This window comes from Phoca vitulina, unplaced genomic scaffold (genome assembly GCF_004348235.1).
Source record: "Phoca vitulina isolate PV1807 unplaced genomic scaffold, GSC_HSeal_1.0 scaffold22, whole genome shotgun sequence".
In the NCBI taxonomy this organism is placed as follows: Eukaryota; Metazoa; Chordata; class Mammalia; order Carnivora; family Phocidae; genus Phoca; species Phoca vitulina.
In genome coordinates this window covers 17464984-17535809 of record NW_022589725.1, presented here as the reverse complement: position 1 = coordinate 17535809, position 70826 = coordinate 17464984, and the positions used below count along the sequence as shown (strand labels likewise).

The 70826-nt window shown below is 47.9% G+C and overlaps 1 protein-coding gene across 7 annotated transcripts; it reads left to right on the top strand.

The window, feature by feature from the left end:
* The first annotated feature begins 23156 nt into the window (after positions 1 to 23156).
* RASSF2 (Ras association domain family member 2) lies at positions 23157 to 64175 on the top strand. Of its 7 annotated transcripts, XM_032419490.1 has the most exons (12): positions 23204 to 23221; positions 24376 to 24433; positions 47379 to 47469; positions 49037 to 49112; positions 51073 to 51224; positions 53535 to 53623; positions 54646 to 54806; positions 55634 to 55735; positions 56611 to 56662; positions 57128 to 57249; positions 58631 to 58728; positions 60187 to 64175. In XM_032419490.1, the coding sequence occupies exons 3-12, from the start codon at positions 47411 to 47413 to the stop codon at positions 60254 to 60256; spliced, it is 981 nt and encodes a 326-aa protein (XP_032275381.1). In that variant the 5' UTR covers positions 23204 to 23221; positions 24376 to 24433; positions 47379 to 47410; the 3' UTR covers positions 60257 to 64175. The 7 variants fall into 7 exon arrangements, with proteins under 7 accessions (XP_032275377.1, XP_032275381.1, XP_032275382.1 ...); XM_032419486.1 differs by lacking the exon at positions 24376 to 24433 and having other exon boundaries at positions 23157 to 23221; XM_032419491.1 differs by lacking the exons at positions 23204 to 23221; positions 24376 to 24433 and adding an exon at positions 23270 to 23459.
* The last annotated feature ends 6651 nt before the right edge of the window (positions 64176 to 70826 follow it).

Genomic DNA, 70826 nt, shown 5'->3' with positions numbered 1-70826 from the left:
GCCTTGTAGGCACACACACATATTTTTATAGAGCCACAGTCATGGCATAAGTGCTTTTACTGGAAGAATTGGCCAGGCCAGCGCCGAGACTTGGATATGTCAATCTGTACAGTTGTGGGTCCCGTTCCTAGTTCCTCTCTGTTCTCTAGACTAGCCAAGTCCTTAAGTGGCCCAGAATTTTCAAAAAGCCTTATAGATACCCAGACACATTCTCTGAATTTGACCACCACCTGGGATTTTTGTGGAAGGTAACATCAAGTCCCTCTACAAATGGGACTCAAATGTCTACACACATATGAGGTCAAGTGAGATGGGGCGTGGGGAGCTGGGCTACATCCAAAGCCAGATGTTCAGGGGCGAATGAAGATGGAAAGAGAAAGAAACCTGTCATTACTTTAGAGTTTTTCTTTCTCTGTTGATGTTTTGAAACTATCAAAGTAATATGCGCTTATTGTGACCAGTGAAACAGTTCAATCAATACAAAGATGTGAAAAGTGAAAACTGCCCCCCGCAGCCCAGTCCCACCCCACCATGCATAACCATCATTACCCACCTGGTGTATCCTCTCACAACGTTCTCTTTGTTCGACAAATGCATATAATCCTAAACAAACATATACAAGGATTGTGCTTGTGATTTGTTTTTATTGAAATAGAATGGTGGCATACTACATTCTGAAACTCGGTTTTTTCATTTTACAGTATAGCGGGGACATTCCTACAATTGGGAAGATGTAGATCTATCTTTTTCCTGGTACTTTCTGCACTGAGATACAATTTAACATAAAAAAGATCTTAACGATTTCTTTTTTTGTGCAGACTTCTTTCCATCATTTCTGTCTGCTTACTTCTCTTCTTCCATCTCCCTCTCCCTCCACCCATCCTTCTGCATCGCTCTAGTAATCCATGTTGGCAACATGCTTTGTGGCATTCAGACATTTCTCCATGTTCACACAACCATGTAAACTATGTGTACAAACACATAGGCATCAACACCACACATATATATTCATTCATGTTTTGTCAGGGTTTGCTCTACAAAAAAAGGGGGTATCCACTTATACACACTTTTCTGTACCTTGCATTGTTCTCTCCACAATATCTTGTGGAAATCTCTACGAGTCAGCTTCCATCACTCAGACTCATTTTTTCATAAAGCTTTCATAATATTCTTTGCTGAGGATTCACTGTAGCTTATTCAGTTGATATTGGTGTTCTCCATTTTTAGCCATCATACATAGCTACAGTAAACATTTTCGCACATACATTTTAACAAATGATAAAATACATTCCCACAACGGGGATTGGTAGGCTAAAGGGTATGTGTATTTAATTTTTTTTTATTTTTTATTTTTAAGATTTTATTTATTTGACAGAGAGACAGCCGGAGAGAGAACACAAGCAGGGGGAGTGGGAGAGGGAGAAGCAGGCTTCCTGCAGAGCAGGGCGCCCGACACAGGGCCCTATCCCAGGACTCCAGGATCATGACCTGAGCCGAAGGCAGACGCTTAACGACTGAGCCACCCAGGTGCCCCAAGAGTATGTGTATTTTAAATGTTAAGGGAAAGGTTAAGGGCTCTTACCAGATTGCTTTCTAAAAGCAATGGTAATTCTGTTTCCATCAGCAAGGCAGGACAATACCTCATCTCTCTCCTCATCCCTGCACCTCTGCCAGCAATGATGTTAACTTTCTCTTAACGGCAGTCTAACAACTGTAACGTGATATCTCGTTGGACTTTAACTTCCCTTTCTTCGCCCACTAGTGTGTTTAGGCAGCTTTTTTTTTTTTTTTAATTTCTCAGTCATTTCAATTTTCCCTTCTATGAACGGTCTATTCCTATTTGCTCATCTTTCATTTAGGTTTATCTTTTATTTTGTGAGAGTTTTTTGTGTATTATAGATATTTAAGTCTTCATCTGTATTGCAAATTTTTTTTCCCAAATGTATTTGTTTTACTATCTCTTGGCAAGAAATATCAGAAACTATGTTAATAGACAAATAAATTTGGGGGGGGAGTTTCACAATACAGAGTTAAATATCCATAAATACATAAAGATTTTATTAATATTTACATAGTTAACTATGCCCATGTCCGCGGAGCAAGTGTGTTTCCTATTTTAAGACCATCTCCCCAGCCCTAGATTGCATGTGTAGTCCAAGATTTCATTCTTGACTTTTATTGTTAATGTTTTATGTTTAAATGTTCAATGCTTCTGGAGGTTATTTTTATGACTGGCTCTTCTACTAATCTATCTATCCCTATTACAGTAAGAAGGCAAACCCATGCTTACTATTTTTTTCCTTGTATTTGTTATTTTTAAAAACTGTATTGCTTATTGCTACCATCAGGAGTGGCCTGCATGGGGCGGTGGATGCGCTGGGCTCAGGGTATGCCTGAACTGTGTGGTGCTAGTTGGAAAGCTGGAAAGAAAGAGGATGGGTTTGGAGGCCAGGCCCGAGGGTTTCTCAGATTAGTTTATGGGAATGGGTAGCCAGAGCCATGATAAAGTACTTACGGCAAGCCACAACCGTGCTGCCAAGAAGATTGAGAACTTCTTGGAAATCTAGCTGCCCTTCACAGTTGAGGTTCCATTTTTGCACTGTGTGGTCAAGGACACCAGGGTCCCTCTGGCTCTTTGTGAAGGCAGCCAGTTTCATATTCATGAAACTTAGGAACTCGCTCTTGGAGAGTCCGCAGTTGTTACCATCCTTCCCAGCATACTTCTGGAACACAGCAATCAGGGACTCAATGCACCACTCAGTCTCTGTAGAGCTGAAGATTTTTGCCTTGTTGGAATTGAACCAGAGGCTGTGTGTGGCTCAGAGAGCCCTGGGCAGCCTCAGGCATTTCTTGTTTATTAACTTTGTCTTAATTAATTCATCCAAATCCCTAAACCTTGTTAAGATTCTAACTAGAGTTACATTACATATTAGTCCCCAATAAAGTACGTGATACATCCTTTCATTTGTTTAGAATCTTGCTTTTGAGGCCTTCAAAAAGATTCTATAGTTTTTCATATACGTCTTATGCCTCTCATTAGATTTATTCATAAGAAGTTAACAATTTTATTGCTATTATATGTGGAATATTTTTCCAGTATCTATTTCCCTACATGTATTGTACAAATCAGGTATTACTTTTTATATACTTACCTTGTATCCAGCCAGCTTACTAACTTCTTTTACTAATCCTTTTAGTTTTCTTTTATTAGGCAGATTTTGAATTCAAACAGTTGTGTTGTTGGCAAAAATAAGATCGTGTCTGTTTTTCTTGCCCAATGTTCTGATTCTTTTCTTTTTTTCTGATCGTATTGCAATTACTAGAACTCCAAGACAAGGTTGAATAATAATGATGATGTCAGGCGTCCTGTGTAGTTGTTGATTTAGGTTGGATGTTTGTCCCTTTAGAATATTTGCTACTGGATCTTAGTAACTAGACCTTATTATATATTTAAGCTGTTTTCAGTTCTATTTAGCATTTTAAATAAGAGTGCCTGCCGATTTTATCAGATGGCTTTTCAGCATTGCATTATTTTATTAGATGATTTGGTCCTTTAATTTACTACCTTACCAGAGTTCCTGATTTTAAGCCAGGTTTACATTCCTGGAATACAGCACACATGGCCACAGTCTCTCACGCTAGGCACATGGCTGCGTTCTATTTGCTAACAATTGGTCGGAAATTTGACAGCTGTATCCAGTAGGGCAGTTGACTATGGCTTTCTGTTTTTGTAGTGCGATACCAGAATTTAGTGTTCAAGTTATTGCGGCTTCCTTAAATACATTAGGAAGGCTTACATCACTTATCCATTGTCTAAAATAATTTAAATAGCATTAAAATCATTCCTTCTTTAGAGGTAAATGGAACGTGGCTGTGAACCCATCTGGTTCTGGTCCTTCTTTTTCAGTGGCTGATGTTTGACCACTACTCTCTATTATAATTAGGCTATTCAAATCTCCACTTCTAGAAAATTTTTGCTAGAAAATTAACTTTTCTGTAAGCTTCAAACATACTTATATAGAGTTGGGCAAGTATTCTTGATCATTTTTATTTTATACTTTGCTGCATCTCCTTTCTTTATAAATCAACTTTTAAAATTAACTTACTCTTCCTATTTTCTTTTGCTTTAATTTTTCCTCTTTTTCTGATTTCTAAAAACTGATCACTATATTCCTTTACCTTTCTTATTTAATAATGAAATTTAAGGCTATACATTTTATATTTTCCTCTGAATACAGTTTTTGCTGCTAATAGGTTTTGATATGAATTGTTCCTTTCTTCATTGCTTTCTAGATAGTTTTCAGTGCTACTTTGATTTCTTTGGATATCTAGAAATTGGTTCCTTAATTTCCAAGTAGTAAAGTTTTTTGGTTACTTAGTTTTAATTGTATTGACTTATGATTAGAAAAGGCAGCCATTTACATGATCAGTTTTTTTTAATTAAAATATTTATTTTAGAGAGGGGGAGAGAGCACAAGCAGGGGGAGGAGCAGAGGGAGAGGGAGATAATCTCCAGCAGACTCAGCGCTGAGTGCAGAGCCTGACGCGGGGCTCAATCCCACAACCCTAGGATCATGACCTGAGCCAAAAACAAAGTCAGATGCTTAACTGACTGAGCCACCCGGGCACCCCCATGATCAGTTTTTACAAATGAATCATAGATACATAAAAAATACATCCTCTATTCAAAAAATTTAAATATGTTCGTTGTCTTATACAATTATTCTATTGCCTTTATTTTACATTTATTAGGTATGTCCCAGGACCCTGGGACCATGACCTGAGCCGAAGGCAGACGCTTAACGACTGAGCCACCCAGGAGCCCCTAGTGCTTTAACATTTTAAATTTCATATTGTTTAATATCAAAATTACCACACTTTATTAATAGTAATAGCTGTAGTAGTAGAAGGAGGAGTATTTGTATCAACTCAATATCTCTTTGCCCATCTCTTTATTGCCAGTCATTCTTTAACAATATATTTCCACTGTGTTTTTTGTACACAACATATAGCTAAATTTCACATTTTAACTTTGACATTTCTGTATTTTATTGGTATAATTCTATTTGAACTTACTGTATTAAGTGATATTTTTTATTTTATTCTTTTTTCATTTTTCATATTACTTACTTTGTTATATCTAGTTTACCTTTTTAAAACTTTTTATTAATTTGATGAAATTGTGTTCATTTCCTCCTTCCTTTCCCTTCTCTGCCCCGTTAGGTAGGGAATATCATTGAACTTTCCTCAGATTTCATAATTAAACAAATATAATTCTATTTTAAAAACAAGACACCAGCCATTCCTCTCACTACTCCCAGACTTTCCCCTCAATATGTTGAGACAAGCATAATACTTGCATTTCTTCATCTTTTCAGATGACATTTAGAAAGCTGCTACTTCCCAATCCCTGCCTGTCACCCTATTACTCCTAAATTTTGCAGAGAGAGCTTAATACTCTTCATCCCGGCTGATCACTTGAATTTCTCTTACAGTATTTTTCTTCTATGCATAAGCCCTTGCTGAATATTTATACCACACAATTTTACACCGTGTATTATACTGTGTGCACTTTTAAAGGTCCACTGGTCACCACTGTTTCCTCTTTTCTTTACCCTCTCTCAACTTGAAATCTCTGTTCTGAGTCATTTGTTTTTGGACAGGGTTCTTTCTTGAGAATTTCCCTAAGGAACAGTACATTCTGATGCCTATCATATCCACAAATATCTTCCTTTTACCCTGACGTGTCAGCGAAATCTTGGTTGAGTAGAGGATCCTTGGGTTGCTGGGTTTTTTTAATTTTTGAACAGTACATGTTAAGCCCACTGTCCATTAGCTTCCTCTGTTGCATATTAAAAGTCTGTTGTCAGTTTGATTATTATTTTTCCTGTGTAACTGCCTAGTTTGTTCCTTTTTTTAGTTTTTTTTTTTTTTCAGTTCTCTCAAATATCAACATCAGCCATCCTTTCCTTCGGTTCACTTGCTGAATATTTTAATTTAAAAATCACATTTTTATAGGGACGCCTGCATGGCTCAGTCAGTTAAGCATCTCCCTGAGCATTAGGCTCAGGTCATGATCCCAGGAGCCCTACATCGGGCTCCTTGATCAGCAGGGGAGACTGCTTCTCCCTCTGCCTGCCAATCCCCCTGCTTGTGCTCATCCTGTCTCTGTCTCTGACAAATAAGTGAATAAAATCTTTAAAAAAATAAATAAAAATCACATTTTTATAATTGTGATTAGCTGGTACGATGCCCATATTTTTTAGAGAACTGGCCTTAAAATACTTTCACAAAGTAGAAAAGTAGATAAAGCAAGGGTTCAATTGAGGTTAGAAGAGAGCAAGTATGCATTTTTTAGAGCTGGATCCTGAAGTATGTAGGCGTGATAGGACGTGGTGTCTGGAGTTGGCTTTAAAATACTTAGTAGGGAAGGAAAGGAGGTAGATGTAACCTGTGGGAAAATCTTTATAGTTGCTGAATCTGGGTGATGGGCATGTGGGAATTCACGGTACTTTCTACTTTGTATGTGTAAATATTCATCATAAGCCTTAATAATATTTTAGTTCCACATTTTTTTTTAAAGATTTTATTTATTTATTTGACAGAGAGATAGACAGAAGAGCACAAGCAGAGGGAATGGCAGAGGGAGAGGGAGAAGCAGGCTCTGCACTGAGCAGGGAACCCAATGCGGGACTCGATTCCAGGACCCTGAGATCATGACCTGAGCCGAAGGCAGACGCCTAACCATCTGAGCCACCCAGGCGCTCTCCACATTTTCTGTGCTGCTCTTACATCTTGCTAGGTGCTGTTATTAATTTTTTGCTCCTATTGGGGTGTGATAGCTAACTGAGCAAAGTCGAGGAAGAATGACATGGGAGAGCAGTTGGAGAGGATGACAAACACGTCAATGTTGTTGGAGCATAAAGTGTGAGCCGGAGAGAAGTCAGTCATGAAGACGGCACCTTAGGTAAGAGCTAGTTAATGGACAGCCTTGTAGGCTGGAGTCGATGATGTTGACCCTTCATTTCCTATCCCCCTGGGCTACCTGAGTTCATCTGCAGCTCAGAGAAAGACGGTTTCCGGACCACAGATAGCTTCCTACCTCAAGCGTATGTACGGTTTGCTTTTTCTCTGCTTCAAGCTTGGGCATCACAGGAGTTTGCTCAGTTGAAGGCAGGGGTACACAGCAGTGGAAGATGCAGGGATTTCACCTCTACCAGTGCAGGACTGGTAACGGTGGGTCATGCCCCCAACTTCCGCCCTCCGCTGGGATGACTCTAAGGCCCGTTCTGCCTAGTGTTCCAGAGAACTCACAGGATGGAGCTCCAGTTGCCCACAGCAACAAACTGCTTATGATTGCCCCTTTACTTCGCCTTCCTCCTTCCCTTGCCCACTTCCTCACTCCCTCCCTGGTGCTTCCTAGGATTACTTCCCAAATAAAGTATGTGGTCATTTCACAATACATTCACAAATTCTTTGACACGCCTTCCTTCAAAAGGTGGAGCTGATTTCCCTCCCCTTGAGGGAGATGGCTTTCATCACTTATGTCTAATGAATAGAATGTCGCAGCAATCACAAGGTGTGTCTTCGAGTCTAGGTCACATAAGATAGGACAACTTCTACTTTGTTCTCCTGGATCGTTTGCTCTGGGGGAAGCCACTCGCCATGTTGTGAGGACACTTGAGCCACCCTATTGAGAGGTCCAGGTTGTGGGGCAGAACTGAGGCCTCCTGACAACACCTGTGTGCATGAGCCACCTTGGAAATGGGTTCTCCAGCCCCGGTCAAACCTTCAGATAGACTGCAGCCCCTGTGAGAGCTCTTGAGGCAGAACCATTTAGTTAAGCCACTCCCAAATCCCTGACCCACAGTAAATGTATGAAATAACCAGCATTTATTATTGCTTTAAGCTAACTTTCGGGGTAAATTTTTCATATGGCAATAGTTAATTAATATACAGATTCTGCTTTGGGGGTAAAGCCAAACTAAGACATGGGAGGCTTCAGGACCTAATCCTATAGATGTAGGAAGTTGCAAAAGAATTTTAAGGGGGAAGCCCCCAGCTCCAACCAGTAGATCCCACCTTGGGTCTTTCCTCTCTTCAGGATGCCCACTCTCACCCATGGCTGTGGCTTGCATTATCATCCAAGGGGGCACACACAAATTGGATCTCTGCCGAAATGAAAGCTTTCTGACTGTTCTCTTGACTCTGAGACCCATTAAAATTTTCTGTTGGTCCTCTCTAGTACAGGTAGTCCAGGGGGTGACTTTATTCCTACCCAGGATCAGTTTGGCCCAGCTCCTCTGCAGGCTGCCCCCCAGCTTCCTCCCCCTCCTGCCAGTTGCTCGCCAGCTCAGAGTGCAGGGCCACAGTGTGGTGCCTGGGGGTCCGTGTCCCTGTCTGACCGTGTTCTCAGACCCCTGGCTGCTTTTGCTTCTCTGGGGCCGATGTCCAGCTGCTCTTTTCTCTGCACACCAGAGCCTCTGAAACTGCCCCTCATACGGGATGTCTGAAGACTGCATCCTTGAGTGGGACGCTTCCCCCAGAACTGAAGCCGTATCGCACCCCCCACCCCCTTCCATTCTAGGTGACCTGTGATGAGTGACGAGTTCCTGAAATGGTCTCCTGAGGTGGCCACACTCACCTTGCCATCCCAGGTGGCATCCGTGGTTCCCAGAAACCCTGGAAGTAGTCTGTCCCTCCTGCCAACACCTGTCGACATGTTGGAGGAAGGCTGCCTTTCTGTGCACCCCATATGATGGACAGAATGATAGCCTTCCCTGCTATGGGAGATGCTATCAGTGTCCACTCGCGTCCTCTAGGCCCTGGGCACTCACTCGACTAATGCTGCTCTCTGGGAACCTTTCAAGCAAACAGGAAGAGCCCGGGGGGCAGGGACAACACCCACAGGAGGGAATCGGTAGACAGCTTCCTCATCCATTGGGTGGGTAGCTGAGGTGTGTTCTACACTTTCTCCCAGAATCCCCAGCAGGACTGAGCCCCAGTTGCCCACAGTGGTAATGTGCTCCACATGCCCCGTGTTGGTGTCCTTCACTTCCCCGCTCCCCACCTCCCGCCTAAGCAACTTGCACTGGTGTCGGTGTCTTGGGGTCTGCATTTGAGGGGACCCAAATCCGGACACCCATGGTTATCACTGAACTTCACAGGTGCCTCATCCTGGAAGTGGGAAAAGGGGGAGGTTGTAGAGTACTCTGGAGCTTCTACAAATAATTTTCTCAAACAAACTAGAACAAAAATCCTCTTTCCAGCCCCATGCAGAGTTTATCTCCTCCTTTCAGCTTCTCTGAAGCTGGCAGAGAATTGTCCTCTCGTGTGGCAGCACGGTGCTGATTCCACTTAGTCACCTGGGGTCTGATGTCTTCAGGGGTCTGTGTCAGGGTGGGACTGGGGAAAGGAGAACAGGTCTCCCAGGGCATCACAGGTTATGGCCACAAGCAAAAACCCTCTGGTAGGCTTTGGGTAAGCCGATGACTAGCCATACTAAACCTTTATTCAGACCTCGTCTCCCAAGTTCCCGACCCTAGAGCCAACCGCTTACTCGACATAACCACAGGATGCGTCTCAAACTGGAGGCATCACCTTCCCTCTCCACCAAAGATGCTTCTCTTCCAGCTCCATTGCCCTCGCTTGCGATTCCTCTCCTCTCTGGTCTCTTGGACCCAGTCTGTCACCAACCCCTGTGACTCCTGCCCTGCAACCACCTCCTGAATCTATCCTCTCTTCTGCACACCCGCTGTTACCTCTGTCACACTGATTAGTGTTATGTGGCGTCACCACTGGTAACCCTGAAACGTGACTGTAGCTGAGTCGGCCCGGAGTCCACATCCTTTGACACGTGACTGTGGTTTCTCTCACTAGAGGTGCGGTGTTCTTCCCATGCCTTGGCTTCGGGCTTGGCCATGTGACCTACTTTGGCCAACGAGATGTTTTAAAGACTTGAAATGTGCTTGTGGGGCAAGACGAGCTCTCTTGTGCCTCAGCCATCACTATGAGGAGAACATATCCTGGCTAGCGCACTGGTCTCTGGAAGGGGAGAGAATGCAGAGCAGAGCTTGAGGCCTGCAGAGCTGTCCCAACGCGCGCCCCCCCCCCCCACAGTGATAAGTGTTTTCAGCCCTGCGTTTTAGGGCTGTGTGTCGCACCACAGAATTGTGGCAATAGACGACTGACACACCTCCGTGGTTTAAGCGATCACAATTTTGTTCCTTCACAGTAATAACCTCTCGGCTGGTTTCCATGTTCTAATCTTACCCCTTGCTAATCCACTCTCTAAACAGTAGCCTGAACAGAGGCGCCAGCCTCTCATCGTGGTCTCCATCATGTTCCCTGTTTTGTGGCTTCAGCTCATGACTTTTCTGATCTCTCAACGATCTTCTTTCAGATGTTACCTCACCAACGTCTCCCACCAGGGAGGTGAGGTCCCATGGCGCTATGAAATCCACGATTGAAGGTTCTCACTGCAACATGGATGAAACCCCAGCTCCTCACTGCGGCCTGCAGTACGAGGCATGGCCTGGCTTCTATCACCTCACCTGTGTCCATCTCCCCACACCCTCTCCCTGCCCCTCGGCACACCACTTTCACCATTCCCATGCAACCAGAGCCGACCGGCGGGACGCTGGAACTTTCTCTGTCTAGTCACTCAGCTGTTTCCAGACCCTCCTCCCCATCCCTCCCCTGCGGCCTGGGCCTGGGGAGGAAGAGGTTAAGGTTGCTGGAAGGCCTGGACAGCCCAGGCCTGTTCTCAATCAGGGCACAGCAGGAAGGCGTGGGGCTGCTTGCTGGGTCCGGGAAGTCTCCACAGCAGAGAGATTAGGTGGAGTGTGGGAGAGAACATGCTGAATGTTCGTCTCTTTGCACAGCGGAGGGTGGGGTGGGCCAGGGCCAGCAAGGAGGGGCGGTCAAGGCCTTGAGGTGGTAAAGCCCTGAGAGTTGGCTTTGTGAGTGCAGAGAGTTGGCCAGGTCTGGGTGGAGGGTCGGCGTCTCACACCGGCTCCTGCTGGCTGAGCTGTCCTGCCCTCCCCGCCTTGGCTCCTTGCAGAGGTTTCTTGGCCCAGGAAGCATGTCGGTCCTCCAAGAAGCGTCCCCCAGCTGGCTCTTCTCAGCTGGGCTGCATCCCTGCGTCAGGAGGCCTTGACTTCCCTCTGGCCCTGCAGCCTGAACAGGGTTCAAGGCCGAGGGCCGGGGGAGCCGTGTTCCTGAGACACCACGGGAGCCAGGGACCTTGACGCATCCTCAACTTTGTTTCTTGGCTGCATAAATGGAACATAAAACGCAGCTCACCTCCCACCTTCTGTTCCAGCCACCCCAGACCACACATGGCTCTCTGCCACGGCCAGGCTTTCCGTGGCTTTGAACCTGCTACAGCTCTGCCCGGAATGCCCTTTGCTACCTAAGGAACTCCTGATCGCCTTTTAAGACTCAATCCAGATGTTACCTCCTTCTTGCGGTTCCCCCCTTCCTATACCTAGTCCTATCTTTCTAGGCGCTTCCACGGAGCAGCTGAAACTACCAAAGCAGGGGCCTCTACTACTAGCATCCCCTCGGAGCACCTGACCGCCTTCTTAAAACTGAACATGGCCCGAGGCCTGGTTCTGGATTTATAGTCAACTCCTAGGTGAAGTCAGTGCTGCTGGTCCATGGACCACAGTCCGAGAAGCAAAGATTTAAAGCATTTTATCTTATTCTCTCACTTGTCTGACAAGCTACACGTGAAACTGTTTTAAAAAATACAACTTACCCTCTCCTTTGAACTCCCATTCAGCTAGTAGCAGAAATCATACTGGTTAATTTCTGGTAAACTTGGTCATTCCAGGTTAAATCTGGTTAATTCTAAATTTTCCTTTCTCTCTGCCTCCCCCTCTCCCCCCATTTTCTCTAGGATCTCATCTCTGTGTTGTTGCGGATGCTGTGGTGGTGATGGTGGGGGGGGGCTTATGTGGCATCTTGGCAGTTGGGGGATGGGAGGAGGCATCTGATGCTGGGTGGATGGCATGCTTGTTGTGGGTACAACATCCTTCCACCCTGGCTCCCCCAAGATGTCTGAGTTCCCCTATGGTCCTCGGCATGGCCCAGACCACTGCCTTTTTGTGGGTCCCCTTGTCCCAGCTGTGAGCTACCCTCAGGTCCCTCAGCTTTCTCCCATCTGGCTTCCATGCCCTCCTCTGGAGTAAGGGGAATTTCAGCTGTCTCCCACACACTACCCCCCCCAGCAGCCCCCAGAAGTTTTGTGTACCTGCCTAGGTCCCTCCCTTCCCGAAGATGCCCTAGGCAGCCCCCAGGTCACAGGTACCAGCTTATTGCAGGCCCCTTATGGGAAGTGGCACAGTTCCTCCTCACTTTCAGGTCCCAAACTGACCTGAAATCTGAGGGCCTTCTTGTCCACTCCCCCATTCTCCTGGATCTAACCCTAGAGAGGAGGCGGCCTGTGGACCCCCTCAGAAATCCCCACCAGCTACTAACTGACTTGCTTCAAGGCCTGGTCACCCTCCCTCCCCCCTCCCTGCCTCCCATAGGGCTACGTTTACTTTGTAATTTTGTTGACGAGTTAATATATGCATATGGAACAAGTCATTCACATAGTACAAAAGAACACTCAAATTATTAGACAATTTATTTAATCTTCTTATCTAAGACAATGTCACTCAAGTCCCCACCACAGTGATGGCAAATCCGCATGCCTCCACTCTGTCTCATCTCTTTTCTCTCCTCTCCTCCCCTCCCCTCCCCTCCCTTCCCTCCCCTCCCCTCCCCTCCCCTCCTCTCCCCTCCGCTCCTCTCTTCTCCTTCCTCTCCTCTCCTCAGTTCTGGTTGGTTGTTACTATTGGTTCTAGGGCTTTATTTCTCTGTGGGGATGAATTACTGTGTTTCTGGGAGACAGATCTTCTTTGTGCAAGACAGTCGAGCACTTTGCACTTTGCTCATAAGCTTTGATCCCAACACACTGAAAGGCGTGAGTGCTGCTCAAGCTGCAGGACCACCAAAGATGCAGACACTGCCCTGGCTGAAACCTGCCCTCCGCGGACACTTGGACACCCCTACCCATAACTCTATTACCTGCGCTGTCGGCCGGCAACATATCTTTTCATTCCCCTGCTAAAAAAAAAAAAAAAAAGAAGAAGAACTCAGGATACTTAACAAATGCCTACCTCTGTTGGTTTTATGGTTTCTATGTCATAATGGGCTATAACATTTATGTGGTATTTTGGAACCATAATCCCCAAAGTTTTTTTGTTTTGTTTTTTTTTTAAGATTTTATTTATTTATTTGAGAGAGAGAGAATGAGAAAGAGAGCATATGAGAGGGGGGAGGGTCAGAGGGAGAAGCAGACTCCCTGCCGAGCAGGGAGCCCGATGCGGGACTCGATCCCGGGACTCCAGGATCATGACCTGAGCCGAAGGCAGTCGCTTAACCAACTGAGCCACCCAGGCGCCCCCCAAAAGTTGTTTTAACTTTAATCCCAAACATCAGTATATTCAGTGATCCCTTTGGGTGCTTTTGCCTCTGTTTCTCTATCCATTTGCTTACCAGACTTAGTCTTTCAGTATTTTCTTCAAGATGGCTGAAGTGTTGTTGTTTTGAAATATTTGTGTGTTTTATATTTGGATTACAGTTTGGGTTGATGTAGATTCTTGGGTCAGGTTTTCTTTCTCCATGGACTCCATGGTGTCGTAAGAGGTACACGATTGCTTCATCATTTTCTAGCTTTGAATGTTGTTGTGCTGATGTTTGTAGCCAGTCTGACTTTTTGTCCCCAAAGATTATTTATTTATTTATTTATTTGAGAGCGAGAGACCACAAGCAGGGGGAGTGGCAGAGAGGGAGGGAGAAACAGGCAAGGAGCCTGTGGGACTCGATCGATGTGGGATTCGATCGATGTGGGACTTGATCCCAGGACCCTGAGATCATGAGCTGAGCTGAAGGCAGACGCTTAACCGACTGAGCCACCCAGGCGTCCCTGAGCTTTTTTTTTTTTTTTTTTTTTTCCAGATGGGTGATTTGACCTTACTGCTGGGTAACTAAAGGAATCTTTATCTTTGAAGTACGGTAACATTATTAGGACATGCTGGTGTTAGTTGGTCTATTCCTTTAGGAATTCATTCAATGAATGTTTATTGGGACTCTCGGGTGCCAGGCATGATTTTAAACATTGGGGACACAGCAGTGAACAAAAAGGACAAGAATCCCTGTCCCTACACTTCATGAAACTTACATTTTGGTGAAAAACTTAGGAAAGAAAACTATATCCATTTTCTCAGAACATAGTATGCCCTTTAAATCTATAAACTCAAGTTTTTTGTTTAGGGAAGTTTTCTCAATTCATATATTTGAATGCCAGTGTACATGGGTTGGATTCCTTTGGTTTGGCTCCATATTTATTAATCTCTTCCTTTTAAAATTCGTTGTTTTGGGTTTTAAAATATTTTTTATTTTTGGGGGGGTTGCAGAGGGAGAGAGAGACTCTTAAGCAGACTCCACATCCAGCGTGGAGCCTGACACGGGCCTCGATCTCATGACCCTGAGATCATGACCTGAGCCGAATCAAGAGTTGGACACTTAACCAACTGAGGCATCCAGGTACCCCTAAAATTCATTGTTATTCTCCATGTTATGGTGTTCATTTTTCAGGAATTCATCTTTGATGTTCGGAGCTGAATTTTTTCTATTTTTTTAGTGCTTCTCTGGGTCCTTCATTTCTTTTTTTTTTTTTTTTTAAGATTTTATTTATTTATTTGACAGAGAAAGACACAGCGAGAGAGGGAACACAAGCAGGGGAAGTGGAAGAGGGTGAAGCAGGCTTCCCACTGAGCAAGGAGCCCGATGCGGGGCTCGATTCCAGGACCCTGGGATCATGACCTGAGCCGAAGGCAGATGCTTAACGACTGAGCCACCCGGGTGCTCCTGGGTCCTTCATTTCTGTGATGATTTTATTTTTCTCTTTCACTTCTTTCCTAAGTCCTGGCAGCTTATATTTTCCTCTTTCCTTTGTCTTAATTTTTTTTTCTTGTGTGCTTATAACTTATCTTTGAATTATTGCTTATAGGTGATTTTTTTCATTAAGTTATTGAATTTATGAGAAAATCTTCATCACAATTTATCTACCGAAGACAAAGGCTTTCTCAAGTGGTAGGAAGGTGTCTCTCTCTCTCTGGCTCATTGGAAAGCTCTGGATAACACACGTGTGTGTGTGTGCCTGTGTGTGTGTGTAATATATAGAATACTAACAGTAATATATATTAACAGTAGTATTAACAGTAATATACATTTACTTCTTATTTACTTCTTTCATTACACTATAGTAACTTGACAGGCATTTGTCTCCTGAGTGTTGAGAACACTTGTGGCATTGTTCCTATTTATCGAATGTTTGTTGAATGAATCAGTGGCTGACAGAGTCTTCTATGCCATAATGAAAGAGAAAATGGGAGTGTGGGCTAGGAAGAGAAGACAGAGGAGTGAGGGCAGGGCGCAAGGCCAACTTCTGCTGACTTCACAAGTTTTCCAAGAGTGGATGGGCATTGTGTTCTCACCCCAAGAGTTCTGAGGTGATGCTTCTGTTGCTTCCAGCACCCAGCCCTTAGAGATCACAAAGAAGCAATAACCTGACTTTCTCTACTCTCACCCCAAGACGTGTACCAACCTCAGTTTCCTCATTTGGTTTCAGGTTTTAAGTGAGGCTAGCAGGGTGAAGATCAGTAGGTGTCATTCTGTACCTGGACCAGGCTGCTGAGGAGGCAGAAAGCACAAAGGCTGAGAGACACTTTCGATAGACTGCCTAGGTCCCTATCCTCGCTCTGACTCTTGTTGCCATGATCTTGGGCAAGTTACCTAGCCACTCCCTGCCTCAGTTTCCTTTTCTTTAAGAATGAAGATAATAATAGACCACCTACCAGGGTTATATGCGAATTAAATGAGCTAAAGCTTGTGGCAAGTAAGGTGGCAAATAATGTGATAGGATTCATTTTTTATTTCCTTCATTCATAGATATGTGTTGAGCACTCACAGTATGGCAGTTGGAGATGAACTGATAAACTGATAAACGTGATGCCATCTTGGCCATTGGGCTGGTTGACCTGAGGAGATGCTCACTGTGGATGCATTTTGAAATGTTGATGTGAGCGCACAGAAGTGATGGAGTGGGTGGGGAAAGACTTTTCAGGGAGGGCTTCCCAAAAGAAGTGGCACTGAAGCTAAGTTTTGGAGAATGAGCCGTCATCAAGAGTAGCTCCAGAATGTGGGAAGGGATTTCAGTAGAGTTCTAACTGGACCGTGGAACTTAGGGGAGGCAGCAGATGCTATGATTGACTGATCTTTTATGCATGTTTCAATTGGGAAGATGAAGGGTGGAGGGCACTGATGGAAGTTACATCAAGGGTAATGGGAGAAAGAGTCCAGCAGAGAGGGGGAGGAAAGAGCATCCAGGAGAAGGGAAATGCTTGAGCCAATTAATGGAGGTGTGAGAAGGCAGGGCACATTCAGGGAACTCACCACCCAGGATCTCTCAAGAATGCCCAGAGGCCAGGGTCCCATGGAGAGGGACCATCCCGCCTGGCCATGGACCTGGGCTGCCAGAGATGAAAGGACCAACAGGTGGGAGATGAACAGACTCTGTGACCACTCAGATGAGACTCCACGCAAGCACTTTCCCCCTCTGCCCACTTCTTCCTTTTCTGAGATCACTGACCAATCTTACCTGCCCACCCTACTCTGCTGCAAGCTGCAGCTGATGATACCCAGAGCCTGTGTGAGTTGATGGTAGGCACGGGATCTCTAAGTGCATGTAGACTTTGGGATCAAGATTGCCATCTGGGGAGAAGTTGGAGCAGATATGAAGAGAGAAGGCAATACAAGAAGCAGGGAGGGAGGGAGGGAGAAGAGGGAGACAGAGAGGTGAGGGGCAAGAATGAGAGGAGACTGTAGGTCATAGTCTAGCCCCTCCTGGTGCTGGCTCACTTCCTTCCCATGAGTTCTGCAAGAAACTTTTGTTCTTTAAAATCAGTCTCTCTTTACTTTGGCTGGCTCAAATGGCTTGTTTCTTGCAACCAAAGGGTGCCATGAGTTGATTTCTCTAAGTCTCAATTTCTGAGCCCACCAAATGCATTGTTGGACTAGATGCTGTTTAAAGGTTTTTTTGGCTCCTTGATCCTGATATTTCTTTTATTTCACCATGCCTAACATGGCATCTTGCACACCACGGATGTCTAGTAAATATCTATCAACATAATTTTGAATGCGTTTTGCATTATGACAGGATAACATTTTCACACCAAGTAATTAGTACTACAATACACCCAAGAACCAAGGGGGAGCTTTGGTGGAATGTAACCTTGGGGTTAAGGAAACTTGAATAGATCCCTAGAAAAATTATATGAAATCTCCCATCTAATCTGAAACAGAGTTCAGTTAGCAAATTCTGTTTATAAGCACTTTGTTTAGAGGGATAGCTGCCCAGAGAATTTCGCCTTACGGCTCTCTACCAAATACTTACTGGGAAAAGATGCATATTTGCAAGAAATGAACTGAGTCTAAGCTATATACTTTGAATCCTTTGCTTTCCTTTTTCCCCCTCTCACCCTCCCCAGCCTGCACTTGAAGTGGAGGAGGGAAAAACCCAGTAAGGTAGGTCTATCTGGGGCCGGAGACTCATGCACCTGAGCCTACTTAAGTGCCAATTGTGTGAGAGCTGTAATCCGCCCTCCCATCTCCAAGGATGAGTCCAGACACTGTACTGTATAAATATTTAAGATGCTATGGAAATTTCTTAGTGGTGGATAAAGTGGACTCTTTTAATTAAGGTAGCCCTTCTCCATGAAAGATAAACCTGTGGGGTTCAAGTGACAAAGTCTTTGTTACTCAAATTTCCCTACGTCTCTCCACTTTATGAGAACAAATGGTCATATTAGCAGCCATAAATAGAAATTTCGCCAGCTCACTGAGACTTCAGCTATCTATACTTCTATACTGGTTTTGGAAGTGGCGTGTCTGTGGGGGAAGAATTCCCAGAGGCCTCTCTCATAAGCTCATAAACAAATCCGGGAGGCTCCAGATTCGTGTCTGCCAATATCCTGGTCATGTCAGCCATGCCCACTTTATCTTATTCAGTTCTTTTCCTTCCTTTGTATTAAAGGCTCTTATTTTTTGTGTTTTCCCCTCTGGCTTTATTGAGATATAATTGACATACAATATTATGTAAGTTTAAGGTGTATAGCACCATGATTTGATATACGTGTATATTGCAAAACAATTACTCCAATAAGGTTAGTTAGCACATCCATCACTGCCCAGAATTACCTTTTTTTTTTTTTTTTATCCTGTTAAGTTCTTTAACAGCCACTGCTGTATAAGGAACAACCCGGACCTGAGTGGCTTAAGATGACAACCATGTATTTAGCTCGTGCTTGTACTGGTTGGCTATCTGGACTAGACTTAGCCGGGCTCCTTCATGCATCAGTGGTCAACTCTGAATTGGGTAGAGGGCTTTACAGATTTTGGTTGGGTCTTTCACATGTCTGGGGGGCCTTGGCTGGGACAGCTGGGTTGCCTTGGCTCTGGGTCATGAGATCTCTCACCCTCCAGCAGGCTAGCTCAGGCTTACTCATATGGCAGAGTGATGTTCCAGTGGAGAGAGTAGAAGAATGCAAGGCTTCTTGATGTCAGGCTCTGAAAAGGTACAGTGTGACTTCTGCCACATTCTATTGGCCAAAGCAACAGTGTCAACCCAGATTCAAGGTGGGAAGTAGGCTCCCCCTTTTTGTGGGAAACTGCCAAGTATTTGCAGGGAGGGGAATAATTGTGACTGTTTTGGCAAGCCATCTACCACTTTCTGGGTAATGTCAACATACCAAGCCCTTGAAATGGAGAACCTGAGTGGAGTGTAGGTCTCTGAAGTGTTACTTAGCAGGAGGGTCCCCAATCCATAGCTGCTTGGGCCCCAGAGTCTCCCTGCAGTTTATGAAACAGTTCTTTGAGTTGTAACATAGAGCTTCTACCTTCCTAGGATCCCTGGTGTGTCCAGAGGGCCAAGTTGGGGGCAGAGTTGAGTGACAATTTCATCTTCCTTCTGGCAACTAAAACTCTGTTACTGGACCAAACCAAACATGGTTTCTTCTTCTCTTGGAATGAAAATGATCTCCCACGAGGACTTTTTTTGCTTCCCAAGCAAATAGATTTCCAGCCAGCCCACATGCTAGTGTGCCAGACATGTCCAGATATATTTGGGTCCCAGTGGCAGACCTCCCTTAGTCTTCTTTATTTCTCTATAACTCATTAGATATTCTTTTGTAGATTCTTACCTCTTGGATAGCAGACAGAAAAAAATGGAGTCTGAGGCAATAATCCAAACAGTCTCTCTGGTCTCCTTAGAGACTTCCCAAGTTCTTCCTGTGGTGGCATGTGAGATGATGCCTCTGGGTCTTCCCTAGGCCTCCCTGCAGAAAGTCTGCTCTGGATCATCCCTTGAAAGCACAATGCTGAGGGATGATGGCCCCACTCCTGAGTTAACCAATGTTCCCTCACCAGTGTTCCCTCGGAGTCCCCATCATGTCCTCCCGTCAGCCCCTGACCTAGCCTCCAGGGTCCGCTTGCCCCTCTCCATGCTGTGTCTTAGAGCAGATGATTTATGTGCTCTGTGTACACCCCCTCAGCCCCCCTCACCCCAGCAGAGCCGTGGTGGACAGCTTCATGCACAACGACTCATCCCACCTCAAGTGACAAAGGCTGTCGCTCCTGCTTTTCCGCCTCAGATGTTTCCTTGAGGCCAAAGAAGTCCACACAACCAGGAAGTAAGAAGAAGTAAGCTTTCCTGGGAGTCATCCTCAACTGGTAGAGATGAGATAAATGCCCCAGCCCCCTGACCTTCAGAGAGGACAGTTCTGAGGCACATTTTACACAGTTCCTCAAAGGGGCCCCAGAGGAATGGACCCCCCATTGTACACCCTTCATTAGCTTCTCCTCCAGCCCTGTCTCACTTCTTTGCTTTCTGGGATCAATCCAAGTAAGGGAGGCACCCAAGTCCTTATCTCAGGTTCTGTTTTGGAGAGAACTCAAACTAAGACAGGCCCCATGGAAAGCCTGGGACTCACAAGTTGGCTTCCTTCTGAGGCCCCTGGTCCTGGGGAGCAGGTGGGAACTTCTGCATCATGTCTGTGCCACACAGGACTTACGGGTGACTCCAGAAAGTAAATCCAGGCCCTATCTCTGTATAACCGTGGTGATCCACTAAGTTGAATTTAAAGAGGCGGCTCCCTCTCCTAGGTCAGTTCCTGAGAACAGGGGAGAAGGAGGTAGGCAGCCCGTGTGGCAATCTCCTCAGAACTTCCCTTAACCCAGTGACAGGCCTCCTCACTCTGGTCAAAGGTCACAATCAGGGAGGATGCAACCTTTCCTTCCGACTGTCTGTCTCCTGCTTTTTCCTCTCTTCTCCCAGAATCCACTGGGAACATAAGAGTGGGCTTTGGGCCTCCGTTTCTTCTCTCATACCTTCCTTCTCCCCAGGCGTGTGGTAGGACTCTGATCTAGTGGCAAAGCCTGCCTCTTGCGATGTTCTGTGGAGACATAAGGAATTTGGAAAATCTTTTTCTCTCTGGCCATGCTTGACATTCCTGCCACTAGCTTTGCTAAAGAGGTGAGGGAAGTCGATTTTGAGACTCTGAGTCAGTCAGTGGCTTCCTCGCTCTCTAAACTTGCACTGTCCCAATATGGTAGCCACAAGCCACATGGGTGTACAATTTAAATGTAAAAACTGATATGCTCAGTTCAGTTATTGGGTGACTTTAGAGTATGTCTGGAACAACTTGGGTATGTGACTCGACTTTTTCAGATAGAAATTTTATAAAGCCTAAATGCAGATCAAGTGTTTTTGATGAAAATTTAACGTCCGAATTGAGATGTGCTGAAGTGGAAATACACACCCAATTTCAGCCTTAGTGCACGACTAGAATGCAAAATACCTCATGAGTAATGTCTTTATATTGTTTACATGTTGAAATGGTAATATTTTGAATACATTGGGTTAAATAAAATATATTAAAATTAATTTCACTTGGCTTTTTTTTTTTTTTTTTAATGTAGCTAGAAAATTTTAATTGCACCCGTGGCTTGCATGGTATTTCTGTTGGAGAACTGGTTCTAGACAATGGTTATCTGCTGCTTCCCTGGAGCCATGTGCCTCTCGGGCCAGTCCCCGGGGGTGGATGGTGGCCAGAAAAGATGGTTTTGAGGGTGGGCTTTCATGTATCAGTTTAACATTTGCGAAGCATTAAATCTGTTACAGATGTATCATCCCTACACCCCCTGGAAGGATAAGAACCCTTTCCTTTCTCTTCTGTGGCTTCTGTATGGGGAAATTGATGAAAAGAAAGATGTTTTCTCGTACCTTGAATTAATCAATTTATTCACCAAGATGGAAAATATAAGTAGAAGGGAATGAATTCTATTTTTTGTTTGTTTTAAGATTTTAAACAGAAAGCGAGAGACAGTGGGGGTGGGCAGAGGAAGAGAGAGAAAATCTCCAGCACATTCCCAGATGAGTGAGGAACACAACCGGGGCTTGATCCCAGGATCCTGAGATCATGACCTCAGCAGAAACCAAGAGTCTGATACTTAACCCACTGAGCCAACCAGGGGCCCCGAGGACTAGATTGTGTTTTAAACAGCGCCTAAGGGCAGGATTCCTGCCCGCAGTTTGCCCAAGAGGAGTCACCCACCTCAGCTGATTGGTCATAGGATGGTCACCTGACCCAAGCTGGGCCAATGAGCTGCTCTCGGGAGACTGGAGTAGCGACTAAGGGATTCCAGCTCCGCAAGGCTCCTGCCTTCAAAAGGGGAGCTCCAAGCCCCAGGGATGGAAATGGGGGCCACCCTTTGTCATGGGTCTGGGGTGTAGGGAAGGCCAATCTATGAGGGAAGGGAAGAGCTGGCCTCTCAGAGAAGACTTCCGGGGTTCCTGGAAGCCCTCTCCGCTCTGGATTTGCCTCTTACTGAGCTCTCCCTGCAGATCTGACCTGAGGTCCTAGAGAAAATACCATGTCCTCAGAATACATTCCCCGATGGTGTTCATGTTACCTGCAAAGGAAAGAAGCTCACCAATACAGAGTAGTGGCTGAGGGGTAGGGAAGAATATTAATGGGAGAGCTTTGTGTTTATAGGTCAAAGGGAAAGTACAAGTAGATAATTTTTTTTTTCCTACAGAAAACGCAGATCAGTGGCCTTCTTGTTCCAGGGTAGCTGACACAGTTTTCAGCACCACCCTACAGCTGCATTTTGGGTTCAAAGGCTTTTGTGGCTGGGCTGGGAAGCACATCACCATTTATAACATTGTTTCTAAGGGAGACACATTCCAAGATCCAAACAATGAATTTAGTAAAGAATGTTTGGCTTTTAGGAGGGATGAGCAGAGCCGGCTGTACCCTGGGGGTTGGCTACCCATTAACCATTAGGCTCCCTTCCCTTTAGACATGGAGACTCACCCTGCAGGGTTGGGGCATGTATTTGGTGATGGTGGTGGTGGTGGGGGGGGTTGTGATAAGAGGAAGGAAATAGATAAGGGGCCCCGCAGCTGGGGTGCTCCAAGCCTTCCTCTGCACTGAGAGTCCTCCGAGTCCAGGGATGGATGAGAGAAGGAGGTGAGAGGTGGACAAAGAAACTTGGCCTCCTTCACTCACGGTCACGTCTGCCCACCCGCCTGTCGAAGGGGGCTTGCTTAGCCCGCGCTCAGCTCAAACCCCGTTTGGAAGAAGGCGGGGTGTTAGAAAATGAATCCCACACTCTCTGTCTGGGGAATCCGGGGCGCTCGAGGTGGGCTCTGCGGGGCAGTGTGACTGTTCCCTGGGAGTGGCTGTCACAGCGCGGGGCGAGCCAAGGGGCTTGGGCCAAGACTCCATCCGGCTTGAAGAGGGCAGCGGCGAAAGGGGTGAGGGGAGCCAGTCCATCCTCTCCACCCCAGCACTCCTACCCCCTCCCCGCCACCCCCCCCCCAGCCCGGAAGAAGCGCTGGCAGCCCGAGCCCCGACTCGCGGGAGGGGAAGGAGGGGACGCGCAGCCCCAGCATTGTCTGGGAGGGAGGGGAGAAGCTCCGCCCCCCAGGAGGAGGGGAGGGGAGGAGGAAGGGCGAGAGACGCGGGGAGGAAGAAAGGCGAGGGAAGAGGGGCGGGGGAGAGATGGAAAGCTAGAGAAAGACGGGGAGAGAGGCCGATCGGACGCGGTAGGGACGGATAAAGGCAGGGGGGCGGGAGAGAGGGCGGGAGGGGCGGAGGGGAGGCGAGGAGGGCGGGGCGCCCGACCCCCAATCGCGCCGCCGCCGCCTGCGCTGCCCGGCTGGATTTGAGCCGGGCCCGCCGCTCGCAGACCCAGGCTTGGGCTGGAGCAACGCCCCCCCCGCCCCGTGGCGAGGCGCCCCCACTTTCCAACTCCGCGGGCGATGCAGCCGGCTCAGGACGCAGGCAAGGTTCGGGGCGCGGGGCACCGGGCGCGGGATGCGGGGCGCAAGGTGCCGGGCGCGGGCCGGTCCTCTCTCCCCGGCCTCCCTCCAGCCTCGCCGAAAGTTTTCCCGCGGTGTTCCCAGCCTGGTCCAGGTCAGCGCCTTAGTCCTCGCCTGCCCTGGTCTCCTCTCTCCTCCCGGGGCCGCCGGGGGTTCCCGGGCGTGCGGACCCCCCGGGGGCCGCGGAGGAGCCAGCCCCTGCGCGCCCCGCCTCTGGCCGGAGAAAGTTGTGGCTCCAAGCTCGTCTTCCCCCTGCGACCCCTGGGGGTCCTTCCTTCCCTCCGCACCAAGGGCGGCGACAGGAAGGCGCCCCCGCCCCATCCCCGGGGTTCCCGGGACTCCCTGGCGAGCTGGGGCTGGGCAGCAGGTGCAGGGATGGGAGGCCCAGACAGCGCTGGGGGGTGCCCGACCCTAAGCGGGTCCCCATCTTCCCTGCCCAACGGACAGTTCCCCAGAGGCGGGTTCCAGCACCCGGCGGGGGCAGGCGGCGCGCCCGAGGCCCCTTCTGAAGGGCGCGGGGGCGCTGGGGCCCTTGGTCCTCGTGGCACTTCCCGTTGCGGTCTCCCCGCCCGCCTCCCGAGCTAGCGCCGAGGTCGTTGGGGACCTCAGCTTTGCGTCCTCTCTCGCCCGAGAGGGGCAGGCTCATTGGGCGACCCAGGCACTTCTGCATTTCGGGCGCCTGCTTTGCATTCAGCTCTTAAACTGGGAGAACCCAGGGGACAGCTCGGAGCAGCGCGGTGGCCCGGCAGGGCGACAGAGGGCTCCATCTTACTGTGGGGGCTCTCTGTGGCTCCTGGGTTGTTCGCGCACCTCTGCCCCTCAGTGACAGCAGGGTCCCAGGGCTGCGCTTCTCAATGCTGCACGGACTTTATTCCCAGGTGTCGGGAATCCGGGTTCTCCCAGAGGACCGAGGCCGTAGCGTGGGCCAGGTTTCTAGTAAGTACCTTCATGTGATGAATGAAAATTTGAACCAGGGAGCTGCCAAATAATAATTCATCCTGGAGTGGGACTCTGTTCCTGCCCCAGCTGATCTTGGTACAATGGGAGGAAAGAATTGGAAACAATGATTCTTTTAAACAGCTGGGATTCGGAGCCAGGGACCTTGTTTCCAGAGCTTCTGGAGGAGGAATCTGGGGTTGGATTTATTTTACTTATCAATCTTCACTTATTTACTGGGAACTTTTTCTGCAGGTGGTCTGAGGAATTAAAGAAACTTCTCACGGCTAAGATAGATTGGGTTTTTTGAGGGGAGGTGTTTTTTTGTTTTGTTTTGTTTTAACTTGTGTCCAAATGCGGTGTCCCAGGGACTAAGTGTGGAGTCAGCCTGGGAGGTGCCCACTTGAGATCAGAGACCCTGGAGTGGGGTGGTGAGTGTGGGCACCAGCTGTGCTTTTTCCTCTGGACAGGGCAGCCCACTAGAAGAGGGCCACACGTGGTGGCTGAGCTCGGAGAGGTGGGGTAGTTTGGGAAAGATGGTAGGTGGTTCTTGCCCTGGCTAGAAGGAAGGGAGCCAGAGATGTCGCCCATCTGGGCACCTGGGAGTGTCTGCTGGGCTGGGGAGGCTGGGCTGTGAGTCCTGCTCCCCTCCTTCAGAACACCGGAGAGCAGGGGAGAGCAGGGGAGGCCTATCGGGAGACAGGATGATCTAGCTGGGGTAGAGCCGAGATGTATCCCATGCTCCTTGCCATCATTTTTGTGCTGTTGAAATCCAGTTAGGATGAGGGGCATCTTTAGGCAGCCTGGCATGCCCCCTCCAGGGGAAGGCGGGGGTGGGGGGGGAAGGGGTGCCCTCTGCACCTGACTGCGTGGGCCAGGGCGTGCGTACCTGTGCCTCGGGTGGTGGCATCCCCACCTTCGTGAGGGGGGTCTCATCCCGCCCCCGGGGCTCCAGAGCCCCCATCTCTGCATTTCTACACAGCTTCTGTTTGGGGCTGCAGCCCTCTCTCCAGTTTGTGTCCTCTTAGAGGTCACTTAGCAGTGGTAGATGCCCTACACCTGTTTTCCATCCTCAAGCCTTCCGTTTCTCAGCTGCGCTGTCCTACCCGGGACCTTTCAGTCACCCCCCGGTTTTGCTTTGATTTCTTGGTCTATTTCGCGGGGCCCCGGAGCCAAGCTTCGTGTCTGCCTTCTGTGCGTGAGCTGCTTAGGAACGGCCAAGAGACTTGGCTGGAGAGGTGCCCAGGACTGCACATCCTGGCACCTCTGCTGGAGTGCCGATGACTGGCCCACAGCACAAAAGAACGTTGGCCGGATGATTGCCTTCAGTCCTCCCTAGGATACTCGGGCCGGAGGTGTCCTCACTGGGAGACCTGACTGCCAGAGAATCCTGCTGGGAGTGCCAGGAAAGGGACTGGGAATTGCCCCTGTCTCCTTCTCTCCCGCAGGGTGAGGAACTGGGCAGGTCTCAGCAGTGTGCTTGGAACAGAACAGGACGGCCAGTTTCCGACTTCAAGATAGAGCTGCTGAGAGCTGCTACCACTGGGTTTCTAAAACTAGGGCAGTGGTCCCCTTCTGCCACCTCCCTGTTTCTCCCACCACTCCTTACAATATGGTCCAGTGATTTACCCTAATGACACACTGTCCTATTTAAACACCTCCCTGCATATCCAGAAGAATTTTAAGTGAGTCCTTAAGGTGGGGTAAGCTCCTGCAGACCTGTGATTGCTGGTTTCAGTTCTTTGGCCTACTTGTGGGTTCCCATGGAGGGTATGTGAGGTTGGAGGGAGAGGGTAGGGCGGGAGGCACAGGGGAAGCAGGCACAGTAAACAGGGACATCCTCCAGACTCGGCCGGCAGGGTGTCCAGTGGGTCATTTTTGATCATCCCTGGGATGGCAGGCAGACTCTGGAGCCTGTAATCACAGGTTGATGTATCTGCTTGGGATGACAGCTTGAGGCTGCAGGACTCCTGCCCGAGCCAGCCATGGCTGATTCAGAGAGGAAACCTTACGCCGAAGAAGGGGGCAGGGAAGGGCTCTTGGCTAATTCCTGTGGGATGAGTAAAGTGACATAGAAGGGCTTTTCCTATTCATCCCATTGATAAAACTTGACAAAAAGATACCTGTGCTGTCCTTGGACATCTCAACCCAAAGTGATTTGGCAAAGTAGGCTTATTTCACCAGCGTGGCGTTTCCCCGTAGTTGACACTCAGTTAAGTGATCAACTGCTCATTTCTGAACGAGTAATGCAGAGTATTGGATTTGGAGTTTGAATGGCGTTTTACCATTTCCAGCCGCATGATATTGGGCAATGTGATAGATGCTGTCAGCATCCTTCCTGTGTTCCCTTGGCCTCAACCAGCGACTGATGAGAGAAGGTATATAAATACCCCAGCTCCCTCGCTTCTCTGCTGGGGTGGCGTGGGGGCACGTGCTATGTTGTCCATCAGAGTTGCCTTGTAACTGGCTTCCTTCACAGGCCACTGTCCCTTCCCTGTTTCACTTTCCAACCCCCTTCCACTTGCACTCGGATCCTTGTTTTAGGGTCAACTTCGGGGGGAAAGCAACCTAGGATAGGCTTTAGGCTGCAGTTAAACAGTCATGAAGGCCTCTGAGGCTCAGTTTCCCCAAGTGTAAGATGGCAGTTCTAACTATCTCCCGGTGATACTGTGACGTGCGTTCAGACGGGAGCCTGGTACACAGCACTCAGGCAGCCATCTGCTGCTCATTGGTTAAGATAGAAGGCGCCCCGGCGGATTTGGGAGTGGGTATTCTGATGGCCCGTGAATGGCCGATCATAACGCTTTGGAGAGAGGCTGTCCTTCGGCTAGGTGAGGAAACTGAGTACACCTGCTCGTGGCTGTCACATCTAGGCTGTGACCAGTGATAAATGCTGAATAACTGCGTGGGTGGCACTGGGCCATCCTGGAGTTCTGCTGTGATCTTTCCTGCTAGCGAAGGGGGATTCAGCAGATATTAGCCCAGCCGCCGTCTGCCTTCCTGGTGTAGCGGCTTCTCTTTACGACATAGGCGTGGTGTGTCCCCAGAGGAGGTGGCCAGGGCGGTGGGGAGGGAGGGGGCTGGTTTCTAATGGAAAGGACAGTCCCTACTTTCCTGAACTGCTATGCAATGCCACGGACACCCAAGTGAAAGCCGAGAAGAGTCCACGTGGTGAAAGAGACCTTTGTATGGCAGAATTCGACATCCCTGCTGTGATTTTACTCATAAAGCTCTGTTGACAGTCCTCCCGAGGGAGTCCCTGACTCAGCAATTGCACAGGTAGGAAATCTTATCCTAAGGATATAATTGGACAAGTGCAGAAAAATATGTGCACAGGGATGTCCCTTGCAGCATTCTTTGCAATAATAACAACCACCGAATGCAGACTAAACCCCAACAAAAAGCAAACGTGTTAGTTATGGTCCAGGTATCCCTCGCTTTTTCAAAGTTGTTTGCCTTAGGCTGCTTGGTTTTTATGAAAGATCTACGTTAGTACCTGTTTTGCTAACAGAAAGAAATCTGAAGAGGATTTTTTTTTTTTTTTTTTTAAAGATTTTATTTATTTATTTGAGAGAGAGAGAATGAGAGAGAGCACATGAGGGGGGGGAGGGTCAGAGGGAGAAGCAGACTCCCTGCCGAGCAGGGAGCCCCATGTGGGACTCGATCCAGGGACTCCAGGATCATGACCTGAGCCGAAGGCAGTCGCTTAACCAACTGAGCCACCCAGGCGCCCCGAAGAGGATTTTTTAAAAAAAATTTTATTTATTTATCAGAGAGAGAGAGAGAGAGAGCACAAGAAGGGGGAGCAGCAGAGGGAGAGGGAGAAGCAGGCTCCCCGCTGAGCCAGGAGCCCGATGCGGGACTCGATCCCATGTATACCTGTTAGCAAGATGTTTCCCAAGGTATCAGAAGAACCTAAGAGAGGTTATTTTTGGGTCTGGGAACGCTAACATTTTCCCATATAAATTAATGGTAATTGTTTCTTTGCTTTATGCCCCTTCGGCTAACGAAAACATTCATAAGAGCACTCTGCTTTTGGGTGGCAGGGAAGACCTGCATATCTATGCACTGGAATACCACTGGGCTACCAAAAAGATAGGGGAGCGATGTGCATTTATTACCGTGGGAAAATACAATACTTCTCAAAAGCAGGTTACCAAACTGTGCTCTTTGTAAAATATATCCTCCCCTCCATTTGTCTCTGGAAGGATGTACAGGCAAATGCTCATGGCGATTGTCTCTTGAGTGGTGAAATTTGGGGGAGATACTGATCTTAGTCTTTTCTTAAGTTAAATATTTTTATTTTTGGGGCGCCTGGGTGGCTCAGTTGGTTAAGCGACTGCCTTCGGCTCAGGTCATGATCCTGGAGTCCCGGGATCGAGTCCCGCATCGGGCTCCCTGCTCAGCGGGGAGTCTGCTTCTCCCTCTGACCCTCCTCCCTCTCATGCTCTCTGTCTCTCATTCTCTCTCTCGCAAATAAATAAAATATTAAAAAAAAAAAAAAAATTTTAAATATTTTTATTTTTTATCTTTAATGATGGTAAAATATACATGATAGAAAATTTGTCCTTTTCATCATTTTCAAGTGCACAGTTCAGGGGCTGTCCGGTCTGTTGTAACAGGATACCACGGACTGAGTGAGCTGCAAACCCCAGAGAAGCCTTTCTTGCAGTCCTGGAGGCTGGGAGTATGAGGTCAGGGTGCCCGCACGGGTGGGTGGGAGGCTCTTCTGGATCTCAGACTTCTCATTATACCTTCAGGTGGCAGGAAGGATGGGGGGGCTCCGTGGGGTCTCTGAGAAGGACACTGATCCCGTTGGTGAGGGGGGAGCCACCCCCTTGAATCATGCCCAAAGGCCCCACTTCCTAATGCCATCGCATTTTGGGTTGGGATTTCAACATAAGAATTTGGCAGGACATGATCATTCCGACGACAGCAGTGACATAACATGTACTCCCAGCCTTGCACGACCATCACCAGTCTCCATCTCCAGAACTCTCCCGTCATCCCCCACAAAGACCCAGGACCCATCAGACATCAACTTCCCATTGCCGACCTGCGAGCCCCTGGTAACCTCAATTCCACGTCCGGTTTTTGTGAATTTGCCTGTTCTAGGTATCTCATAGAATTGGAATCATTCAATAATCTTTTTGCTTCTCTATATGTGTCAAAGAAATAAAAAATGTTTGTTTTACATAACAAGGAAAGAAAGAGCCCTGTGATAGAGTGGTGGTGTTTGGTCCCGGGTGGTTTCATTTCAGGCAGGGCCCCGAGCCCCTGGCCATCCGTCCCGCCCCTGCCATCCTCCCCTGGGGTGGGGGGCAGGCAGCCAGGCACTGACGAATGCAGTGCTCCCGGCCCCCGGAGCTGGCCGCGGTGTGGCTTGCTGGCTGCTGGCAGCGAGACCTCAGGCCCCAGACGGCGGCTTCTGCGGTGGGTTTGAGTGGGTTTGGGGTTCACCGTGCCTTGAACCTCAGAGCTGTCTTGCAGTGAGTAAGGTCCAAACCAGGTAGAGGTGGGTTATTGGGACCATCTTTCTTGAAGGTTGAGCATGACAGCCTCAACATTTCAATTTCGAGCGTCCTTCGTGTGTGTTCCAGATCCTGGGGCTCAACTGGACCTGCTAGATCGGGGGTATGGCTGCTGAATGTTCTGTCGGCGGGCAGGGGGGGCCGGCTGGCGTGCAGGGAGGACGTTAGCTGGTGGGGTCCGTGAGGCCCCAAGGGCTCCGGAGAGATGGGTGGTAGCCTTAGGTAGGCGGCACCCTCTTCCTGAAGCTCCATATGGGATCCTACAGTTGATCACACAGACGTTTGGGACAAGGATTGCTTTCTTGTGTATGTGACAAGGTGATCAGGGACGTGGTGCAGTGGGGTGGGGAGCAGGGGAGATGGTGTGTACGCTCCAGCCTCAGGTCGACCCTGAGGTGAAAGGGGGTCGGGAAGCTTCGGGACCCAGAACTGGGAAACCAGGTCGTGCGGCTCTGTTTAGGCGCCACGGGAGTGGATTAAGTGGCTTTTCTGTGGGACACCTTGTTCTGTGGGAAACGCTTTAAGTTCCTTGGTAAGTGAGCTCCCAGAAGGGCCTGTCGGGCTCTCCAGCGAGTCAGTGAGGATTTATGTGTGGGAGGGACAGACCTGCCCACTGGACTCGGGAAGTTTCTTTACCTGGCTCTGCCTGTTTTCTCTCTGCCCGGTGGGAGGCTGCTCTTTTAATCCTAGACAGTCGGGGGAGTGTAAAGATTTTACAGAGCTGACCTTTGAAGCCCATTTGGAGGAGAAGTTCTGTTTCATGGTGCTGATTTTTCTTGAAAGTTAGTCGCTGGCTGCAGGGCAGGCAGAGGGTATGAATGTGGTTTTGTGGAAAACTCCCCCTCAGCCTCCTGGAAATGCTCTGGAAACCCCCAGATGAGCCGCCTTTCCTGGTACTAGGAAGGATCTGAGATCTGCTGTGTGAGGGTGAATTTTTCCACACACAGGGTGTTAAGGACATGAAAGGAGGGTGGGTGTAAGATCCCCCCCATCCCCCCATAGCTTTCCCAGGGGAGGGCTCAGCACACACTGGATTCTTCCTTTGCTTTTTCTTTCTTACTGCTTCTGGAGTGCCAGGAACCTGCCCATCTTGGCTGCGGAGGGGGGTGGGGGTTGGAGGAAGTCTGCAATCCTGGCTCTTGGGTTTCCAATCCTGGCCCCAGGTAGCAAGGAGCAGAATCCCCAAGATCTCTGCACACAAAGCTCAATCTTAGCCTCTAGCACCAAAAAAGGAAGAGCTGCTGGGGTTCCCTGAGGAAGGGGAAGTGAGGTCAGAGATGAGTCTCAGAGAAATCACTCAGTAAACAGGAAGAGTGGCCAGAAAGAAACCTGTGCTTGTAGGAAATGGGGAGCTGGAGGCAGCCCCTCCTCACCTGCCCGCATAGGTCAGCACATCCCCGCAGAGCTGAGAGACTAGCCACAGACAGCGAGTGGGGGCTCGAGGCACAAGGACCGATGCAGGCCTCAGGCCCTCCCTGTGGGACGGGGCGCCACCTAAATCCCATAATTATCGGGCTGCAGGAAAGCTTAATTTGCCCTTCACAAGGTCGAACATGAAACTACCCTATAAAATAGCCCTTGGTTTTGAGAGATGGGGGTCAAGGGATGCTTCGTCTTCTTTGCCTTATTAGGGCCAGTGTTGCCTCCGCCGACTTCCCACTCTTTGCCTCAGGCCCCCTCAGCCATACACAGGTTTGCATGTTGCTGAATCTTAGCCCAGGAGGGGGTAATCTTGGCAGAGCCCCTCCGGTGGGAGGTGATGAAGGGGCTGCTTTAGGGAGGCAGATGTGACAGGTCCTTCTTTGGGGGGGTCTATCGAATTGGAAGGTTGGCTTTCTAGGTCTCTGGTTCCTCTGAGCCAGAGTCTAAATTCTACACACACACATACACACACACACGCACAGACACACACAGCTTTTTCTGTCTAGAGTTTTTACTTCCCTTAATGCCTTTTTTTTTGTCCTGCTCCAACACCCTGGTTCTCTGATATGACGTTAAGGGCTTTTGGGTTTCCTCCTAAACATCCATCCAGAAGGTCAGAAGCTTGTGGACACTGCTGGGACTTTCCTACAAGCAAGTAGTTGCTCATCCGGGCCTGTGAGGTGACTGTTTGGGTGAGTCCCAGTGGTGACTTTCCAGGTCACTCACCTGGCCCCCCGCCCGCTGGTGTGGAATGGGAGGCAGGCCCTTCTGGCAGGAATCCCAGGACCATTTCCTCAGATCTCTGCTCCGGCCACACTGGGGACTCAGCCCTGTGCACAGAAGGCCTGAGCAGAGCGGGCCGGGGTCCCAGTTGGCAGCGGGAAGAGCAGGGGCTTTGCAGATCAAGCTGCTCTCGGGGAGCCTGGCATGGCTGGAATCTCAGCTCTTCATCTGGAGAGGGTGGGCCAGGCAGGGGCTGTCTCTGGGGATGGGAGCCAAGTTTCCCGTCAGCAGGGGCCTCATACCTGTCATCAGTCAGGCCCCCCGGCTTTTTCTGGGTTGGGGGAGCAGGTGTTTTGTGGGACCTGTGAACGTGAGGGGTAGCTCATTCTTTGGACAGGGGTAGGTGTGACTTAGGGTCTGCGGCAGGTGCCCAAGTCCCTGGCCGGGGGTCTCTATCCCTGGCCCCTTGCAGGGTCTGCTCTACCTACATCCTGTCTGTCCAGCCATTGACTCACTTGCCTGCCTTCCCCAGGCCCACCGGACCCGCTGTGGCTGGCAGCGGAAGCCTCCCCCGCCCCCCCTTTCCTGCATGCCCTGCTCAGAGCCCCCCATATCCAGCGCTTAGCCAGGGCATCACAGAAGGAGTCCTGGGCTTCATGTCGGCTCTGTGACCTAACCTCTGGGACCTTCTGTTTCCTCATCTGTAAAATGGTGAAAATGAAGCCTTCCCTGTGGGTTCTTTCTCGTAAGGAAGAAGATAAAGCTTCTAAAGCCTTGTTACCAGCAATGCGAGCGTCACTGGGGAGCTTGCTTGTTAGGAATGCACATCCTCAGACCCCATCCAGAAGGACTGAATCAGAAGCTGGGGGGTGGGGTGGGGGAAAGGAATCTGTACTTAATGAGCCCTCCAGAGCCTTCTGGTCCACACTCCAGAGTGACTCCTCCTCAAGGATGCGGCTGGCTCAGTTGAGTTTCAGCTGAAAACTCTTTTTTAACCTTCACCTCCAGAGGGTTCTGCTTTGCCAGAACTCACACGGTCCCAGGTTTGACCCCAACCCCCTCCTGGCTGTGTATTTGGGGACAAGTTACTTCGCTTCTTTGTGCGTCATATGCTTCATCTGCAAAATGGGGATACTGAGGTTTCTCCATGGGGTTGTTGGGGGGATTAAATGAGCCAAAGCAGATACTAGGTGGCCCACAGTAAACTCTCATTTATGGTAGCTGTCTATGATTCACATCTGGTGTTTTGTTATTAGCCCAATAATAATAGTGTGATTGTTTTGTTCTTGATTGGTGGGGGAGGGTGTCAAGGTGCCTCCTGAGACTGGTCTTCTGCTAGTTCTCCTGAGCTAAGCCCTTTTCCACCTGCCCACCTCTTACCAAATACCTTCCACTCCCCAGACTCTTTCCTGAGTGGAGCGATTGGGAGAGCTGTGAGGGTGGGTCCTGAATGCCTGGAAAAGGGGACAGAGGAGGTACATTCAGGGAAGGGGGGATCAGTGAGGTGAACAGACCCCAGAGAGGACCCAGGCCTGGCCAGTAAGTGGGCCTTTTATTGAATAAAGGTGGAAGGCAAGGTGTACCGTTTCCTTCCCAGGCAACCTGAATTTTGCCCATGTCTGGGACAGGTTCAGGTTCAGGAACCAGGAGGTGGAATCTTTGGTAATCTCTAAAACTTGGCAGGGTCCCAGGCCACAACTCTAGTCTCCTTCCTCGGGTGGCGCAATAGGGCTGGGGCTTCCTGTTTGCCATCGACACTTCTTCCAGCCCCTATACCAAGGGGCTAAAGTACGCAGGGGTCAGCCCTGTCTCCTCTGTAAGCACCGCTTGGTTACAAAGCAGAGTCCCTCAGGAGACCTGATGAGACAGTCTTTAACACCATAGTATGAGGCACTGTGTAAGATAACTTTCTACTCCAACCCAGGAGCTCCAGATTATCCCCCCCTCTCCCCGGGAGGGGGGCAGGCCAGGACTCAGAGAAGAGGTGGGGACAGGCCCCAAAAAGGGAAGCTGTGGGCCTTCAGTGAGCATTTCCTTTGTTTCTGGGGCCCAGGGCTCGCTTCCTGGCTTCTGTGGGGTGGTGCCTGGGTTTGCATGTCGCGGGGCCCTTTGCGTCAGCTAGCTCTGTCCCTGTCTACACCGACCCTTTGGGATGCTCTACACCGCCCTCTCTCCCCTTTGAGATATTAGTAATGCGGAGAGGGGTGCTGAAGACCCGACTCAGTTTGCTTTTAGAAAATTCTATTCCTTCCATTCCTGAAAGGCTGCTTTGAGATGCATTTGGTGGTGTCCTCAGTTTACACAGCTCTATTCCTATCAGATTTCTAGGCTGTTCTCAGCTCTGCTTGTACATTGGCACCCCCTGGGAAGGCTATAAAAATGCTCATGCCTGGGCCCCTCTCAGAGGGTCTGATGTCATCGGTATGAGCGACAGCCTGGACATGGGGAATTTTGAAATCAACCCCGCTTACTCCCCTCCCCCACCTCTCTGGCCTCACTCAGGGAGAGTCTAAGAAGCATCTAGAATTCGAACCTCTGAGCTGCTGTGTGTCTTGAGGCCAGCTACTTCTCCTTCCCGCTTTGGTTTCCGCTGAGGCCTCGCAGACTGCATGTCCCTCTCGTCTGTCAGAGGGGGGCTCTGTGGGGTTTGCCCCCCTGGGAATTCTCCGTGGAAAGCCCTCCCCTGTACTGTCTTAGAGACTGGGACTGCCTGGGTCCTGTTAACTGGTTGGGGCCCCCCAGCCCCCATCCCGCCCCAGTTGCTGAGGTCATGGCTCTACCACCGGGAAGACGGTATAGGAAACGAAGCGGGTTCTTCGTCTCCTCTGGGCTTTCCTGCCAAGGGCTGGCTTTCCAACCTTTCTGTGCTGTGTTTGCCCTTCTCCCTCCGGGGACCTTCCAGTGGATCGGTAAGATGAGAGACACGTCGTCTCGAGGCTGGAACAGAAACTGGAGGGCTTAGCCAGCTTCCCAGGGAGGCTCTGAGGCCAGATGAACGTGTTGTCCAGGTGCCCCGACAGAACGGGAGTGAGGGCCCTGGAGTTTGGAGGAACCAAGAGCTAAGAACCCAGGAGATTTTGCTCTCCTTGAAGAGAGCTTTGGATGCCTTTTCCCACCTCCTCGAGCTCCTTGAGTGCTCGATGTTTGCCTTCCTCACAGGAAGCTGAGCTGGGGACTTTCAAGGGTTTGCACAGCCCCTCATTTATTCTTGGGGAGGCTGGAGACACCTGTGAGTGGGAGGCTCTGTGAAGAGGAAGAGGGAGGGACCCTTTGTGCCACAGCTGCAGGGGTGTGATTGGTCCAGAGCTCTGGCAAGTGTCTGTCCCCATCCCTGCAGCTCAGCCTTGCACCTCGCCTGGCCAGCTCGTGCGGGCGGCCGCTTCCTCCCAGCTGGACGGCGGGTGGGAGAAAGTGGATTGCTTCTGAGTCTTAGTTGCTCCCTCGTCCTGAGATCAGTTCTTGCGGAGCAGTGCCTGGGAGCTCACCCCCATCCTCCCAGACGACTAGCCAGACGACTGACTAGCACGGGGGTACAAAGGCTGGCCTGCTTGTCTGAAGGTGGGACAAGTCCGTGGAGTTATTCACACCCCAGAGCTCCCACGGGATCAGGCTGTGGCTGGAATCCAGCGAAGCCCCGGTCACCCAGCTCCTTCCCTGGCCAGGTCCTGCTTCCCTCACTTGCTTACAGGGTTCTCTTGAGAATAGTTCCTCAGTAACTCATGTGCCCAAAAATTCTTGTGTGGGGCCCTGCTTCTGGAAATCCTCTTATCCAAGACAGCAGGAATCCACTCCCTTCCTTGAAAAAAAAATGACAATGGGAAGATTCACAGGAGAGAAGCACAGGCTGGGAGCTGGGGTCCAGAAAGGGGAAGCTCCAGGCCCAGGAGGGGAAAGAAACACCAGATGGATGGTTTCTGTGTTCCGTGGTAAGTGCTGTGAGGGACAGGCCGAGGCGTGAGCACCTGCCCCCCCCCCCCCCGACACTGCCCTGGGGCAGCATGGATACTTTGAAGGGGGAGCTAAGTTTTGGATCAGGGTCTGGGGAGCATGTGAGTTTGCTTGGGTCTGTAGAGGAGCCTGGATGGGCACACTCATGGAGCTTGAAAAGCAGGCCTAGAAAGTTCTCTGTGCCTGGGATGTCATCACCTCCAATGGCTTAGGAACCTTCCAGTTTTCAAAACGTTCTCTTGGACCTTAGGGAAGGTTGTGCAAGCAGGACATGATGGATCTTCCCATCCACCACTAGCAAGGTACATGGTACTGCCCAGGCATTTGATGGAGCTGAAGAGAACCTAGAACGTTCTGCCAGGGCGTGAAGTCAGTGCCAGAAGGAAGGAATGACTAGTTGGTGGCCCCAGTGGGTCTCCAACGTGACTAAGGCCTGGGAGGCTCATGTCCTGACGTGGCAAGCCCAATGATACACACACACCTCAAGACATTTTAGCAGATGTGCTTCAATATACATTTTACCTCTGAAAGTCTTTCTACAGGGAAGTTGTACGACGATGTTCCTATAGGGAGTTCAGTAGGTTTAAATATGATTTAGACTTCCAAAGAGCAGCTCCACGTTAATTATTTTTTTATGAATACTTTTTTATAAAGTTATTTTTCTATAAAATTTATGTGTCACGTCAAAGTCGTCCTTTCATTTGCATCCTTTCTCTCCCCTTCTTTTTCTGTGTGGGCAGCTGTGAGCTGTTTCAGTTCTGTGTCTGAGATGCCAACCCACATGGGAAGCCCCGTCTTCCTCCCCATCGTGCTCTCTCTTCCTCAAAGAGATGGTGACGGCCACTTGCCACTTCGGTGTTCTCAAGGCATCATGGAAGTGTTGCTTGTAAATGATTCTTACAAGGCATTTTGGAGTCCCGGAGTGCCCCATAAATTCTTGATAATAACAGAGAAGGCTGAAGAGTTGCAACGAGCCAGCTGAACAAATCCCTCTCTCCAAGGCTGTAGATATTGGCAGGCACCCTTGGAGGAAATGTCCCATTGAATCCACATTCCAGCCCCATCAACCATCTTCCTCTGACCCTTCCTTGTGTGAGGAACAATACTCTGTTTAAGGAATATCAGACTGAACTCTAAATTTCCGGCCCTTTGTTAGTTTTGCTGCTGTGTTTGCCTTAAAGTGAATGTTAATTTAGCGGAACCCCCCCACCCCGCCCCCCCAAACCCCCCAGCTGGTTGGAGGTAGCCAGTGATTTGTGGTGATGGTTGGAAAGTGTCTGAAGAGAGATGCAGATGTTGTCCTTGAGACAAAGAAGGGATTGGGTCCTAGAATCAGTGACCTGTACGTTTAATTCAACAACGTGGTAGGCTATTAAGTGTTTTCCTAACATGCCTAACTCAAGATTTGTAAAAGTAAGAAAAAAGGTGGGGAGATGTTCAGGTTGGAGACAAAGATCAGGCAGCACGAGCCTGTAGGTCTGATACATAGCGATGGCCTTGCTAAGATCACCCAACAGGTAGTGATGGAACCTTGGAGAATCCCCACATTTGGGCCATTGGACAACTTGATTTATACCAATCTGGCAAGTAAAGAAATAGTGATTAGGGAGGTTGAACATCTTTTCATAAATCTATTAACTATTTGTATTTCTTTTTCTGTGAATTAACTGTTCGTGTTCTTTGCCCAATTTTCTATTGGGTGTAGAATCTTTTTCTTGTGGATTTATTAATTTTACAAATTAATGACATTAGCCCTTTGTCATATTGTATTGTAAATGTTTTCTCTCAATTTGTCACAGATTGGTTCCATTTCTTTTCTTTCTTTTTTTTTTCAATTATACCTTCTGGATTTGGAGTCTTTCATAGGAAAGTTTTTCCCACTTCAAGTTGATATATATCCTATGTTTCCTTCCAGCATTTTATGTTTTTTTTTTTTTTTTTAAAGATTTTATTTATTTATTTGAGAGAGAGAATGAGAGACAGAGAGCATGAGAGGGGGGAGGGTCAGAGGGAGAAGCAGACTCCCTGCTGAGCAGGGAGCCCGATGCGGGACTCGATCCCGGGACTCCAGGATCATGACCTGAGCCGAAGGCAGTCGCTTAACCAACTGAGCCACCCAGGCGCCCCAGCATTTTATGTTTTAATGTTTAAATTTTTTATTCATCTATGATTTCTTTTGGTGGAAGGAGTAAGGTAGGGATTTAGCTTCCCCAACCTCCCCTTTCCAAAGGCCAGCCAATTCTCCAACAACATTTTAAAAATTCATCCAACTTTCCCTGGCTATTTAGAAATGCACCCCACATTCTATGTTCCCAAATATATTTGGGCCTATTTCTGTACGCTATATTGTTTCATTGATCTGCCTGCCTATTTTTTCTCAAGTACCAAATGGTTTTAATAACTGTAGAGAAGACTTAAATTCCCTAATTGGTGTGCTCAGTAGATTTAAGAAGGCGTGCTATCAAAGGGAATTGTCTTAAGAACAGGACAGACTGCTTTCAGATGCAAAACAAAATTACTAAATTATAGCTTATGATGGAGGCAGTGAACAAAAGAGAGAGTCCTGCAGAAAATCCAATCCATGAGTTAGAAGATTAGCTGTAGAATTCTAAGGAAAAGAAGGAGATGGAAGGTTATGAGTAAAAATGATATGGTACTTGGGGAATAGGGGCAGGGATGGATGGATGGGTGGATGGATGGATGGATGGATGGATAGATGGACGGACAGTGTTCGAGAGAGGGGGTAGAGACATTGCCGAAGAAGAACCAAGAATGGAAGGAAGAGAAGAGAATCCAAGAAAGAATAGAACATTTCCTTGGTTGGAGGAAGACTTGAATGTTCAGGGTGAGAAGGTCTGTGGATGGCTAGGCATCGCTAATCTGACTTCGGCACCAGCCAGGCTGCGGAATGGGTTCTGGCTGAGGTCCCGCATGACTGCTCAGAGGCTGCTCTGGGTTTTCTTCCTTGGGCTCCTACCACCAGCTTCTGGCTCTGCTGACCAGCCTCCTTTTCAAGGTAGCTTATTCTCTTGGCTTCCGGGGCAACATGTCTCCCTCCTCCTCTTCGAGGGACTCCTTTTCCTCTGCCCCTCACTGCCCTACTGGGTGCATTGGAGCCCTGTCCCCGAGCCCTCTGTGCGTTCCAGACCTCCCTTTCTGGGAGCTCCGTGCGCTCACCTTCCCGGGCCGCAGACCTGGCTGCACCGGAGGGTTCCGTGGGCATGTCTCAAAGTCCGCCCATGTTCCTCAGCTTGGCACTTGCGAATGTGGCACCACCCCCAGCTCCTGCAGCATCCTGGACTCTGCCTTTAACCCCACGGTGACTCTGGCAGCGGGCTCTTTTCCAAACCTTTTTACTGGCATATCACGACTTTTTCCTCTACCTCTTTAAACCCGAGAGACGCTGTGACTCCGCCCCCATCGCCCCTGTCCCTGGATCAGGCCCCTCCGGGGGACCCCTGCCTCTGCTGTCTGCCACAATCCTTCCTCAAAGTAGGCGGGGTGGGGCAGCTGTTCCCAAGTTCAAGTCAGATCACACCGTCCCCTGGTTTCCCGAGGCCTGCAGTAAACACGACCATAGACGGGGTGGTTGAAAACAACAAATTTACTCCCTCACATTCTGGAGGCCAGAGGTCTGAAATCGGTTTCATCGGGCCCCAACCCGGGTGTCAGGAGGGCTCTGGGGTGGAGGGGAGGGGGGGAATCATTCGCTTGCCTTTTCTGACTCGGGGAGCCTTGGGCCTTAGCTCATGGCCCCTTTCTCCATCCTCATCCAGTTCAGTACATTCCCGTGTCTCTCTCTGCTGGGGTTGATGTTCCAGAAGCTCCCTCTGCCTCTCTTATAAGGACACTTGGAACTACATTTAGGGCCCGCCCAGGTAACCCTAGGAAGTTCTCCCCATTCCAAGAACCTTAATTTAATCACACGGGCGGGGGGGGCGGGGGTCCCTGTACCTTATAAGGTAAGGTTCACAGGCTCCCGGGATTAGGACCTGGGTATCTTTGGGGCCATTATTCAGCCTACACGCCTCCCGTGGCACCTCGAACTCCTTGACGTGGTCAAGGTCCCAGACGCCCCCCCCCCACATCTTGCACGGCTCTGGGGTGCGTGCAGCTTCTGTCTGGACCGCTCTGCCCTGGAACTTTGCCAGCTTCACCTCATCCCCGAGGTCTCAGCCTAGAGGTCGCTTCCTCCAGAAAGCCCCTGGGACCCTACCCACGTCCAGATTAGGTGCCCTTCTGTGTGCTGCCGTAGCATCTACTTCCCTTGCTAGAACAGTCTCCCGCTGTCCATCTCTTACTGCATCCTGAGGGCAGGGCTGTGCCTGTTCCCTTTGCTGTTGAATCACCATCAGTAAGCGCAGATCGCACATGTCAGGCACATGAGAAATGTCTGTGAAATGTGTGCACTTGAACCTGCATAGGAAGGGGACTTTTTTTTTTCATTTTTAAAAATTTAAATTCAATTTAATTAACCTATACTGTATTATTAGTTTTAGAGGTAGAATTCAGTGATTCATCAGTTGCATATAATACCCAGTGCTCAGGGACGCCTGGGTGGCTCAGTCCTTAAGCGTCTGCCTTGGGCTCAGGTCATGATCCCAGGGTCCTGGGATCAAGCCCCGCATCGGGCTCCCTGCTCAGCGGGAAGCCTGCTTCTCCCTCTCCCACTCCCCCAGCTTGTGTTCCCTCTCCCTCTGTATCTCTCTCTGTCAAATAAATAAATAAAATCTTTAAAAAAAAAAAATATCCAGTGCTCATCACAGCAAGTGCCCTCCTTAATGCCCATCACCCAGTTACCCCATCCCCCACCCCCCCTCCCTCCAGCAACCCTCAGTTTCTTTGCTAGTTAAAAGTCTCTTATGGTTTGCCTCCTTCTCTGTTTTCCTCTTAAAAAGGATACTTTTTAAAAAAATGAGTACTTGGGGCGCCTGTGCGGCTCAGCCGGTAAGCGTCTGCCTTCGGGTCAGGTCATGATCCCAGGGTCCTGGGATCGAGCCCCGCATCGGGCTCCCTGCTCAGCGGGAAGCCTGCTTCTCCCTCTCTCACTCCCCTTGCTTGTGTTCTCTCTCTCACTGCGTCTCTTTCTGTCAAATAAATAAATAAAATCTTTAAAAAAAAAAAAGGGTACTCACTAGTTATGGGTAATTGTCACTTAAAAAAAAAAACTTTCTCACCAGTCTGATTCTTTCTTCTTTTCTTTCTTTCTTTCTTTCTTTCTTTCTTTCTTTCTTTCTTTCTTTCTTTCTTTCTTTCTTTCTTTCTCTCTCTCTTTCTTCTTCTTCTTCATTTTTGCAGTACATATGTATTCTCATTTTTTTTTTTTTAAAGTAGCGTGGAGCCCAACACAGGGCTTGAACTCACGACCCTGAGATCAAGACCTGAGCTGAGGGGGTTACCTGGGTGGCACAGTCGGTTAGGTGTCTGACTCTTGGTTTCTGCTCTGGTTGTGATCTCAGGGTTTTGGGATCGAGCCCTATGTCGGGGTCCCTGCTCAGCGTGGAATCTGCTTGAGGCTTTCTCTCTATCTCCCTTTGCCCTTCTTTCCTGCTTGCACAAGCTCTCTCTGTAAAATAAATAAATAAATCTTAAGAAAAGACAAAAACAAAAACCTGAGCTGCAATCAAGAGTTGGTTGCTTAACCCACTGAGCCACCCAGGCACCCCTGGACTCCAATTTTTATGAATTTTTTTTTCCTTTTAGGAAAAATCGAAAAGTTAAAATTTAGAATTTAGAGAGAACAACTGTGTTCTTAGGGTACCACTTTTGGGTACACAGTTGGAGATTGAATTTTCTGAATGAAATTCAGCCCTTCAACTCCCTTCCCCGCACTGATGCCCCCTTTTTTAGGGGGCCTCTTGTATTTGTTTTCTGCGACTGCTCTAACACAGTGCCAAGATTTACCAGCTTAAAACAACGCGAATTTATGATCTTAGGGTTCTTTAGGTCAGTACATACAGGGTCTCACTGGGCTAAAATCAAGGTGTCAGCAGGGCTATGTTGTAGAGGACCTAGGGAAAAATTTATTGGCTCATCCTTGTCAGCTTCTAGAGGCCGTCATGTTCCTTGGATCGTGCCCCTCTTCCTTTAGCTTCAAAGCCAGTGACAGCAGCTTGGGTCTTTTTCACATTGTATCACCATCACGCTGGCTTTTCTGCCTCCCTCTTCCATTCTCTTTTCTATCATGGCGAAATGCACATAAAATGTATCAACGTCATCATTTTTAAGTGCACAGTTCTGTGACATTACGGACATTCACACTGTTGTCCTAGCAACACCACCATCCATCCACACAAAGCTTCATGTTGCCAAACTAAACCTCTGCTCGTGAGACAATAATTCCCTCTCCTCCCGGGCCTTGGCAACCAACTTTCTACTTTATGTTTCTATGATGTTGACTACTTTGGAGACTTCCTATTAGTGGAATCATACAGTATTTGTCCTTTGGTTGCTGGCTTATTTCACTTGGCAGAATGTCCTCACGGTTCTTCCATGTTGTCGCACATGTCAGAATTCCCTTCTTTTTAAAGGCTGCATAATATTCCATGGTATGTGTCTACCGTGCATCATTAATCCATCCATCTGTTGATGGATGCTTGAGTGGCTTCCACCTTTTTGGCTTTTGTGATTAATGCTGCTATGGACATGGGTGTATAAGTATCTCTTCAAGATCCTGCTTTCAGTTCTTTTAGGTATATACTCAGAAGTGGAATTGCTGGATCGTCAGGTTGTTCTATTTTTAACTCTTTGAGGAACTGCTGTACTGTTGTTCACAGTGACTGCACCATTCATTCCCACCAACAGTGCACAAGGGGTCCAATCCTCCCACATCCTCACTGACACTTATTATCTCTGTCTTTTTGATACCAGCCATTCTAACAAAAATGAGGTGATATCTCATTGTGGTTTTGACTTGCGTTTCCCTAATGATTCTGATATTGAGCATCTTTTCATGTGCCTGTCAATCATTTGTATGTCTTCTTTGGGAAAATATCTATTCAGGTCCCCTGCCCATTTATTAATTGGACTATTTGGTTTCTTTTGCTCTTGAGTTCTCTGTGTTCCTTATACAATTTGGATATTAACCCTTTACCAGATATATGGTTTGCAAATATTTTCTCCCATTCTGTAGGTGACCTTGCCATCTTGCTGATTGTTTTCTTTGCTGCACAGAAGCTTTTTCGTTTTATGTAGTCCCACTTATTTATTTCTACTTTTGTTGCTCACGATTTGGGTGTCATAGTCAAAAAATTGTTGCCAAGACCAATGCCAAGGAACTTTATTTCTGTTTTCTTCCTTAGAGTTTTATGATTTTAGGTCTTATATTTAAGTCTAATTCATTTCAAGTTAATTTTTTTTAAAGTAGTCTCCACACCCAGCATGGGAATTGAACTCATGACCTCACGAATTTCATGCTGTACTGGCTGAGCTAGCCAGGTGCCCCTCAAATTAATTTTTGTGATTGGTGTAAGATAGGGGTCCAATGTCATTCTTTTGCATTTGAGTTTCCAATTTTTCCAACATTCATTGTAGAGACGGTTCTTCCCTCATTGCATATTCTTGGCTCCCTTGTCAAATATTAATTGTATGCGCATGGGTTTATTTCTGGGCTCTTAATTCTGTTCCATTGGTCTTTGTGCCAGCGTCATGCTGTTTTGGTTGCTATAGCTTTGTAGTACATTTTGAAATCATGAAGTGCCTCCAGCTTTGTTCTTTCTCAGGATTGCTTTGGCTATTTGAGTTCTTTTGTTGTTCCATATAAATTTCAGGATTATTTTTTCTGTTTCTGTGAAAAATGCCATTGGAATTCTGATAGTGATTATGTTGATCAAGAGGTGGCTTTGGGTAGTATGGACACCTTAACAATATTCTTCTGATCCATGAACATGGGATATCTGTCCTTTTTTTTTTTTCAATTTCTTTCATCAGTGTCATTTAACTTTCAGTGTACAGATCTATCACACACTTGGTTAATTTATTCCTAAGTATTTTATTTTTTTTATGCTACTGTAAATGGGATTATCTCTTTTTCATATAGTTTGCTGTTAGTGTATAGAAACACAACTGATTTTTGCATGCTGATTTTGTATGCTGCACCTTTACTGAATTCATTGATTAAGTCTAACCGTTTCTTGGTTGAGTCCTTAGGATTTTTTTTTAAGATTTATTTATTTATTTTAGAGAGAGAGAGAGAGAGCGTGCATGAGTGGGGGGAAAGACAGAGGGAGAGGGAGGGAAGCAGACTCCCCACTGAGTGTGGAGCCTGACGCAGGGCTCCATCTCATGACCCTGAGATCATGACCTGAGCCAAATCAATAGTCGATGCTTAACTGACTGAGCCATCCAGGTGCCCCACGGAGTCCTTAGGATATTCTATATATAAGATCATATTATTACAAACAGAGACAATTTTACTTCTTCCTTTTTTATTTGAATGTCTTTTATTTATTTTTACTGCCTGATTGCTCTGGCAAGCATTTTCAGTACTGTGTTGAATAGGAGTGGTGAGAGTGGGCACCCTTGTCTTGCTCCTGGTTGCAGAAGAAAAGCTTTCAGTTTTTCACTGTTGAGCATGATGCTAGCTGTGGGCTTGTCATATCTGGCTTCTATTATGTTGAGGTATATTCCTTCTATACCTAATTGGTTGGAGTTTTTGTCATGAAAGGATGTTGAATTTTGTCAAATGCTTTTTTTGCATCTGTCGAGGTGATCACATGTGATTTGCATGTGTGAAACCATCCTTGTATCCCAGGGATAAATCCAACTTGATCATGTTGTATGATCTTTTTCATGTACTGTTGAATTTGGTTTGCTAGTATTTTCTTGAGAATTTTTACATTTACACTCATCAGGTATATCAACCTGTAGTTTTCTTGTCTTGTAGTATGTTTACCTGGCTATAAGAGGATCAGGGTAACACTGGCCTCATAAAATGAGTTTGGGAGTGTTCCCTCTTCTTCGGTTCTTTGGAAGAGTTTGAGAAGGATTGGGTATTGATTCTTCTTTAAATATTTGGTAGAATTCACCAGTGAAACCATCTGGTCCTGGGCTTTGCTTTTCTTTTCAAAACCTGAGAAGTTTTTGATTACTGATTCAATCTTACTCATTATTGGTCTATTCAGATTTTCTTTTTTGTCATGATTCAGTCTTGGTAGGTTATATGTTTCTAGGAATTTATCCATTTCTTCTAGGTTATCCAATTTATTGGCATATAATTGTTCATAGTAGCCTCTTAAGATCCTTTGTATTTCTCTGGTGTCAGTTGTAATGTCTCCTTTTCATGTCTAATTTTGTTTGAGTTTTTTCTCTTAGTCTAGCTAAAGGTTTGTCAATTTTGTTTATCTTTTCTAAAAACCAGCTTAGTTTCATTTATCTTTTCTATTGTTTTCTGGTCTCTCATTTACTTCTGCTCTGATCTTTGTTATTTCCTTCCTTCTTCTAATTTTGGGCTTAGTTTATTCTTTTTCTAGTTCCTCGAGTTTGTTTATTTGGGATCTTTCTTTTTCTTAATGTAGGTGTTCATTGCTATAAAGTTCCCTCTTAGAACTGCTTTTGTTGTACCCCATAACTTTTGGTATGTTGTATTTCCGTTTTTGTTTGTTTCCAGATATTTTTGACTTCCATTTTGATTTCCTCTTTGACCATTGGTTGTTCAGGAGTTGTTGTTCAATTTCCACATATTCGTGGATTTTTCCACTTTTCCTCCTACTGTTGATTTCTAGTTTCATACCATTGTGGTTGGAGAAGACACTTGGTATGATTTCAATCTTCTTAAATTATGAAACTTGTTTTGTGTGTAATTTACTTTGAAATGCATCAAAAATAAGATGGATTATTGAATAGATAAAGGAATGTATAGCTGGACAGATGTGTGATAAAGAAGGATAGTAAATGTTTTTTTTTTTTAAGATTTATTTATTTGAGAGAGAGAGAAGAACATGGGGGAGAGAACACCAGTGGGGGGGAGGGACAGAGGGAGAGGGAGAAGCAGACTCCCCGCTGAGCAAGGAGACCTACACGGGGTTCCATCACAGGACCCTGGGATCATGATCTGAGCTGAAGGCAGATGCTTAACTGACTGAGCCACCCAGGTGCCCCAGTAAATGTTAGGGGTAGAATAACCATGCATCCCTGGCTGTTCATTGTCTTATTCCTCATCTTTATGTTTGAAAATTCTCATAATAAAATGTTTGAAAAAAAATTTGGGTAATGCCATTCCCCAGAGAGAGCCAATCCTTCATTCATTTATATACAGATATACATATGCCAGGGATTCTTTTTTTTTTTTTTTTTTTTTATTTATCTGAGAGAGAGAATGGGAGACAGAGAGCATGAGAGGGGGAGGATCAGAGGGAGAAGCAGACTCCCCACTGAGCAGGGAGTCCGATGCGGGACTCGATCCCGGGACTCCAGGATCATGACCCGAGCCGAAGGCAGTTGCTTAACCAACTGAGCCACCCAGGCGCCCCCAGATATACATATGCCAGGGATTCTTAACTAGACATAGTTTAGCCCCCAGGGGACACTAGGTGATGTCCAGAGACATTTTTGATTGTCATGACTGGGTGGTGCTGCTGGCATCCAGTGGGTAGAGGCCAGGGATGATGTTAAATATCCTCCAATGCAGAGGACGGCCCCCACAACAAAGAATGATTTAGCCAAATGTCAATAGTGCTGAGGTTGAGAAACCCTGACATATATATCTGAGTATCTGAATATATGTATCCGTTCATATAAATGTATACATATGCATATTTGATGCTCACTTATATTTTAAACAAAATTGAACTCATGGTTTTGTAACCTGTGTTTTCACAATGTGTTGTCATTTCCCCAGGTAATTAATTGCCTTTAACGTTATCATATTTTAATGGCGATTGTAGATGTGTATGCTGTGATTTATTGCACCCAGCTCTGGGCATTTTTAGGTGGCTGGCCAATCTATAATGTGCCTCAGTGGAATTTGAGTCTTTCCTGTCAGACCCATCTCTATTCTGTGTTGTGAAGATCTCTTCAGGGAAGACGCGTTGGTCGCCCTTGGGACCACCTTGGGTGTCAACATTCTTAGTGACTGGAGCACTTGTTCTGGGGTCGTCTAAGGGTTGTCCTCTCTCCTTTGGGTGTTTTTTCCCCAGAGGCTGTGACAAGCACAGGCGGCAGTCAGCAGTGTGGTATCTCACTAGCCCTGGGTCAGCGTTGGGCGGCCCACGCTGTGGATCTGGGGTGGGAACAGAGAGCCATGTGCCCCCTCCCCTGGCCCAAATTCTGCTGAGTTCCTAAGGACCCAACTTGACTTGGCCTATGTCTTTTTTCAAATACAGGTCTCCCCTTCTGATGAAAAGAGAACAGAAGAATGGACTACAGTCACCAAACCTCTCTAGTCCCGTGCGGACAAGATAAATACATCTCCAAGTAAGATTTTTGGCTTTTAGTGTTGTGTCCCCAGTGGCCAGTCCCACGTGGTTGGAAACCCCTTCTGTCCATGGGTGGCAGGGGCTCCTGTGTGTGGGAAGAAGGGAAGCAGCTGAGTGCGAACGAGTGAGAGCACAGCAAGGTTGGTGCTCTAGATAAAAACATGGCCCCGGAGCCTGGCCACGGACAGCGAAGTAAAGGGGACCTTCAAGACACAGCACCTTTGGGGGTTCAAGAGAGATGGTGTCCTGGAAGGAGGAATTAATGGTGGCTGCCCCCTGAGCTGTCTGTGGTGTCCCCTGAGGGAGTCCCCGCTGGGTGGTGTCCCTGTGCTGCCGGGGTTCTGACCAGAATAGGCACAGGGCTTTGTTCATACTGAATGCTCTCTATCTGAACTAAATGCTTAACTTATCTGGGACCAGATTGTTTTAATTCCTTTACACATATTTGGCCACATACAGACACGCAGTTGTGTGAACTATGGATCATTCTTATCGATTCATTGAGGGATTTCTCCAGGGACCTCGACTGGCCAGTAATTTTAGATCTCGGTGCTCAAAAGAAAGTACCCAGCAGCTTTTTGTGTTAGGTTATTTGGAGTCACATTTTTCACTAATTCATTTAAGCTTGCATAGAATGACTCCGGTTTTTCTAGGTTTAACTTGTCAGGAGCTTCTTGGACTTTCAAGGCAGCTTTGACCTCTGGTGTGGCCCCAAATCGCTCCATTGAATGGCTGCATTCAAAGAGACCAAACTCCACAGCCTCTTGCCTGAGTACTGGCAAAAGCACAGGGCGACGTCTTCAAGCCCCTCCTTTGCAAGTCAAAAAAATTTTTTAAGTTTATTTATTTAAGTAATCTCTACACCCAACATGGGGCTTGAACTTACGACCCTTGAGATCAAGAGTCACACGCCCCTCCCACTGAGCCAGCCAGGCGCCCCCCAAATTTGTTTTAAATAAACTGGAAGCACTTAAAATAGAATAAAAAGATAAAAGCTTGTAGAACAGAATATTGCTAGGGCCCAGAATCCCCTCCTGCCCCCTTGTGGTCACTGCTCCCCAAGGTGAACTGCTATCCTGAATTCTAACATCCATTTTGAACTTTATATAAATGGAATCATACAATACGTGGCCTTTGGTGTCAAGCTTCTTCTACTCAACATAATATCTGTGAGATTCATCCATGTTGTGTGTGGCTCATTCATGTTCTTGTTGCTACGTAATATTCCACTGTATGACCACAGCTCCCTTTATTCATCCTCTCCACTGTGGATGGGAATTTGTAAGTTTTTAAACACACCATAAGGTCATGTCTATCACTCATAAGTCAGTGGGTCCAGACCTGTCCCTTTTGACTTTCTGAAAATCCTAGAAGTTTCTGAGTCTCATGAAAGCCTGTAGCGATTGTCCTGTTCTAACTCATAGCAGAGGTGAGGGAGAAAAGACAGTGGACAGACACCCAGACTTAGGTGGCTGAAGGCCGGGTTAGAGGTGAGAAAAAAGGGAACAGGTGCATTACAAGTGGCTTCAGCTGAGACTGTCACACCTTTTGTATTTTGCCCTAAGGAATGAACTTCTCCTGCATCTGAAGACCTACAATTTGTACTACGAAGGCCAGAATTTGCAGCTCCGACACCGAGAGGTAAGGAGTCCCCGGGGAAGGACTGTGGGCCAGCCCAGTCTGTCTCCATGTCTCCAGGGTCTCAAGGTCCCTGCCTCTCCTGCCCACCCCGGGAGTGGCCTCCCATTTAGGATGTTAGCGGGAGTCCCTGGAGTTCTTTGGAAGGAGACCCCAGGCTCATTTTGTTCTAAAGAGGATGAGCTTTTCTGTTCCAGAGACATTTCTGGGGATGGATGTGAGGCTGGGCTAGCATCTGCTTCGGAGGGGGTCCTCTAAAGGGGGATGTTCATGAAATGACCCTTTCCCATGGTGCTCAAGCAGGCTGCTTCTTCTCGGGCAATTCAGGAAACTTCCCCAGTCTTCTGTGTTTACACATCTGGGCCCACATCTGATTGCTGCAGCAACTGGGCAAGCCACATCAGCTCTGCCTGGAAATGCTTGGCCCTTCCCCACAACTGCAGTGGTCTTCCTAGGGTGCCTTGTTGGGACGCGCTTTGCTCTCGATCCAGCTTCCCCCAGCCCGAATCTTAGCTTACTCATCCCGTATACATTTCCGTAAAGCCTGTTATCAGGTAGATGGTGAGTTTTGTAGGAGCCAGGTAGAGTAATTTATACTCAAGTGTTCTAGACTGATAAGATATGTGTAATACCCTTCTAAACACATTTTCAGGTTATCAAGCCATGGCAATTCAATCCATAGAAACAGATACCAGATGGTATAATTTCAGCTACGAAGGCAGGCTGGTTGGGGAGAGTATGTGAGATGCAGTGGCTTTTTCTGTGTCCCTCAAACCAGTCCATGTAGGAAAAGTCCTACTTTGCATTAAATCCTGTCCTAAAATCATGCGATATAACAGTAGCTAGAAGGCCCTCTGTATAGCCTATTCTTACATAAAGCCTTTCCCCCCAAGACCCCCACCTGCCTGAAAGTTGTTCTACTCCTCTCCTGCTTCTTTTGTTCTCCCCTCCTCTCTGGCGATGATCCTGGGATCCAGGTCAGTTGTTCATTGGACGGGTGTCCTCTTCATCCCTGTGGCTCATCCTGAAGACATGGCCGTGGCCCAGGTCTGACAGCTGTGGGGTTTTCTGAGACTTGAGAAAGAAAGCCTGACCCTTTTAGGCATTGTCCTTAAAGCTTCTAGTGAGTGGCTGGGCCATTCACAAGATTTTGGTCCTTGGACAGCTTTTCTGTGGTGCGTCTTGCAGAATAAATTCTCAGAGTGCTCTATGATTAAATAGAGACTCATAATAAATGAGACTCAGTTCTTTGAGACAAAACACGCTGAAGCCCTTAGAAGGGTCTGATGTTTAACTTGTTAGCAGTCAACAACCCTTGAGTATAAATTTGGAATTATCGGAGGATTAATTCATCTCTTGGAGAGCCGCAATGTAGCACACTAGCTAATTAAAAGCTCTGGGAAGTTCTGCTGGTAAGAAGTCTGATTAACATATCATCTCCCAACTCATGATCACCCAACACCCTTTTTAAGGTAACCTGTGAGAGGAGTTGACCTGTGAGAGGAGCTAGTATTCGGTAGAATAAACTTGGGGAAACGTTACTTTAAATCTCCTTCAACCAGCAGGTCAGATTGCTAAACATATGTTATAGCTAAAGACTTCCCGTGGTAGGGGAGGGGAAAGTAGCTAATTCAAGAATCTAGTTCTGGCTTCTGTTAGTAAGGCTCGTCTCAGTTACTCTAAGAGATGTCTTCTTCTTTCTTTAAAGTATAAAAACAAAAAAAACCCATTTTTATCATTTACACACATGTACTTGAGTTTTGAGGCAACTTTTGTGTTGACCTATGAGGTCATCTTCAGGGCGTAGCTTGTGGTGGGGTGTGTCTCGAGGCGGGGGCGCAGGTGTAACTTGGATGCGCCCAGCCAGGGCCCGTCAAGGGCGCTGTCCATTGTCCCCCAGCGTGTTGCTGGCTTCTGCGGGGTTTTCTGGTCCAGCTCACCGTGCCAATTGCTTTGTGGGCAGGAGGAAGATGAGTTCATCGTGGAGGGGCTGCTGAACATCTCCTGGGGGCTGCGCCGGCCCATCCGTCTGCAGATGCAGGATGACAACGAGCGCATTCGCCCTCCACCATCCTCTTCCTCCTGGCACTCTGGCTGTAACTTGGGGGCTCAGGGGTGAGTGAGGAGAGATGGGACTGTGGCGACCGGGAGTGTCTGGGGGTTCTGTTCTTAAGTGTTCTTGAGCAGACAAATGCCACCTTCTTCCAGCAAGCCTTGACTCCAGCTCCCATTCTCCCCACCTGCACTGCGCACCTGTTCTGGGCTTAGGAGGAGGAGGAAGGAGCAGATGTTGGTGTGATGGGGCCACCGTGCCTGTCACCACATCACTGGGTGAGAGTCAGAGGGGAGAAATGCCAAGGCCTGGTTGCAGTGTATCCTCCCTCATGGAGAATTCCTGAGTCTCTGAGGGGTATCGCTCATGACCAGCTGGGCCTAGCCTGCAGATTTCTGATGGGACGCCTGGTGCCCCAGCACTTCCCCATGGGGACCACTCCTCAGACCCTGAGGTCTGAGACCCTGCTCTGGAGACACCAAGGGCTTGAACCTTCTCTCCAAAGCTCTCCATGACTTGGGGGAACCTGGAAGAAGGAAAGGAACATTAGGCTGTGTTCAAACCAGTCCCACGAGGTCAGCTAGGGGGCTGCTTCCTTCAGGCCACACCCGGAGCTGGGTGACTGCGTGACAGTCAGCAGTCTGGGAGGCTCCCTCCTCCAGGGTCCCATTGGAATGTCTGCGAAGCCCATGCCTATTTGTCCCCTCCCTCTGCTACCAGCTGAGTAGCCAAGTGCATGTAGACATGACCGCCCTCTGCTGGGACTTCCTTCCGGGACTTTGGTTCTTAGTATCAAGTGACTGACTAGCCGTGTTCGTCTCGAAACTTGCTGGTGCTGCAAGGCCAGAGTGTGGGTAGCGTGTGCTGACCTCTCAGCCAAAACCACAGTGATGTGTTTTCTGTTTTCAACCGGAACCAAGCCCTCTCCGTTGGACACGCTGGACATTCTGTTAAACTCTGCAGCCAAATCCATCTTTCTCGAAAGTTGAGAGACACCTACACTGTGGCCAAACGCTGATCTGCTTTCTTTCCCAGGGAATTTTAGGAGGGAAGTCCTTGCCCATCCCATCAGATGCTGGAATGTCTGGTCAGGGTTCTCTGGCTTCATCTCCTTGGCTGGTTTCCCGCTCTACTTTGATTTCAGCCCTTTTTTGCCACCTTGGATTTCCTGTGGGCCAACCCCTTTCCACAGCTGCATCCCAACGACGCCCGATTCTGCTCCATTCCGTCCCCTCCGTGAGAGAATTTTTAGAATGCCATCCGACTGCGTGATTTTTGGCTGAGCCTGCTAAAGGGTCTTTCACTCGGCTCGCTTGTTTCTTCTCCATTCCCTGCAACATCAAGCTGGTCTTGGTTGGTTCTTGAAACCTGCCAGGGCTCTTGAGAGGGTTGTCAGGAACGGTAATTAAGGTTATCCCCGATGCTGGCTAGAATGAAGTGAATACCTGGGCCACTGGGGTAAGAAGTAGGCTGAGACCAGTTTCTGCTTCCGTGAGGGAGTGGGCCGTGGTCGCTGGGAGCACCAGGCACTCACCACTCCTGAGCAGCTCTGACCAGTTCGAGTCTGGGGTCAGAAGTCCAGAGTTAGACCACAGTGGGAAGTTCTTTCAGATTTTCAGTTTTTATTGTCTTCCCTTAAAACTGTCATCCCTGGACTGTAAGTCCCATCTCTACTGGGTCCCAGGGAGCCCACGCTCTTCTCACTATGGGATGGTCCTAACTGGTTAAGTGTGATTTTCCTTTCTGGTCAAATCTCCTGTTGATTTTGGGTGTGCTTCTCTGAGCTGCTGTCATTATCCTTTTGGGCTTATAGGGGAGTCTTTTGCCAGTTACCCGGGACTCTGCTCAGACTGACTTCGTGGGGTCCAGCTTGGCTGAGCATCCTGTCCGGCAACCCCAAGAACGCTATCATCAGTGGTCCTTCCAACGCTGCTCTGACCTATTACTTCCATTCCTTTAGATACCAGAAGCAATTTCTGAGTTACGCCTCCAACAGGAAAGGATCTGAACTGGAATCTTATCTGGAGAAACAAATGTCCATTATTAGAGCTCGAACCTGTACATGCTCAGAAACTCAGTGCACACAACGCCCAGATTTTGTCCTTTGGTGTTCTCCACCCCGGGCTTGATGAATTGGGTGCTTGTGTTGCTGCAGATACTGGGAAAGAGCATCTTCTCCTCCAGAATACCCCCTCCCCACCCTGTGCTCAGCCCTGGAGCGGGGCCAGCTTCATGGGACACTCCGCACGGGCCGCCCCTACGGGGGTGTGCTTGTCCCCAGCCTAGCACAGGCCAGGTGCTCCCCTTGCAGGAGAGGGAGGGTCCCCCTGCAGGGGCTGAGCCAGTCTCCCTTTTGTGTTCTGTCTTCCTAGCACCATCCTGAAGCCCCTCACCGTGCCCAACATTCAGATCTCAGAAGTGGATGCCCCGCCCGAGAGTGAGCAGACACGGAGCCCCACAGGTACATACATGTGTGGTGGGAAGTGTCCCGTTTTGGGCGCTCCTATGTGAAGACTGATGTGATCTAGATGCTGTAAATTGAATAAATAAAATTCATGTGGTTCAAGATTCGAAGAGTTTTCAAAGGAGCCTATCAGAAGTTCCCCATTTCATCTACCCACCATAGTGGTTCCCTCCCTAGAAAATACTCGAAAGCATTCTTTCTGAGGTGTTCTAGACAGATACAAGCAAATACACAGCAACATACCTTTATGGTTGGAGGTCATTTCTTTTCTTCCCCTTTTTACATAAGTGGTAGCATTTTGTATATCCCTGTTTCTATTAGTTTGTTTTGAGGACTGTCCCACACAAATCCATAAAGAACTTCGGCATTCTTATCCAGCTCTGCTGTATTCCATTGTGTGGAGAAATGATAGCTGAATCACTCCTCACTGATGGACATTGAAGTCATTCCAGTCCTTTTGCTGTGACAAACAGCAGTTAGTGGCCCTGGACACGTGTCATTTCACACATTTGTCAGTGTCTGTAGGATTCTTTCAAGTGGAATTTCTGGGTCTGAGGCTATGTGCATTTGTAATTTTGATAGATACTGTCAGAAGGCAATATCTTGCAAGTCCTTATGTCATGCTTCCGCTGTGCCAAGCACTATTCTAAATGCTTTGCAGGAATTAATTCAGTAAACCCTCACAACAATCCTGTAATGTGGGTGCTATTATTATGCCCATTTTATAGATGAAGGAACTGAGGCATGGAGGGGTTAATGAAACATAGCAATGGTAGGGCTGGGATTTGGCCCTGGGACTCTGGCTCTCAAGCCTCTGCTCTGGAATCTTGTCACTGTATTGCTTCTCAGTAAATTATACCATATGTTTTTCCCCCGGCAGGAAATACTGTTTTTGATGAAATGTATTTCGGGGGAGGCTGCAGCGGGTACCGTAGCCTTGGCCACAAAGAGGGTACTGTGTGCAAACTGCCACATCCCCGGGCCAGGCAGACAGAGCTCATCTCCCCCTTCCCTCTTAGACTCCAGGGGCCTCAAGCCCCTGCAGGAAGACACCCCACAGCTGATGCGCACGCGCAGTGATGTTGGCGTGCGTCGCCGTGGCAACGTGAGGACACCCAGTGACCAGAGGCGAATCAGACGCCACCGCTTCTCCATCAATGGCCATTTCTACAACCACAAGGTAGAGAGGATGGGGGGTAGGGGGCAGGGGTTATTCCCGAGTGAATAAGGCCTCTTCTTGGGCAGCGGCCACCTCCAGGCTACAGACAAGTGGGAAGCCAAGTACTTGCCGTTCTGTCTTTGGGTCCTGGGTGGGCTGCAGGCTCTGCCGGCTCTGGGAGGGATGAGGGACCCCAGATCAGGAGCCCCGCCTAGAAGGGTGGGTGAGATGACACCACGAACATCAGAGCCGAACCCCCTCCCCGGGAAGTCCACACGTTACCCTCTTCCTACACCGGCTGCTGCGTGGTCTCACTTTCCTGTGAGCTGGGTGCTGCCCCCTGAAGCAGGGCTGCGGGACGCAAATCAGGGGGCGTCCGTGCACTACCCCCCCCCCCCCCCCGCTAGCTGACCCTCCTTCCCTCCCGCTGCCTGGTCCGAATCCAGCCCCAGAAGCAAGTGCGTCACGGGAGAGGGGTCAGAGACCTTGCGTTGAAGTCACAGTGGAAGGGGCCTTGTGCGCGTCTTCTCTGGAGAGAGGGCCTTCCTTATCTGGGCCCCTCCCCCTCCCCCACCCTGCCACGTGCCCAGCTCAGACCCCTCCAGCCTCCCGTGGGGACCGTGGGTGGGAGAGGAGCTCCCGAGTTAGGCACAGCCCAGGGCTGCCTTGTTGACGTCAAAGCCACTGTCTGCCAGGCTGCTGGGGGCGGGGGGGCTCTCAGGGTGCACGGGGTGAGTGCCCTTGTCACTGTGCCCTTTACCCCAGGTCACAGGGCTGGGGGACACCTGGGTTTTAGGGCCCAGTTCTTGTCCCCACGGCCACCGTGAGCCGGACCCCTCTATTGACAGACATCGGTGTTCACGCCAGCCTATGGCTCGGTCACTAACGTCCGCATCAACAGCACCATGACCACCCCGCAGGTCCTGAAGCTGCTGCTCAACAAATTCAAGGCAAGTTCCCACGCGGGCTGGCCCCGGAGTGGGAAGGGGGACCATGGAGGGTGTGCAGTAAGCAGCGGGGGGCACGCTGGGCCGCGGGGCGCGGGGTCTTCCGACCCTGTGGCATCAGCATCCCCTGGGAGCTTAGCAAAGCAGCTTCCCAGGCCCCAGCCCTGAATCAGACCTGCTGAATCTGAAGCCCGAAGGCCAGGGAACCCGCTCAGCAACTGGCAGGCCATTCTGGTGCCGCTGAATTCTGAGGAGCCCCGGCCCTCAGACCCCAGGCCCCAGGCACAGACCTCAGACCCCAGGCACAGACTGACTTTTGAAACACATTTGGGGAACCTACTCTGAAAAATGAACTTCAATACACGTGTAAGTTCTAGTGCATGAGTCCTTAAAGTTCCATTACTCTGTAGGTTTCCCACGATCCCTTTATAAGAAATCTTTGGGAGACAGGGATCCCTATTTTTCACTGGGGCCAGTGTCAGCTGGTGGCCTCTGGGTTCAAATCCCCAGCCATCACCCGCTGATTGGAGGAGCCGAGCTAGTGACTTAAGCTCCCTGTGCTTCTGCTTCTGTAAAATGAGGGTACACAGGACCCCCCATTAAGGGACTGACGGGAGTATGAGCTGAGTTAACGTGCGCAGAGCGTGTGGCACGGTGCTTGTCAGGGTGAAAGAAATGTTAGTCCTTCTTATGGACTGTTAACTGATAAAGTTACCTGCCTGCCCCCTCTCCTCATCCCCTCTGAGAGCTGGAGAGAAATAACTCCCCCTCAGGAGCGCCGAACATCCATTTAGCTTTGCAGCATCCAGGAAGGAATGGCTCAGAGTTGGGATATGTAAATATGTGCTTTCTTCAAGCATCTCTTGTTTCTGATTCAGATCGAGAATTCCGCAGAAGAGTTTGCTTTGTATGTGGTCCATACCAGCGGTGGTAAGTCTGAAAAACACAGTGTACTTGAAAATGTTTACTTCACTCAAAATGGCAAGTGTAAAAACAAGACCTCTGCCTCATTTGCTTGCTGTTTGGCCTTTGGAAACTTCCAAACGTTGTTTGCCTCCGAGGCTGGTGGGGTCACTGGCTGAGTCCACTGGGAAATGCCATATGTGGTCTAGAACCTAACTGCTTATTTAAAAGGCAACCGGATTTTCTCGAGAGGTAGATAAAACCAATTCCTCCAACATAGCATCTTCCAAAGGATTTGGAGGATGGTCGTTTTGTCAGGGAGAGCGGGGAGGGAATGGTTGCTTTGAACCAGAATTGTTCATTCACAGTTCAGTCTCCTGACTTACTTGGCCGCATCTTCTGAGGTGCCCTAACCCCGAGCTGGCCACTACATATGGGGGGAAAGGCCTCAGGGCCAAACTCAGGGCTGTTCCTTGCTGGGTGTGGTTCCAGAGAAACAGAAGCTGAAGAACACCGATTACCCTCTGGTTGCCCGAATCCTCCAGGGACCGTGTGAGCAAGTCTCCAAAGTGTTTCTTATGGAGAAGGACCAGGTGGAGGAAGTCACCTACGATGTGAGTCCCCCTTCTGTTGGGCGGTCTCTCCTTAGGAGGGCAGAGATTTGGTTGGGTTACCTGTAACTGGGGTACAGCTTGACTTTCTGGCCAAGGACCATGTCCCATTTTGTTGCCATTCCTCAATAACAGGTTTTCTTCTTTTTTTAAAAATTAAATTAAATTAAATTAAAATCTTATTTTTTATTATTTTTTAATTTAAAAAATTTAAAAAAAAATTTAAAATTTAAATATTTTATTTTTTTTTTTTTAAATACCAGGTTTTCTTGAAGCGGGAATGGTCATGAGGCAGGGAGAATGAACGCAGAGGCTAGGCAGAGGGTACCCCCTGGGGGGAGTTATTGGGGGGAATGCTCAGGCACAAAATGGTTTACATAGAGTAAATGTCTTCAATCTTTCTAGGGTACTGTACGGGCTGAGAAGTTTCTGCAGACCTCTCTTAGCAACTTCAAGCTGTTTGCAGTGATTTTACCTTATCTTACCTGTTAGTCAGCTTTTGCTACAGTAACAAACATCTCCAAATCCTAGCTGCTTGCAACAGCAAACGTGCACTTTCTTGCTCAGGACGCTGCAGGCTGGTAGTCGCAGCTCTGCTCCAGGCTGGGGGTTGAGTGCAGGTGTGCATTGCATGTCTCATTCAGAGACCCAGGCATGAGGGGTGGTGGCTCCCTGGGGTACACGTCCCATGGCAGATCCCAGGAGTGCAAGACACCAGGCCAAACCTCGTAAGCTCATCAGAAGCCTGCACTCAATGTACCTTCTAGTGTGTCCACACACATTCCATTGACCAAAGCAAGTCATAAATGTAATAGCAGCTCCACATTAATAGGCTTTTCCCATGGAAAAGAGTTGATTGAGTAGGGTGGGGATTCTTGTGGAGGAGGGGGGACGGCTGTTGAACTTCAGTTCACCTGGGGGCCACCCTCACCCCACACAGCCTCTCCGGAGCAAGTTCTCATTTGGATGCCCGCTTGAGACTCCAGATGCGAGTCATCATCCTGAGCCATGGTTCCCTAAATCTGCTTAGGGGAGAACAGAGAGGTTTATTGAATATTGAGGGTTCAGGTGTTCTCTGCATCACTGCATTGAGAGAGAGTGCTTTTCCACGTTTGATAATCACCTTGTCGTGCACTGGATACATGGGACGAGAGATGAGAAGTTCTGAGATATGTGTCACGGATAGGGAGTGATCTTCACCGCAAACTCTATGGCAGCCTCGAGAAGAACGAGGCTTGGCTATTGCTTTTAACAAAATCCTGGATCAGTGCAGAAATAGGTTTCCCGTGCTTTTGTGCCTTACATGAGAGAGGCACCAAAAGGAATTGGAATATGGTTGGGAAGGGGGCGTGCATGCATCCCAGACTGACTTCTTCCTCCCCAGGTGGCCCAGTACATAAAGTTTGAGATGCCCGTCCTAAAAAGCTTCATCCAGAAGCTCCAAGAGGAAGAAGATCGGGAAGTGAAGAAGCTGATGCGCAAGTACGCGTGGCCCCAGGGTGGCTGGTTGGGCTTCTCCCGGGGCCTCAGGGAGCCGGCTCTCTGTTCGGGTGTCTCCCAGGGACTATGCTGAGCGGCTGTGTGGGTCTGGGTGCCGTGGACCTTCTTCCGGGGGCTTCCCGTGACAAATGTGGATGGGGACACGAAGCTTAAGTGTGTTGGTCTCTTGTTTCCTGTGTCAGCTTCTCATTTTGATGTGGGACATAAAAATGTTCCGGGGATTTCAGGAAGGCTGTCTTAGCAGTGGAAAGTAGTCTAAGCAACCTACCTCTGAAATCCTTTCCTCCTACCCTTCTCCCTTCTTTAACATTTCTCTTCTGGAAATTACAGTTGGCTTGAAACGTCCAGTAAAGCCTCTCTCTGGCGAGGATTTTTTTTTTTTTAATTTATGATTGAAGTGTAGCTGACATACAGTGTTATACTTGTTTCGGGCGTCTGGCATAGCAATCCAACAATTCTATACATTATTCAGTGCTCACCATGATAAGCGTAGTCCCCATCTGTCACCATCCAATGTTATTACAGTTTACTGACTGTATTCCCGACACTCCACTTTTCATCCCTGTGACTTTTTATTTTATAACTGGAAGTTTGTACCTCCTAATCCCCTTCATCTATTTCACCCTATTTTGTTAGGGAGAATTTTATGGGTTTTTTTTTTTTTTTTGCCATGTTTAGTCATAAAGTGGACTGCTTTTCTTGGATACAGCCGAACGATTGATTGATTTCTGCCCCTGGGGAATAGCACCGATGCTCCATTTGCTTTGGCAATGATGATCGCTAGTATGAAAGCAGTTGACATTTACTGAACACTTGAAATGCGCCCAACTTTAAAGAGAGCTTGTGCCGGGCGGTGCAAAGCCCTGGCCATCAGGAGTGGCCCCCTGAGCCCCGCACAGAGGTTCTCACTGCAGCTTCTGCGCTGGCTCAGTTCAGGGAAGGGGTGGAGACCGGCCCTCGTCAAGCCGTGCACCCCCACGCTTGGTAGTTGCTCTGGTCTGTTCTGCAACATGCAGGGACTGATATTAGCTTGAACCATATGAAGCTGCCATTTTTGTAGGCTCCTCACGATGGTCAAAGAACGGCAATTTCAGATGGTCCAGCCCTGGTGAGGAGCCCGTGCTACTGTGTCGCGGTGCCTTGGGCATAGTAAGCGCTCGGTTCATGCAGTCCTTCCTGGTGGTGCTGTCTGTTTCGCCCTCCGGTCCTTCTTTGGCCAGAGTTTCTAACGGTCATCAAATCATCTAGTTTGGATTGGGTCTGCTCAGTTCCTCTCATCTGGGTGTGGAAATGAACACAAGCCACAAGGTGGCTGACGGCTGGGCCAGTGATAGAAGCAAAGGCACCGACAGGTGGCCCCTGGGACCCGGGCGGTAGGGGAAGATCAAGAGGAGGCATATGTTGTTTTCTGCTGCCCATCGTAGCTCTTCCTGTCCTCAGGTACACGGTGCTCCGGCTAATGATCCGGCAGAGGCTGGAGGAGATGGCCGAGACCCCAGCAACAATCTGAGCCACATGAGGGAGGGGATCCAGACACCACAGGGGCTGCTGCTGACACGAGAAGATGCACAGGAAGCTGGGTACCTTCCTTCCATGGAAACGTGTAGATACAGACCTCTCCAGCTCCCGCCGAGAGCCACCATCTGTTGCCCGGAGCAGAATGGAGAAGCCCGCAGACAACTCCCCATCCCTGGATCCCCATGCTCCACTCCTTTCTTTTACTCACAAGGACTTTTGAATTTTGTTATGAGGACCCAAAATGTGTGTGTGTGCACGCACATGAGCACATGCATGCACATGTAAGCGTGTGTGCTCACATGGTACATATCCACGTGCCTACCTGATATTCACATGGAACTGAATTCCGAGCCACCAGCACCAGCGCCATGGGGCTTGCAGGTGCGCTGCTCGAGGGCAGGAACATCAGGGGAGTCGCCAATCTGAGGGGTTGAAGTTGATGTCTTCCCTCAAGGGCCAGGGAGCAGCCACACATGTTTGGAAGGGAAGGGGACTCCGCAAGCTCTCCATTTGGGGTATTTATATATTGGTGGAGATTCTCCCTGTATACCTAGAAGGACTGGGCATTGGAAATTAACAAACTAGCAGCCCCATGCCCTTGGGGAAGGTCGGATGGAAAGAGAAAGATAAACCATCTGTGGGGTAGATGCAATAAGCCCACAAGTTTTTACACTGGAAACTCTGATTGTTTAAAATAACAAAGACGTATGTGATGATCTATGTGGATTCTGCGTCTGTCCTCACCTCCACGGCCATGTCTAGGAGACAGGAGAGGAGCCTGACATTTCACTCAGCATGCCAACCCCATGCCATGGAAGCCAACCCCAACTCTTTGGTGCCTCCTTGAGTTGAAGGAAGGGTCTCATGGGTTTATATACATGGCCGACTGGCTAGTGTGGCCCTGGCCTGACCTTGTCCTGGGGTGGTGGCCAGAGTTTCCCTCTTTAGAGAACCGTAGAAGCTCCTTGCAGAAGTGACAGATGCCTGGGAGGCCAGCCCATTTCCCATCATCAAGGCCTCTCCTGCACTTGGTGCTGAGGCCATGTGTTTGAGGTCAAGGCTTTCTCCTTTCCAACCACAGGATTCTTTCAAGTTGCCCTTCCCTTATGCACGGAGATGAGCTCCAAGTATGAGGAGGACCCTTCTGCTGACTGAGTGTGGGGCTCAGGGAAGCTCTTTAGGCTTCCCTGTGAAGGTGCATAGGGAGGGTGGAGCTTCTCTTTCAGCTTCTCTGAGCAGCCACCTGGGTGATCTTTAGAACAGACCCCAGTGGGGGGAAAGGGTGGGACAGTCTGTCCCCTGTGGCTCCTGTCAGGAAGACCACTGGGTAGCTGGGCACCAGTGTGGCTGATACAGTTTGAAGAAGGACAGATGCTTGGAGCAGGGTGCCTGGCTCTGGAGATCAACCAAGCAGGGCCCGGAGCTCCTAACAGCAGGTGTCTCAGCCTTGTTGAGGGAGGGTCTCCCCATCTCTTCACCTCCTCTCCAAGAAAGGTTTGGGGAGCTGGGCAGTTGGTGGAAGGAGGGCCACTGGCTGGTGTCTGCAAGGAAGATGGATGTTTGCAGCGGAGCCGTTCCTGCCCCCTCCTGCCTCCTGTTCCCCTCTGTGGCTTCCGTGGCCTCTTTAGAGGGCTCACAGCTGTGGTCTTATTGTTGACTTTCACAAAGATGGCGTGCTGCCACCTGGCATTTTGCCGGGGGTCTCTTAGCAAGGCGACCTCCTCTTCGGGGACAGTGCCACCAGCCCTATGGGGCGTGGACTGGAAATCCGGAGGCTTTAGTCTCAATCATACACCTCGGTGGGCCGCTGCAAAATGCACAGAAAAGCCGGGGGCAGGGGGAGAGGCTTCCTTTGTTACAGATGGGAAAGAGCGGGTTTGTGAATGCAAACACACTTCCTGAGTTTTGCATTTGAGAAGATGACTTAAGAAACTTCTCTTCCAGTTACTTTTATTTTGAATGTTCAAAGCCTGTGTTGACCCCAGCAATTCTCCTTGGTGGGCTAGGCAGAAAAATTTCCACAGAGCAAATTACTAACCACTAACTTTTGTTGGACAGCTATTTCTCGTTTATAAAAGTTCTCTTTGATTTGCACTAGCACTACGATAGTTTAAATATGGAAATGTTGCAAAACGTTAGGTTTGCCAGCTTCCTTTCTGAGAAAGTGATACTAAGGTAGACCTGGCTTCTTAAAGATTGTTGGGGGGGGGGGAAGTCAGGGTAGAAGTCAGGGGAAATCGCATCTTACAGGATACATTCCACTTACCACGGACCGTACTTTTCCATTTTGGCCCACCCTGTTTAGAGATCGTTTCTCACGTCCTAGTAGCCCGATCAGGAATTTTGGAAAGGTCCTTTGAAATAGCAGTGCCTGAAACAGAGACACTTCTCCGAAGTGTGGAGCCGGATTTTCTCACTGGTATCACATGGCTTTGCAGCTTTGAATTCCTCTACTGATTTGTGTGGGTTTATGTAATTGCGTGCAATGAACCTGAAATCATGTGAAGAACAAAAGGCCAATTTATAGGTTTTTTTCCTAACTTGTGAAAAGCAGGATAGCCACATCTGGCTTTCTTTTTCTAGGGGCTTGTGTTACAAGGTGATCAAATGAAGGAAAAGCCTGAGTCCATCTGGCTGGGAAGGGGGTCCGTTCCCCCAGGTGATGGTGGAATTAAGCACAAGGTCACATTTTCAGTGATCACATGAGTGGGCCGGTGATGAGTTAAATGGGGGTGGGGGGTATCTTGGGGAGGGACTGAGAAGCACAAACAGTAGGCTTGCCTGTGCGGGCTGGTGAGGAATGTGTGCACTGGGCTCCAGGCTGATGGACTTGAATTCTAAGTGAGGTTGAGTAAGGGAGGAGCTCAGATTAGCCATCCACCTGCGAGAAAAACGCCGGGACCAAAAGCTGAGGTTTTGGTCTGAGACTTCAAGGAGAAATATTTGCACCCTTCCCTCCTCCCTACCAGAAAGAAAACAATACTCTCTCCTGCAGACAGATAAAGGCATTTTAACACCATTGTAGATAAGACTTTGAAATAAAATGACACACACACAAATCTGATGCAAAACATCTTGGCACAAATTCTTTTCTGCAGGGTTGGGTGGTTATTTCGGAGTGTCAGGAGCAAAGAGGAGCGATGGGTCCCAGTAGGGCAAGAAACTCTCTTAAGAAAAGCTCTCCCCCCCACCACCAAAAAAACCCGCCAAGCTCCATAGCATGGAGAATATTGTGTCATAGATATATCGCCAAGAGAGAAATTTTCTATGAGCGAGGGAATTTCAGGGTCTCGGGGCCAAACCATGATGTGGGGGCTGAGAGAGCAAGCGGGAGAGGTCTCCAGCATCCTTCAGGCCGCAGCACATATTTTTGAGTTGCTACTTAAGTTGTTTGACACAAAGTCTTGCTTGAGTCAGGTGAGACGAGAAATGATCTCCGAGAGAGAGGCAGAGATACAGATGAACATGGCACCCCCTTCTTTCAGGCACAACTGAAAGCGTTTACCCTGCCACGGGAGGTGACAGTGCCCCCTGTGTTTGAACCAAGCACAAGATGTGGACAAGCTGGGAAGGGAAAGCCTCAGTTTGCCCTTGGAGCCTTCCCTGCTTCCCAGGCTGATGACTTCTGGTGTGTTACTGCTAGTGTTTCTTCAGGGTTTCCCCACTTGTGTTAGCTTTGTGAAGTATTCTTTTATTCATCATAACTTGCCTTCAACAATGGTACATGACCTGGTTCAATGTTTGGTTCTGAACTTGTAAACGGACACATCTAGGTATCATAACATAATTTGACAAGGCCTCAGGAGGGAGCCATAAATGTCTGTAACATTTTGATAAGTTTTAATGCACCCAACTTAGATCGTGTTGAAATAAAGCACTTTTCAAAGAGAAGTCCTTCTGTGGATGGGTCCGTGTGTGGTGCGCTGGGCGGGGAGCCCTGCCTCATGGGAGGGCCGGGGATGGGAATGCGAAGGCGCATCCAGGAAATAAGGTGATTTTCTTCCCTAATAGTTTATGGTTTGAATGCGCTCAGGCTTGGCTTTAATATTCCAAATAGGAAGTGAAATGAGAACGTCCCCTAGGAGTCTCGAGTTCAGGTCCCGCTGGAGCCAAAAGTTGCAGTGGAAAGAGCTGGGAACTACCATTTGATGAGGTTGGATTTTGTCCTGACTCTACCCCAGGCCTGTTTTGATCCTGGGGCCAATTCGTGGAACCTTTTGCTAGGACTTGGTTTCCCCATCTCTAAAATGGCCAAGCCACCCTGTAGGGGTATGGGGACCTGGGCTTGCCTCTGTTGGAGACAGCTCCCTGGGGGTTGCCAAATGTAAGACCCCAGATGAGGGCCCAAGTACCACCCTATGGTGTGGGGCCAATGTGATGGTTGATTCTGTGTCAACTTGGCTAGGCCATGGTGCCCAGATATTTGGCCAAACACTAGTCTAGATGTCGGTTCTGAAGGTGTTTTTTTAGATGAGATTAACATTTACATCAGTAGACTTTGAATAAAGCAGATTGCCTTCCATAATGTGGGTGGGCCTCATCCAATCAGTTGAAAGCCTTAAAACAAAAATAGTACCTCCCCTGAGGGAGAGAGAATTCTGCTGCCAGATTGCCTTTGGACTTGAGCTGCAACACTGGCTCCTTCTTCCCTGGGTCTCCAGACTGCCAGCCCATCCTGCAGATTTTGGACTTGCTACTCCCCAATTGCATGAGCCAATTCCTTAAAATAAATCTCTATGTATACATGTTCTGTTGGTTCTGTTTTTCTGGAGAACTCTAACACAGAGGGGTTATATGGTTGGTTCACAACATTTGAATATGTGATTGATAATTATCTTCCTAAGAGCATAAATAGTGACCAACATAATTTGGCCTCTAAAAAAGCTAACAACTGAGGTAAGATTGTTATCAATGCCCCCAGATGATACTTGTATGTTTCTTTTATTTTTTTAAAATTTTTTTAAAGTTTTTTTTTTTTTTTATTCATTTGAGAGAGACAGAGAGAGGCAGCGAGAGCATGAGCGGGGGGGGAGGGGCAGAGGGAGAGGGAGAAGCAGGCCCCCCGCTGAGCAGGGAGCCCGACGTGGGGCTTGATCCCAGGATCCCGAGATCATGACCTGAGCTGAAGGCAGACGCTTAACCGACTGAGCCACCCAGGCGCCCTTATATGTTTCTTTTAAAAGAGAGAGAGAGGGATGCCTGGGTGGCTCAGTGGGTTAAGCATCCAACTCTTGATTTCAGCTCAAGTCATGATCTCAGTGTCCTGGGATCAACAACCCCCATGTTGAGCCCCACACTGGGCTCCATGCTCAGCAGGGAGTCTGCTTGGGATTCTCTCTCCCGCTCTCCCTCTGCCCCTCCCCCCATTCATGCTCTCTCTCTCTATAATAAATAAAATCTTGTAAAAAAATCAAAAAAGAGAGAAAAAGATTTGGATGAATCAATGCTCCCCTTAAGTGTTGTTTTGATTTTTTATATTTAGAGTTTTCACTTCTAGCAGTAGCTTTTTAGTTGCTGAATTAACTAAGCTGAGTGCAACAGATGAGCAGACAGTTAAAAACACTTCCAAGGCAGTGAGGTTTTTGTACTGTTCAGACGGTGCATGTAGGTGACAAAGACAAAAGACAAACAGTCTGTCTGGGGTCCCACCAACACCCCAAATCAGGCAGGAAGCCTTACAGAAGTTAGAGTGCTGAAAATTATCCAGCAAATACTAATAACCTTCTCCCCAAGGAGCCAGCAGTTCTTGGCTTTCTTTATGGAAACAGATTTTATGAAATAATCTGGTTTTGTCTATTTTAGGTAATGAAGCTAGTACTGAATGGAGTTTGCTGTGAGCACAAGACCGAGCTGTGAAGTTTTGAATACATTTGAATAGGTTTTGCTTAGAAAATTGAACTTGGGTAAAATCGACATTGCTCTTTTCATTTTAAAACTACGCAAAATAAAAATGATTACTTATGATTTAAGGGGTGGCTGGGTGGCTCAGTCGGTTAAGCATCTAACTCTTGATCTCAGCTCAGGTCTTGATCTCAGGGTCGTGAATTTGAGCCCCATGTTGGGCTCCACGCCGGGCATGAAGCCTACTTAAAAAAAAAATGATTACTTATGATTTAAATATATACTTCAGTTAAATTTAGAAGCTTTAAAACCATGGGCGCATTGGTAGGGATGGTAAGTTCTGGTTTGCTCAGGACAGTTTCAGTTTATACCTGTCATTCTATTGTAATTATCAAAAGCAGCCCCTATTTCTCTCAAAATGTCCCAGTGTGGTTGATTAATATGGTCACTCTGCACATTGGCTAGAAAAACAGCTCACCGTAATTATAAAGTGTGAGGTTTTCAAGATGAAACAGTAAGTTGGATCTTAAATTTAAATTTTATGATAGAACTGAAATCTAAACACATGTTTTGGTGAAAGGCAAAATATAATATGGATACTTTATTTTTAAAGATTTATTTATTTATTTATTTTTAAAGAGAGAGTGCAGGGGGAGCAGGGGAGGGGCAGAGGAAGAGGGTGAATCCCCAGCAGACTCCCTGCTGAGCGCAGATGGGGGGGGCAGTTCAATCTCAGGACCCTGAGATCATGCCCTGAGCTGAAATCAAGAGTGGGACGCCTAACCGACTGAGCTACCCGGACGTCGCAATGTGGATATTTTCATATCAATATTTTGATAACACTGATTTAAACGTTCTTGTGTTACAGTGAGATCTTTTTTTCCTAAAGGAGTTTTTGAACTGGACACATAAGCATTAACTCGTGCTTGAATGTCACTCTGCCCACAGCTGCAGAGCCATCTAAGGGGTGGGCAGCACCCAGATTTTGGGTCTCTTACAATATCCTCCATGGAGAGAAATCTGGGCTCCCAGGGGGGTAGCTGGTGCCAAAGACTGGGGCAGAAGGCACAGGACAGTGTGGGTATGTCTTGCTAGTGTAATTATGTCTCAGAGATGTCTGGGGTATAATTTCGGGAACAAACTGCTGACGAGAACTTCCATGCATAGCAAATATTGAATGTCTGGGGCTATGAAAACCCTTGAGTCCAAAATGATCCCAAGGGAAGATTCTGAAGGTAAGGCACATATTTACAGAAATGTGACATATTGTTCAACTTAAATTGTTAAATTTCCTTAGCCAAATATTGTCTATAACACAAGCCACAAAAATACATTTGAGTAGTTTGCCCAAAAGCTCTTGAGTTATCTAAGCGAAAAGAACAAATCATAACGTCCATGACCCAATAAAAGAAACCAACAAAGGAAAGCTGAATTTAAAATAGTCATAATAATCTAGAAATTATTTAGAAGTACCAAATGAATTTTGCAAGGTTGCCAAAACGATGTGAATATGTACAAGTTTATTTTCTTTCTATGTATCAGCAATAAGAGATTAGAAAATAAAATTTAAAAATGGAAAGGTATACCCCATTTATGGATTGGAAAGACAGCAGCTCTCCCTAAATTGATCTAAATAATCCCAATAAAAAGCCAAGTAATATACCTCAATTAAAAAAAAAAAAAGCCAAGTAGGACCTTTTCTTCCTTTCTTCCTTCCTTCTGTGATAATGCTGCAGATAAAATAGAAACCATAAACATGAATATTATTCAGCCATTAAGGGTAAAATTATGAAGCTTTTGTAGAAACATGGAAGATATAATTATATACAGTGAATAAAATAGCATGTTCAATAGGATGACAGGCTTCTATTTAAAGCCAATGAAAAAAGTTACGTTGGAGGGGTAGGATTATGTTTTCTTTATGTTTCTATTACACTGGCTTTTAGGTTAAAATTTCCTGCTAGTAGGTCCAAAAAAGCACATACATGTACAAAAAACACACACAAAACACAAACAGTGGCCAGAACATGAAAGCCAGCTATGCTCTCATCCCCCTGCTAGGGGCAGTTTTCTCCAAGTGCAAGATTTCTAAGTCCTTGCTGTCCTAGGAGGCCCATCATGCAATTGAAATGCAACCCCTGTGTGTGTGCATGTAATGTACATCGCATGCATGCACACTAATGTAACAACGCACAGAGAGACAGACAGACACACACACACATGCCAGAAAGGAAAGCTCACATCCATAGTTCAAGGGCCTGTGAGAAAACCAGTAGGAGCCGGAGGGATGGAATCTCTGTGTGAGAAACTGGGGAATTCCTTGTGTTTCGGCTCAGTCACCCTGGACACGAAACTCACTTCCTAATCGTACTCTCAATGCTTCTTTCAGGAATTAGAAAAGCAACAGCTTTCAAAAGGAGGAAAAAAACCCCATTATAAATTCTGGAAACCTGAGGTCATCCAGAATATGCTGTCAGACTGTCGTACTTTCGTTTCTGACATTCTGAAGTTCTCTTTATTAAGAACTGGGTACCAGAGGCCCAATACAAGGCTAACCAAGGCCTCGTATGGTGGATTCTGGAAAATGTATGCTTCACCCCACCCTGGCACACGGGACAGTCCCTGTTCCTCTGTCTTACCTTGCGCGTCAGGAGGTCTGATCCAGGAGCTCAGGACCTACATCCCCACAGAGCAGGGGCTCACCTTCTCCAAGGGCTGTAGGGGAGGAGAGGTCCAGGGATGGTGGCAATGAAGATTACTTTTGGATTCAGGGAATTATCAAATAAACCTAATTTAAAAATAATTACCTCAGGTGTTCACCCGTACCCTACAAAGATACACACACTAAGCCAACAGTAAAGAGCCCTAAACTAACCCAAATGATATCAAATGATCCTAAAATGCCCTTAGACTTCCCCACCCTAAAAAAATGTCAAGGATCCTGAAGATTCTTGTACACTCCATGCCAGTAGTTTTGAACTTTAAAATCAGAATCTCCTGGGGAGCTTCTTAAAACAGATTGCTGGGCTCCACCCCAGAGTTCCTAATTCAGCAGATGGTGGTGGGGCGGAGAATTTGCATCTCTGACAAGTTCTCCCATGGTGCTGCTGCTGCTGGTCCACGTAAGGAGCTCTGTCCGAAACCAGTATAAAGTGCTGGCTCTCAGCTTGGCTGGACATTGCAATCACCTGGGGAGTAATTTAAGGATTCTGATTTAGTTTTTTTACAGTGTGGCTCTGGCAGCAAGATTTCTAATATTGTTCCTCCTCCTCCGCACTTCCCCCTCTCATCCCTGTGTGCACTGAATTTGAGAACCACTTCAAACAATCCTAAAAGCTTGCAGATGAATCCAAACAATCCTAAACAATTAAACATGACTCCATGTGAAACATTTACACATGGCAAGCCATTAAGATTATCCTAAATCACTCTAAGATTCTTAAATGCTATTAATCAACCCTAAGTGATCCTAAAGGAAATCTCAAAAATCCTATACAACAAAGATCCTAAGGGACCATAAAATGACCTAATGGCCTAAATGATCCTTAATGGCTCCTAGAGCCCCTAGAGGGCCCTAAACCTTGAAGGAACCAACTCCAAACCTAAAGAACCCACATGATATTCAGTGACCCTAAATGACCTCAAACCTTTAAAAGAATGCCAAAATCTTATCCAGCCTATCTAGACCTAAATGGTCTCATCCCACCTAATCCTGGGATCCCCTTGTTTCCACCCTCCTTGATAGTCATTGTGCTTCACGCTCTCTGGCCTTCTGTCCCTCAAACGTGCCAAGACCTTGCCTGCTTTTGGGCTTTTGCACTCACCACCCTCTCTGGAACATTCCTTCTCCAGCTCCATCACATGCTTGGCTTCTTTTTGATTCAGGTCTCAATCTCCTCCACTAGAACCCAAACCTTATGAGGGTAACCCCAACACCTAGAGTAGTGCCTGACCCTGGGTGGGCACATTGCTAATATCTGTGGAATGCATGAGTCAGTATCCAGATGTACCCTGAACACAAAGACCTTAAGGTGCCAAGAACGCCAACGCTAATAACAGGCTTAAGGTCTTGGCCCAAGTTCCTTAACAATCGTAATCCTTGTGATCCCCACTAAAATGACTTTAGACATCCCAGACTATCTAATGGGCCATAAATCACTGAAGAGACTTCAAACACTTAAAGAGCCCGAAGAGGCATAAATTACTGAAAACTTTAAATAAATTACTAATAACTTTAAGCCCTGAAATGATCTTCAATCACTTTAAATGATGCCAAATGATATAAACCATCCTTAAAAAGCTCTAAGCAATCCAAAAAAATCTGAACCTTAGAAGTCTCTAAAGGACCTTCAATATTTTTGAACCCTAGATGACTCTAACTCTAAATGCATAAAATATCCTAAATGAAAAAAATGACCCTCATTCCAAGGGCTCTGAAGAACCCGGTCATTTCAATGGTTCCATAGCTAGGGTATCTAACAACCCCAAAGCTCTAATGATTGGAAATGGTCCCAAATGACTTTAAACCATCTTAGAACAGAGAGACTCTTGGTGGTGGTGGTGGTGGGGTGTCTTATTAAAATGTTGATTTCGTTTCAGCAGATCGGCGGGGAGGGGGGGTGGCTGGAGACCTTGCCTTATTGTCACACTCCTGGGGAATGTGGGTGCTGCTGATCCACGGGCCACACTTTTGTATAGCAAGGCTAGACGTTACATAACCC

Coding starts and splice junctions, on each gene's coding strand:
- RASSF2 (XM_032419486.1), top strand. CDS start 47,411: ATGGACTACAGTCACCAAACCTCTCTAGTCCCGTGCGGACAAGATAAA. Junction 49,113..51,072: donor TGCAGCTCCGACACCGAGAG/GTAAGGAGTCCC, acceptor CTTTGTGGGCAG/GAGGAAGATGAGTTCATCGT. Junction 54,807..55,633: donor GCCATTTCTACAACCACAAG/GTAGAGAGGATG, acceptor CTCTATTGACAG/ACATCGGTGTTCACGCCAGC.